The sequence below is a fragment of the Zingiber officinale genome, chromosome 3B (genome assembly GCF_018446385.1).
Source record: "Zingiber officinale cultivar Zhangliang chromosome 3B, Zo_v1.1, whole genome shotgun sequence".
Classification (NCBI taxonomy): domain Eukaryota; kingdom Viridiplantae; phylum Streptophyta; class Magnoliopsida; order Zingiberales; family Zingiberaceae; genus Zingiber; species Zingiber officinale.
Window position 1 is genome coordinate 18,017,194 of NC_055991.1, and position 71,645 is coordinate 18,088,838.

Consider the following 71,645-nt stretch of genomic DNA (forward strand, 5'->3'; position numbering starts at 1 on the left):
CTTTGGCAGTCCAGAGTATAGGTCCAAGTGCAGTTGGTAAGAGGGGGAAGAATTGCCTGAAATAATAATTATACCCTTCTCCAAAACTTTTGACTTTGATTAAGAAACACTTGTTAGAAAAATAGAAATAACTTGAATAAAATAAGACTAGGGTACCAGATTTACTTGGTTTGCAACCTAAGAGGTTGCTAATCCAAGACAAGTAAAACACATTATCAGAACTCCTTCGAGCAAATTCTCGGAGGCAGAGAAGCCTCGTACAATGATTAATAGCACAAAAAAAAATAACCGAGATTAGAGACTCAAATACAAGTGTTGTTATTTATCTCGAGCCCTAAGCCTCCTTTATAGCTTCACTAGTCGAAGTGATCGTTTGATGACATGGTGGATCCTGGACGCCTAGACCTAGTCCGGGTGCCCTAGTTGGTCACCTCAATCCTCTTCACAACGATTAAGTGATAAGCCATTTATCCACTCACGGGCGCCCGGATAGGTCTGGGTGCCTGAATCGCTAGACCTGAAAGTGATACATAACAACGACTCTAAGACGAGGTGCCTGTTCGACACCAAGGTGGTCCGGGCGCCCAGAGTTCAGGCGCCCGGAGTCCGAGCACTTGGATTTGGTCCAGGCTCTTGGAAAGGTCAACTTAGAGTTGACTTTGTCCGGCTTTGTCTCCGATCGCTTGGGTGATTCTCCGGCCATCCAAAGTTGATCTCACCCGAACCCAACTCTGGCTTTCTCTCCTCGAACAGTCTTTTGCTCCGGCTTCTCGTCCTTCAGAAGTATCATGTGTGTCTTTCTCATTCCACTGGCGTACTCTTCCACAACTTCTCATCCCTCAGATGCACCAAGCCCATCTACTCGCTTCTCGTGCTATCCTTCTCGTCTACTACATCTTCTGCTCAACTTCTTATGTTCGTAAGTTCCTACACACTTAGACACAAGAATCAAAATACAATAAGTCCTAACTTGACTTGGTTGATCACATCAAAACTAACCCGGGTTACTTACACAGAGTTTAATTTAAGAGCATTCATCATCTCCTTTAGAGTTTGATTCTTTCACTCAACAACTCCATTTTACTGAGGAGTTTAAGAGGTTGTTGTTTTGTGTTTGATTCCATATTCAACACACAACTCAACAAATGATGAAACATATTTACCATCTCGGTCACTTTGAACTACCTTAATCTTCTTATTAAGTTTATTTTCAATCTCATTCTTATAGAGACTGAATTTCTCTATAGCTTCATTTTTACTTTTGAGAAAATACACATAACAATATTTTGTATTATCATCTACAAAAGTGAAGTATTTATTTCCACCACACGGCAGTGTACTTTTTAGGTCGCACACGTCAGTGTGAATTAGGTCGAGTGGTTTGTTGCTTCCTTCAACATATTGAAAGGATAACCTTGTCATTTTTACTTTAATACAAATTTCACACTTGTATTTTGGATCAAGGAAGAATGTAGGTATACTTTGAATGTTAATTAATCTATGCAACAGATCGTAGTTAACATGTCCTAATCTACTATGCCATAAATATGAAGACTCAAGTATATAAGTGGAAGAGTTTACAATTTTATTAACCGTAGGCATAATTGTCATTACACTAAGCTTAAATAGTCCATCGGTTACATAACCCTTTCCTAAAAACATTCTATTTATAGACAAAACAACTTTGTCCGACTCAAAAATAATACAAAAATCATGTTTGCTCAAAAGTGATTTAGATACTAGATTTTTCTGAATCTCCGGAACATACAATACATTGTTGAGAGTTAATTTCTTGCCCGAGGTCAATTTCAACACCACTTTTCTTTGACCCATGATGTCTGAGGTTGTTGAGTTCCACATAAATAATTTTTCTCTATCTTTGATTTCCTCAAAGTTGTGGAGCAACTCCTTATTACAGTAGATATGTTTGGTGGCTTCAGTATGATCCACCATTGTCACGGGTTTGAATCCACAAAGTTCAGTTCAAAGACTACGGTGAAGAGGTCATCCATTTTTGATCTCTCATTCAGGTTGGCCTCCTGCTTCTTCTTTGGATTTTTGTACTCTAAAGATTTGTGACCGACTCGACCATAGTTGATACACTTCTCAGAGAATTTCTTGTTTATGCCTCCTCTAGTCCCATATTGGAAGTGTTGAGGTTCTTCCGTTTTGAGTTTTGACCACACTCGATCACGTTGGCTTTCATAGAAGGTTGAGAGAACAATTTCTCTCTAAACTCTTGTTATCTTCTTCAATTCAAAGTCTAACAATGAGTTCTTCCACGTTTATCTCCTTCCACTTGTACTTTAGGTACTTCTTGAAGTCCTTCTAGCCCGGAGATAGCTTTTCAATGATTGCAACCACCTAGAAGGTTTCACTCAAAACTATACCTTTCGAGTGGATCTCGTACAAGATCACCTGAAGCTCCTGGATTTGGCTAATAACCTCTTAGAATCAACTATCTTATAGTCCAAGAATTAACCCACAATGAATTTCTTAGCCCTAGTATCCATTGTCTTGTACTTCTTGTCTAAGGACTTCCATAATTTCTTAGTCGTTCTCTTCATGCTATACACAACGTACAACTAGTCAGCAAGACAGTTGAAGATGTAGTTTCATCAAAGGAACTCAGAATGAGTCCATGCCTCCACTGCATTGATAGTGTGAACATTATCATCCTCAGTTTGCTTGGGAGGGTCCTCGGTCAAGAATCATGCCAGAATGAGCATGATTAAATAGAAGAGCATCTTTTACTGTCACCTCTTGAAGTTCAACCCAGTGAACTTCTCTGGCCTTTCCCTATGGTTAATTGGAACATTACTAATTGGGATAGAGGGGGCCTTCACGTGATGAGTCTATTGCACCTCAACACTTTTTGAGATCATCTCAACAGAATCGAATCTATTTTAAGATTGTTGAAAAATATATTGCCAAAGATTTTTGTGAAAAAAATATTGAATTTACAATCTAAATTCAGACTTATTTGTTGAGAGACTTGAACTGATAATTTCAAGTTGTTGGCTGAGGGTCGGGTCCTTTTGGTGAGTCCTCTGACTAAGTCTCGAGTGTCGAGTGTCGAGTGACCGAGTCCGATTGTCGACTGGCCGAGTCGAGAAAGTAATTCTGCAGAGTTGGAAGGACATAGCTAAATCAGGAAGCAAGTCTATTGAGTAGGGAAGCACATTGTCCAAGTCGGTCAAACGTCTGACTGAGCAGTCAAAATTACAAACTGAGTGTCCGTGTAGAGTAATGGGAATTAAGGAGTCGAGGTCTGTGTTTAGCACATATTCCTTAAAATAGATTCATCCCACCTCCGCAGTGCTTTGAAGTTTTCATGAGTCATTTGTTTCCCAAGATATAATGACAAAATCGCAATCTCCACCAAACACTGGTGGTCACAATGAACTAAAAAAATACCCGAATGTTATCACCTGGATTTTGTCGAGTGGAAGAAACAAGCAATAGAGAAGAAGAAGAAGAAAGGGGATAGGAAGGTGGATGGAAAAATTTTTGATCTTTTTTTTTTTTATTTTTTTCCCCAAGACTCATGATCTCTTTTATGAGGGAGCACCACCAATGAAACGACAAAAAAAAAATCTCTATACCTCTTGGCCATCCGCATGTGAGAAAGAGTCTCTCCTAATGTATTTATTCATAAAATATATTCTTGTAAAATAATATAAACCAACCATCAAGTCTTTAAACTTCCAATGCAGGACTAAAGTTTCATGCACAATGAAGCCTCCTTTATCTATTCCACCATTTTCCATTTATATTTTTCCAACAATGTTGGCTTGTCGGATAGACAGAGCTGAGCTAAAGGAGTCGAGCGGGCCAAGTAGGGAGGTGTGTCGGTTGTCAGAATGGTGAAGTTTTTCATCTTGGCTTACCTAAATTAAATGGCAAACCTTCTTTTTTCGGACGACCCGAGTGGAGGTGATATGGTTAATCCATCCGAACTTTGACCTTCATCTCAATAAGACTATTGAATCTCTCAATACACTTGGAGACTTTCAATACTCCCCCTATCAATGTTGAAGAGACTAACCAAAGAATTTTGTTTCTCTTAATTCCCCGTAAAATCATACCTCTCTTGCATGAATCAATCATGGAGATTTCTTCCATGAGTGAGACTGGTAGACAAGGTGCTTTAGCTCCTTCCTACAAAACTCTTCACATATATCCCCAGATTTCTTTATCACCTCTTGACCACAACAATTGACGGTGAGACTGTTGGTGCAACCTTAGGTCAAGGTTGACCTGGTTGACCCGACTCGAGGTGACTTGACTCGAGTTGTATTTTGATGTTTGACTTGGGAAGATTGTCGGTGCAACCTTAGGTCAAGGTTGACCTAGTTGAATTGCATGTTGATGTTTGACACTCGTGAGAGAGTTCTATTCTTGATGTGAGACAAGAATTGATGTTTGGGAGATTATTGGTGCAACCGTAGGTCAAGGTTGACCTGGTTGACCTGATTCGGGAAAGAGTCCAAGTATGGAGACTTGGCAACGGAAAAAGTCCAAGCAGGGAACTTGGCACTGGAAAAGTCCAAGCAGGGAGCTTGGCACGCGAAAAGTCCAAGTGTGGAGACTTGGCACGGGAAAAGTCCAAGTATGGAGACTTGGCACGGAGAAGTCCAAGCAGGGAGCTTGGCACGAGGGAAAGTCCTAACTGGGATGTTAGGCAAGTGTGGAAAGTCCCGTGAGTGAAGCCAAGCAGTGGAAAGTCCTAATGGATGTTAGACGCGAAAGTCCTAACTGGATGTTAGGCGGTTGGAAAGTCCTAATGAGTGAAGCGGTGCAAGGAGAAAGTCCTAATCGGATGTTAGGCAATGGAAAGTCCTAGTGAGTGAAGCCAGTAAGGGAAAGTCCTAAGCGAGGCAGTTGGAAAGTCCCGTGAGTGAAGCCGGAAAAATCCAGATGGATCAAGGTGATCGGACATCGGTGTGGAGAAGTCTAAGTGGGTTAAAAGGATTGACCGGACAATTAGCGGAAGTGCTAGCAGGTCAAGGGAGTGACCGATGCTAGAATGATGTACCAACAGTCAAGGTTGACCAATGTTGGTGTGGAAGCCTTAGGTCTAGGGTCGAGAACTTTGGATCGGCCCGTGACCGATCCATGATATCGTTGTTCTCGACGGCCGGTGACCGATCGAATCGATCGCTGGCTCACCGATTAATCGATCGGTCCGAGACCGATCAAGAGGCAACGCAACCGCGAGAAGAAAGCCGTGGATCGGTCTGCCGACCGATCTTCTCGGACTGCGTCGTCGACGGGGTGAAATCGGGCCCGACGGCCTGCGGACCGACGTCGACGGCAATCTCTGGGTGTCGAGCAATGCCGGCCGGGCCTAGGCTGATCGGTCTGCAGACCGATCAGGGTTCTAGCCGTTGCGACGCAACGGCTAGTTTCTTCGCTGTCTTCTTCGCAGGTATAAAGGGGTCGAGGGCTGCTGCTGCACGGGAACTTCTTCTTCTTCCTTCCTGTTGCGAAGTGCTGTTGTGCTTGAGCTTTGTTGAGCTCCTCCTTGTCGAAGCTTCGCGTGAGCTTCATTCCACGACTGGATCAGCTGCTGCTGAGTTGCTTGTTGCATCTGTCCGTGAAGTTGCTACTTCATCCGGGACCCCAGTCGACGAGAAGGCAAGCTACTGTGTTTACATTTCTGTTGTATTTTGTTCTTGCTATTCTCTTGTACTCTTAGCTTGCTGTTGTAAGTGATTGTGGCGAGGTTTCTCCACCCACAAGGAGTTGATATTAGCCGGTTCTCCGGGGACTCATCCACCGACGGATTGATAGGGCTCGTCCACCTTACGGACACGCCGAGGAGTAGGAGTATCATCTCCGAACCTCGTTACATCCCTGCGTAGAGGTTTGATTTCTTCTCCTGTTTTCTTTCTGCATTTAGTTTCCGCTGCGCTAACCCTAGTTTGTAGAAAGAAACGCGAGCAATTGGGGCGGCTATTCACACCCCCTCTCTAGCCGCGTCGAAGAGATCCTAACAAGTGGTATTAGAGCAAAGGTTTGCTCTTCATCGGATTAACACCCGGGGAGCACGAGCTAGAGGATGGATCTCTCTGGAGAAGACATCACCATTCCACCCTTCTACGAATGCGGTGACTTCGCGTATTGGAAGGTAAGGATGAAGTACTTTCTTATGACTAACATAATGAATTGGTTTTGTGTACAAGAAGGTTTTATTCCTCCGGTGGATAAGGAAGGAAAACCACTTGAGAAGAAGGAGTGAACAAGAGAACAAATTCACAAATCCGAAATCAACGAAGAGGTAACGAGAATAATTGAATTTTCATTGCCTACTAACATCTTGTGTAAGATAGGTTACAACAATGCCAAGGAATTATGGGATAACTTGGCCAAGTACCATGAGGAGAGCTCCACTTCAAGCCATGAAGAGGAGCCTAGTGAGCCAAGTAGCTCACATCATGGAGGGAGCGAATTGGGAGTTGAGGGCTACTCAACATCCAAGGAAGAAGAGGAGGAGAGTTCCTCTTGTTCAAGATCGGAGCAAGAAGAAGATTCTACCTCCGGAAGGGATGAAGAAGAAAACTCATCTCCATCCACAAACCTAGGTAACTCAAACACTTTAATTTTGAGCAAATTACATATATTATGCTTTGAGTGTAGGGAGTATGGACATTACAAGAGCAAATGTCCAAAGAGAGTTAGGAAGACTCCACCGGCGCCTAAGGTCAAGGAAGCCGGAGGCCCGATACGCAAAGGCAAGGAGCACGTGGTGTGCTTCCAATGCAAGCGAAGGGGACACTATAGGAGCCAATGTCCGAAGGGGAGGAAACCTCACAAGGACAAGGGATGCACATCGATACGGGGAGCTAAGGCAAACCCTAAGGTATCTTTTAAGGCTCATTCGTGCAATTCTAGTAGGATACATGCTAGTAATTTTATTGCATTAGTCAATAATGATAAGCATGTTAACACTAAAAATCAATACATGTGCTTAGGTGCTAAACATGTCAACCTAGATAGGGATACTACTAGGAATGCTAATCCTAGGATTAACACTTCTAAGGTTAAGGAAAACCTAAGTAGAAACCCTAAATCAACTAGACACATGCCTAGGAACACCTCAAGAAAGAATGACAAATCAAAGCTTGAGGTATTAGAAAAGGAGAATCAAGTCTTGAGGTCAAGGCTTGATACCCTAGAAAAGGCCCTTAAAAATTTAGAGAAGTCAACTCTAGGGCCTAAGGGTTAAAAGTCCCAGGACAAGAAATGTTTGGGTCACAAATCTAAGTCCCAAGTGGTCAAGCCCACTTATCATAATGTTCCATTCGATTATGGAACAAAATCTAGGGCTAGGAAGACCATCACCAAGGTCACAAGGGGAGTCATCCCTAGAGTTGATCTTGATGAGTCCCAAATGACCAAGGCTTTAAAGCCTAAGAGGGTCATTAGGAGGGTTGCTAGGGAAGTTATCCCTAGTGAATGTTTAGTGAACCCAATGAGCTCTAATAGGTATTGGGTTCCTAGGAGCATCTTCTCTACCCCATAGATGGGGTAGAGAGTGTCAACTCCGATTAGAAGGGTAGTTAACCCAACTTTGAGGAAATTGACACTCAAGGAGTATTTTCAAGGTTTTGAGAACTTTTGAAAATGAAATGGAATTATCATTTACTCCCTTGAAGAGTTAAATGTGCCTAAAGATTGGAAATTTCATTTTTAATCTCAATTGGCACAATTTGGGAAAATCTAGAGAACTCTCGAGGAAAAATGAAACATGCCAAGTTTTGAGGATAAATTTGATCTTTAAGTGGCATGAATTAATCTAGAGTTCAAGAAGTGTCAAAATTAGGATTTTGGCATTTTGGGGCAATGTAGGATTAAATTTGAAGTTAGCCAAGTGGTTAAGGATACTTAGATAGGTAATCTAGGTATATTTATTTATGCTAAATCTTGCCATGATTGTTTGCCCTCACATGTCATGACATCATGTTTAGTTTTATTATCATTTGAAATGTCATGATAATGCTTAGGCTAGTTTATATGTCATGCTTTATTTAAGTTTTCAAACTTTTTGCCATGACATCATGACATTGGCACATGTTTTTACTTATGATATCTAAATTCTTTTCGATCCTACAAGTGGTATCATTATATGTCATGTCATCATCTCTTGCATTATAATCAATGAAATTGATTTAAGGACAAACATATAATTTGATATTGAGATCAAATTGGTGTTTAGAAAATACATGAGAACTTAGCCTAAGTTGACCTTAATCCATATCTCACATCAAATTGACTTGAATGTGGTTTGATACACCTTAGATGTGTGTGAGATATTAGGATCATGAGTTAGGATCAAGGTGCATAGTCCTTGTACCTAGATGACCCTAATTCAAGAAATTAAGGATCATAGGGAAAGCTTGTGTACAAGTCATGTACATCTAGCCCTAAGATTATGGTCCTAAATTCAAATGGTTTTAAAAGCATTTTAAAATTGATTTGAAAAACCTTGATGAAGCTTTCCTAGTGATAGCATTCATCATTGAACATTGTGATACAAAATTGAGTTAAACTTGAACTATTTCAAAGTTTTTGAACTTTGTATCAAGATTTGAAAATGGAAGTTATTTTCATAGAAAACTATTTTTCCTTTATAGTATATGTTATGAGGAATGTATCCTCAAAATTTTACGATTTTTAGAATTTTCTGTGAGTTTCTGAACTTCTCCCGGGGAGAAAATCAGAAATCTCTGATTTCAGAGGCTGGATCGGTCACCGGACCGATCCAGGGAAGGCCTGATCGGTCTGGTGACCGATCAGTGACGATCCAGTGCGATCATTGAAGCGTGGATCGGTCTGGGGACCGATCCAGGGGGCTTCTGATCGGTCTGAGGACCGATCAGTGCGTGCCAGTTTCTGATTTTCAGCAGGTGTCTGAAATTTCAGTTTTTGGGAGTGAGTTTCGGGTTTCTAAAGGTTTGAAACTCTCCAAGACATTGTTGGTGCAATGGTCAAGGGGGAGTTGACCTTTAGGGGGAGTTTTACCTAATTATCAAGGGGGAGTTGACTTTTAGGGGGAATCTTTACTCCTTAAGACTTTTGAGGATTAGTGATATGAGATTATCACTAAGTTGATTGTTGAGTTAGGTATCAAGGGGGGAAATTAAGAGTTTCAATGAAAGGTATGAGACTTTCATTAGGAAGAAACTCTTGACCTTGATTCTTTTTCTTTTGATGTGTGTCAAAATGGGAGAATTATTGAGAACCCAAGTTAGGTTATCGGGTTAACCTAAGGAGAATGTCCAAGAATGTTCAAGGAAAGAACATTGGACATTGGAAGATGGTTCTTAAGTTAGGTTATCGGGTTAACCTAACTTGATTATGGGTTTGTCAAACATCAAAAGGGGAGATTGTTGGTGCAACCTAGGTCAAGGTTGACTGGTTGACCCGACTCGAGGTGACTTGACTCGAGTTGTATTTTGATGTTTGACTTGGGAAGATTGTTTCCCCAGGTCAAGGTTGACCTAGTTGAATTGCATGTTGATGTTTGACACTGTGAGAGAGTTCTATTCTTGATGTGAGACAAGAATTGATGTTTGGGAGATTATTGGTGCAACCGTAGGTCAAGGTTGACCGGTTGACTGATCGGAAAGAGTCCAAGTATGGAGACTTGGCAACGAAAAGTCCAAGCAGGAACTTGGCATGGAAAAGTCCAAGCAGGAGCTTGGCACGCAAAAGTCCAAGTGTGGAGACTTGGCACGGGAAAAGTCCAAGTATGGAGACTTGGCATCGAAAAGTCCAAGTATGGAGACTTGACGGAGAAGTCAAGCAGGGAGCTTGGCACGAGGGAAAGTCCTAACTGGATGTTAGGCGTGGAAAGTCCCGTGAGTGAAGCCAGGAAAGGAAAAGTCCTAACTGGATGTTAGGCAATGCGAAAGTCCTAACTGGATGTTAGGCGCTGGAAAGTCCTGTGAGAAGGTTGGCAAGAAGAAAGTCCTAATGATGTTAGGCAGGTGAAAGTCCCGTGAGTGAAGCCAGGCAGTGAGAAAGTCCTAACTGGGATGTTAGGCAGTGTGGAAAGTCCTGGTGAGCCAGGCCAGGAAAATCCAGATGGATCAAGGTGATCGGACATCCGGTGGAGAAGTCTAAGTGGGTCAAAAGGATTGACCGGACAATAGGAGTGCTAGCAGTCAAGGGAGTGACCGGATGCTAGAATGATGTACCAACAGTCAAGGTTGACCAATGTTGGTGTGGAAGCCTTAGGTTCAGGGTCGAACTTTGGATCGGCCCGTGACCGATCCAGGATATCGTTGTTCTCGATCGGCCGGTGACCGATCGTAATCGATCGATGGCTCATCGACAATCGACGGCCCGAGACCGATCAAGAGGCAACGCAACCTCGCGAGAAGAAGCCGTGGATCGGTCTCGCCGACCGATTCACCCATGGCTCGATCGGCCGGCAAGACCGATCGTGGCTGATCGAACACCGATCGGTCCGGGACCGATCGGTGACAAATGTAAGTTTATGCGCTTAGGCCGATCGGCCGCATCGATCAGAGTTCTAGCTGCGACGCAACGCCAGTTTCTTCATTGCCTTCTTCGCAGTATAAAGGGGTCGAGGGCTGCACGGGAACTTCTTCTTCTTCCTTCCGCTCTTGCGCTGCTGTGTTTGAGCTTTGTTGAGCTCCTCCTTGTCGAAGCTTCGCGTGAGCTTCATTCCACGACTGGATCAGCTGCTGCTGAGTTGCTTGTTGCATCTGTCCGTGAAGTTGCTACTTCATCCAGGACCCCAGTCGACGAGAAGGCAAGCTACTGTGTTTACATTTCTGTTGTATTTTGTTCTTGCTATTCTCTTGTACTCTTAGCTTGCTGTTGTAAGTGATTGTGGCGAGGTTTCTCCACCCACAAGGAGTTGATATTAGCCGGTTCTCCGGGGACTCATCCACCGACTGATTGATAGGGCTCGTCCACCTTACGGACACGCCGAGGAGTAGGAGTATCATCTCCGAACCTCGTTACATCCCTGCGTAGAGGTTTGATTTCTTCTCCTGTTTTTTTTCTGCATTTAGTTTCCGCTGCGCTAACCCTAGTTTGTAGAAAGAAACGCGAGCAATTGGGGTCGGCTATTCACACCCCCCCTCTCTAGCCCTACGAAGAGATCCTAACAGAGACTTCCATGGCGGTCATCTCTACCTCTGCCATGAACTATGGGCGACTTCCAAGAAGCCATAGAAGTTCGCTCTTCTTCCCATCCAACATCGGCAGAGAAGGAATCAAATGCCCAAGCGAATAAAATGAGAAAGTAGATCCTCTGATCTACTGTTCAAAGAAGGGGACACTTTTATATATTAGTTAGGAGTAATGATCCATACTTATTTTATAGCTAGAGACTATTACTTCTCATCAATATATACAAGTGGCTCTCCTCTAATCTGAAAAAGAAATGAACCAGAAGATCTGGGCTGATAAAAGAGAACAGATTATCTGGTCTACTTAACTGGTATAGACAATGATCCCGTTCGGGTGCTGAGTCGACAGACGCTGGGACGTGGTGCTCTCGTTAATGACGTATGAACCTCCGACTGGCGTGAGCCTTCAGTGAGAATCTGCAAGCACAAAACCGAGCCGGGAAGGGGTTCCCGGCGACGACCCTCTGACGCTCAAGTCAGCTCCAGCAAGAAGAGATCGAGGCAGAGTAGTGAGAATGAAGAATGTAGCTGCAGTAGATGAGAATGCATACCTCCGTCGAAGGTTGGGGGCCCTTATATAGGACTCCCCGGGGGCGCGTGCACTCTTTCCGAGGTATGCACGCTCCTCAAAGCATACCTAGAAATGGTTGTGTCAGAAAAGTACGCCTGACGTCTTACCTCAATTGTCCGAGCATATCCCTGACGTGACAGTGGAAGCTTCCATCGTACGATTCTCTGTCTAGTCCGGCCGCCGCCCATGCCGTCTGTCAGTGGTGCTGATCTCGAGGAAGATATAGCCAGATGTTATTTTTATCGGTATCGGGTCGAGCGGAAGGGACGCTCGGCCCGTTAGTCACCCAGTCGTTCGATGGGCATCACGACTGAGCCGATTGGGTCGTCCGCTCGACCGAGGGCGATTGGCGCGGCCCTCTGAACAAAAGGAGTCCTGCTTAGCTTGTGAGCATCGGAAGCTCGGCATAACGGCCGAGCTGTCAAAGCGCCGGCTCTGCCGTTATCCGAGCTGATCTCTCAGGTAGGTTGACTTTGACTGCGACCGCCACAGGGCCGTTGACCATTATCCAGGCAGGCCCCCCCTTTCTTACCACCGGATCACATGCCTCCACCTCAAGTCTAGTCGAAGGAGGCTGTAAGTCCGACTGACTGTACTAGTCTGCCGACACAGGGCCGACCGGTTAGGGAAGCCGAGCGGCCCTAACACTACCTCATAACGTCGACCGAAAGCGTGCCCGCTATCACTTGGTAGAATTTTTACTGATTGGTTTACCTATCTGAAGATGGTCAACGATGACCTGCCTCAGATCTCCTAGGAATGCTCGTAAATCCCGTCCATTAGGGTCGAGCACGCGACCACACCCTCGTAATGGCGTTCATTAAATGCCCTCCTATGATTGACAACCACATGGCACCGCCACTATCATCGCACGCTCGAAGCGACAGGCTTGATGTGACCTCTGGCGGTTTGAATTCAACGGTGCGATTTGCATCTTGGGGCCCGCGACCTAGACCGAACGGCTCCGCTCGGTCGAACCTCTTTTTTATAAAGTCGTCATGTTGTCTCTGCTTCATTTCGTAGTCTTCGCGTTTTGGTGCTCCGGCTATTCGGTGCTCATCGCTCCGCCGACGATTTGTGTTCCGGGCTCCGTCGATTCACGCTTTTCTTCCATCCTCCGTGTAAGGCCATTGCTCCTTTTTGTCTTTGCCTCTGTTTCTCTCGTCTTTTTGAGCTTTTAGTGTTTCCCCGTCGCTTTCTCCACTGTTCCGGCGATGGCGAGTTCGTCACAACCGTATGACCCTGCTCCCGGCCTCTGGTATACTGCCATGGAGAGCCGGTTTGATGCAGGTGACACGGTGAGCCTCGTCCACACCTTCAAACTTCCTCCTGACCATAAAATAATATTAGCTACTCCGTCCGATCGGCCTCATGATCCATCGACCGACACTACTTGTTTCTTCCGAGACCAGTTTGTAGCTGGTCTACGTTTTCCCATACATCCGTTTGTCATTGAAGTATGTAATTATTTTCACCTCCCGCTCGGCCAACTCGTTCCAAACTTGTTTAGATTATTGTGCGGCGTAGTTGTCTTATTTAGGTTGCACGACATCCCTTTAGTTTCCAAGATTTTCCATTACTTCTACTATCCCAAACAGTCCGAGTGGGGTACTTTCCTTTTCCAGTCTCGGATCGGCCTTGTCTTCTTCGACAAAATGTCCACCTCTAATAAACACTGGAAAGAATACTTTTTCTTTCTGCGTTTGCCCAAATCGCCGCCCTTCAGAACCAAGTGGCAGACCGTCGTACCCTCTCCACCAGAGCTCAGTAAATACAAGAGCCAGTCGGCCTACCTTCACGCAGCCAACATGCTGGCCGACTAAAAGTTCAACATCCACGAACTGCTCTGTAAGGGCATGCTATACATGTTCGGGCTGAGTCCGATCCACTCGAAACTTCCGAGCAGCATGGGTAAGAGCTCTCTTGATCCTTTTTTCCTTTTGATCTAACTGATTTGTTTTCCCTTTCTGCAGCTGACATCATGATGCGCGCTCGCGCTACCGAGCAGATGAGGTTGAGGGCTACCGAGATTGAAGCGGCGGCTGCTAAGGAGATGGTCTACCTTGGCATTGCGCAGGTCGGCTCACACGAAGGTGAGAGCGGCGAAGCACCTACTGCTATCGGTGGATCGGCCGTTCGGGTTTCTACAACTAAAGCGGTGGGCGATCTTCGTCCGCTAGACATCCCTCTACTCAGGATGAGGGTGTGGAGCACTCGGCCGAGGATGCTCCTTTGGTATTCCGTAAATGGCGCCGGATGGAGATACCTGCCCGGTCGGCTACACCTGCGGAACAGTTCTAGCAGGCACGCTTCCTGAAGTGACGGCCGGTCGACTCGACCACTTCCTCCGATCGAACTCCTTCACTGTCCGATGTCGGTCGACCCCTCCTTGCTCAACCCATATCCGTTCTAATTGATGACATTGCCAACACCGGCCAGTCCTCCGGTCCTTCAGGTTCAGCTCAGTCTGCTCCGAGCGACCGCCGAGTGGTTAAGGCCGTCCTGCACCTACCAATAGAAGAGTTCCTTCTAGCAGCTGACCGGCCCACAATTCCCGAGCATCAGATCACCATCCGTGGACCGCTTGCCAGAGTATGGGAGGATGCGAGGGCCCGTGTTGCCCTGATGACGCCCGGTCAGCTCAGCGACAGCCATCTGCAGCAAGCCACTGGTGTATGCCTCCCCCACCTCCCTTTACATTATTATTTTGCAAGGCTTTTAATGTTATTTTATCTGAGTGCAGAGCTGGGTGGAGAGCATCGCCGTCGGTAGCCGCTTGGCGTTGCTGGAGGAAGAGTTGAAAAAACTTAAGATTTCCGAGGGAGGCCCGACCCAGGGGCCTTCACCTGCTGAGTTAAAGGCCGAGCTAGTCAAGACAAAGAGGCTCCTAGAAGATGAGCGGCATAAATCCTCTGGACTGGAAACCATGGTGGCTCGGCTTGAAGCCAGGGTCAAGACACTTGACCAGAAGATCGAGCTGGCGACTACAGGGAAGAACAAGGCCATTACTGATCTAGACGCAAAAAATGTTGAGGCCCGGGCGCTGGAGTAACGTGTCCAGGAATTGGCTGACCTGTTGTTCGCCGAACGGACAAGCCGATTGGTGGAGCAAACTGAATTCCAGGGAAAACTGAAGAATCTCCAGGACGCTCTCGAAGCTTCTCGAGCCGCTCTCAAGGAGTACCAGGACGGCGAATCAGGTCGCCTTGCTGTGATGAGGCAAACTTATATCCGCTCGGAAGATTTTGTCCAGAAGATATGTGGTCGGCTCGTCATTGCCTTTGAGGAAGTCATTAATTCTACGACTGCTTATCTGAAGGGTAAGGGTCACCTTTCTGAAGTAATGACTATCCCGCCTAAGGACCTGGCTGGGCTACTCGATGCCATCCCTGACTCAATCTTTGATTATCTGGAGTGAGGAGGGCTAATTATTTTGTAAGTTGTTGGTGTATGTTAACCGCCCGGCGGGAACTTTTTAATGAAAGTTAGTTTTTCCGTGTTTACTCCTGTCATTGGTTGATTGCTTAGGTCCGAGCGGGATACTTGACCTTGATTTCTGATAAGTGCCAGGATAGCGACTCCTGGATATGGAACCACCGTTCGGCCACTACTCGGTGATTTAGAGATGCTTTTGATCGGATATTCATTCTTGCCGAACTGACCCTTAGGTTGTCGTTCAACGGACATCGGGTCGGGGGGTTTATAGTCACCGATTCGACTCTGGAGTTTAACGTCGCCGCTAGACGGTCTTCAAGCAGGGGGGTTTATAGCCAGTTCGACTCTAGAGTTTAACGTCGCCGCTCGACGGTCTTCCGGCCGGGGGGTTTATAATCGTCGGTTCTACTCTAGAGTTTAACGTTGCCGCTCGACGATCTTCAGGCCGGGGGGGTTTATAGTCGCCAGTTTGACTCTAGAGTTTAACGTCGCCGCTCGATGGTCTTCAGGCTGGGGGATTTATAGTCGCCGGTTCGACTCTAGAGTTTAACGTCGCCGCTCGACGGTCTTAAGGCCGGGGGGTTTATAGTCACCGTTTCGACTCTAGAGTTTAACGTCGCCGCTCGACGATCTTCAGGCCAGGGGGTTTATAGTCGCCGGTTCGACTCTAGAGTTTAACATCACCGCTCGACGGTTTGATGGAGTGTAGTCATTCGACGCAAACCAGTTATACCCTTGTGTTTCATGAATTCCTTCCTGCGATCAAAGGATACCGAAGAATAGAAATACGCTAAATGAATTACATTGGCGTACCTTTCAACCAGCTCGGTACGGCTGGAGATGGTTAGTGCTCCATGGTCGCTCTAGCTACCGTCCGTCTTCGTCTTCAAGGTAATAGGCGTCCGATCGGAGCTTTTTGACAACCTTGAAGGGCCCGGCGCAGGGAGCCCCCAGTTTGCTCACATCGCCGACCGACTTTACCTTCTTCCATATAAGGTTGCCAACCTGGAATGCCCTGGAAATTACTCGCCTGTTGTAATTCTGCTTCATTCTCTGCCTGTACGTCATTAGCCGAACGGCTGATTTGGCTCGCGCTTCGTCTATCAAGTCCAGCTCCAACTTCCTCCGCTCGACGTTACTTGCGTTGTACTGTTGCACTCGATCGGATTCTACTCTGACCTCCACGGGAACGACAGCCTCTCCTCCGTACACCAAGTGGAAAGGCGTGACCCCCGTTCCTTCCTTAGGGGTAGTGCGAATCACCCATAACACGCCGGGTAGCTCATCTACCAAGCTTCCACCGACATGGTCGAGTCGAACTCGAAGAATCTGAAGGATCTCCCGATTGGTGACCTCGGCCTGCCCGTTGCTTTGCGGATAAGCTACAGCGGTGAAGTGTTGCTGAATGTCGTACCCCTCGCACCATTCTCAGAGCTGTTGTCCGATGAACTGCCGCCCATTGTCAGACATGAGCTGACGTGGAATACCGAACCGACATATTATGTGCTGCCAGATGAACTTCTTGACCATCTGCTCGGTTATTTTCGCCAATGGCTCGGCCTCGACCCATTTGGAGAAGTAAACCACCGCCACAAGTAAAAACTTCTGTTGCCCGGTCACCATCGAGAAAGGTCCCACAATTTCCATGCCCCACTGGTCGAACGGGCAGGACACTGTAGACGCCTTCATCTTCTCAGTGGATCGGTGGGTGGAGTTGTGATATTTCTGACAAGAAGGGCATGTGGCGACGGTCTGAGCGGCATTTTCCTGGAGGGTCGGCTAAAAGTACCCGGCTAGCAGAATCTTCCTTGCCAACGAGCGGCCGCCCGGGTGTTCTCCACAAGACCCTTGATGTACTTCTTGCAGAATATAGTCCACATCCTCCGGACCAACACATTTGAGAAGAGGCCTGGAGAACGCTTTTTTGTAGAGCTGGTCACCAATGAGGACGAACCGACCATATCTCCTCCTAAGCAGATGCGCTTCCTCCCGATCGAAGGGTGTTGCTCCTAACTTCATAAATTCTACTATAGTCGTCCGCCAGTCATTTGGAAATGTGAGCCCCTCCATCCGGTCGATGTGGGCTACCAGATATACCTGCTCGATCGACTGTTGAATGATGATCGGTGATATCAAGCTGGCTAGCTTAGCCAGCTCATCTGTAGCCTGATTCTCCGCTCGGGGGATCTTCTGGATGAGCACCTCTCGAAAACTGGCCTTCAGTTTTTTGAAGGCTTCCTCATAAAGCTTGAGCCTAACGCTGCTTATCTCGAATGCTCCCAAAAGTTGCTAAGCAACCAACTGTGAATATAAATGAATCAAGACCCTGCTGGCTCCCACATGTCGAGTGGCCTGCAGGCCGGCTATCAGCGCCTCATACTCTGCTTCATTATTGGTCGCTCGATAATCCAGCCGTACGGACAAGTGCATCCGTTCTTCGTGGGGGGAGATTAACAGCACACCGATCCCACTTTCTTGCCGAGTGGATGATCCGTCAACGTACACCTTCCAGGTGGCTTCGGGCTCGGGATCTTGCACCTCAGTGACAAAGTCTGCTAACGACTACGCCTTGATGGTCGTCCGGGGTGATACCGTATGTCAAATTCGCTAAGTTCTATGGTCCATTTGATTAGCCGACTTGACGCCTCTAGATTGAGAAGGACCCTTCCCAAGGGGCTATTCGTCATCACAACGATCGGATGCGCCAGGAAATAAAGGCAGAGCCTTCGAGCGGCGAGTACCAGCACAAAAGCTAACTTCTCGAGACCAGTGTAGCGAGACTCAGCATCCTTTAGTAGGTGGCTTAAGAAGTACATAGGCTATTCCTCGCCGTCCGGCCTCACAAGAGCCGACCCGACGGCATATTCAGTCGAGGACAAGTAAACTCTAAGGGGCTCTCTGGCGACCGGCTTGGCTAACACAGGTAAGGAATTGAGGTATACTTTGAGCTCTTCGAAGGCTTTGTCGCACTCTGCATCCCATTGGAACTTGGTGGCTCGGCGCAGAATCTTGAAAAAGGGAAAGCTCCAGTCGGCGGTCTTTGAGATAAATTTGGACAGCGCGGTTATTCGTCCCGTGAGGCGCTGAGCTTCTTTCAGGTTTCTGGGAGGCGACATGTCTTGCAATGCTTTCACTTTACTGGGATTTGCCTCTATGCCCCGCTCGATAATGATGTACCCCAGAAAGCGTCCACTCTTTGCTCCGAACAAACACTTCTGGGGATTTAGCTTGACCCCGTATGTCCTCAACGTCCCGAAGGTTTCTTCTATATCTGCACAAAGGTTGACCGCTCGGATTGATTTAATAAGTATGTCATCAACGTATACCTCCAGGTTTCGCTCGATCTGCTTCCGGAACACTTTGTTCATGAGCCGCTGGTATGTGACACCGACGTTCTTTAGTCCGAACGACATTACGTTGTAGCATCAGGTGTCGTCCACTGTAATGAAACTCACTTTCTCCTGGTCTTCTCGAGCTAGCAGCACTTGGTGGTAACCCTAATAAGCATCCAATATGCATATTAGCTCGCATCCAGCGGTTGAGTCTACCATATGGTCAATTCTGGGCAGAGAGTAAAAGTCTTTTAGGCACGCCCTATTCAGATACCGGAAGTTGATGCAGACCCTCCACTTATTTCCCGGTTTGGAGACCAGCACCACATTCGCTAGCCAGCTTGGGAACTGCACCTCTCGTATGTGGCCGACCTCACTACAAGAATTTCTGGATTTAACCACACCTAATAGACAACAGTTTTTCAAGAAATTGTTGTCTTTTTTCCATTTAACAGCAGTTTTATTGAAAACTGTTGTTGTTCACCATAATATTTTTTAAATAACAATAGTTTTTCAAAAAATCGTTGTTTAATATGTGTCAAAGACAACGGTTTTAAAAAACTATTGTCTTTTAGTGTTGCTTATGTGATAATATACAACAGTTTTATTAAACTGTTGTCTATTGAATGTTATTGAATCTTAAAAACACAATAGTTTTTTTAACTTCATGAAAAAAAACCTAAAAATCCACTTCTGTGACTCTTCAACGAACAAAAACCTATCTCCGACTCCTCCTTCGTGACTCCTCCGCGAAAGACGCTCCTCCACTACTAGAAAAATGATTTATTATAACACTTTCTTCATGTGGTAAAAGGCGATTCGCTCGCCCCCAGCGCCTCCACCAACCCGTCCCTAGGCCAACACGGAGGAGGTAAATCATGGGTGGCTACTAGCCATTAGTGCAAATAGCCAAGATATGGGGGAGGTTATGCTCGGTCACGCCGAGTTTCGACCCCAAGACCTCATGTGGCAACACTTTCTTCATGACACCTATTAAAAAGTGTCAATATAAATAAATTATAATGACACTTATAAAAACTAATTAAATTTTTAGAAAAATATCATATTAGATGGTGTATGATGACACATTTTGTAAGTGTCATTATAATTATAATCATATTAGACATACTCCAAATCTCTTCCCACCCACCCGATCCTCCTGATCCTTTCGTTTCCTCCTTGCAGTGTCGCTCGTTTTCTTCCCTCTCCCACCCCCTTCTTTCCTTCAGCGCAGACAGGTTTCTTCCCTCTCCGCAGCAACCAAGATGAGTTCAAAGGTAACCTATTTCTTATTTCTTCCCTCTCTGCAGCACCGTGCGCTGCCTCGCCAGGCGACGAGCGATCGCTTCGCCTGTGGCCGCACTCAAGAGGGCCACAACCTCGCCAGGCTGCTAGTTCACTTACGGCTAGTTTGTAAATGGAGGCACACGAGGGGGTCATGCCTCGCCAGGCAGTCGGTTCACAAACGATCGCACACGAAGGGGTCAATTCCTTGTCGGGCAGTGTCCTGTCGTGAGGCAGCGACATCACTACCTACTTTTGAAACTCTCACCCTTTTCTTTTTTCCTAATTAATTTGATCTATTTTGGTTGAATAACTATAGGAATTTTAATCATAAATTGGTTGATTTTGTTGACTGTGAATATAGTAGAGAAGTTAATTAGTTGTGTTTGTTGTTGGTAATTATTCATGACGCTTGTCATGTTTGTAATTTAGATTATGTGCTTGATTCCTAAATTTTATGACATTTTGGTTGCTGGGAATACTGATGATAATATGTTCTTATTTATGCAAAAGGGCATTTATTACTGGAGTTGTTGATGATAATGGTTATGGCTGGGCAATCACAAAGGCTCTTGCCGCTGCTGGGGCAGAAATACTTGTTGGTACATGGGTGCCTATAGGTGCTTCCGAAGTCATGTTTATTCTGTCATTATGTAATTAGATAAACACTAGAATATAAGCCTTCTGTTGGATCATTCATCAATAGGCACTGAACATATTTGAGACAAGCTTAAGGTGTGACAAATTTGATAAGTCACGGAAGTATGCCTTCCTCTATTATCAGGAGCATACATGGTTGGATTTATTTATTTTTCTCTTTCATGTTCAGTAGTAATCTTTCTCAGATTGTATTTACATATTGCCAAATGGCTCACTGATGGATATTGTCAAAGTATATCCTCTTGATGCCGTTTGCGATACACCTGATGATGTTCCTGAAAATGTATGTAAAAGAAACTTTTGATAAAATTGGTTCCTGACACTTATTCCAATTTATGATCATAATCAGCATCTTGTATGGTGTTTATTTTAGGTCAAGACAAACAAACGCTATGCTGGATCCTCAAATCGGACTGTTAAGGTAGACACCAACTCCTTGTTTTCACCAGAACTTGAATTCCCTTTTCTGTACGCTAATTAAACATTTTTTCTCCAAAAGACTGTGTAAACAGAACTAAAGCCTGGAATGATAATTCATTTGATTTTTCACATGCTCTTGTGTTACTGATGCCTTCTTCTGCTTGGTGCAGGAAATGGCAGAGGCTGTGACGAAAGATTTTGGAAGGTTTGACATCCTCGTGCATTCTCTTGCCAATGGACCAGAGGTACTACCTTACACCATCATATAATCATGATGTTTTTTTTTACTTTAGTTCTAAATTATGGTTTTCATAAATAGGTAACGAAGCCACTCTTGGAGACATCTAGAAGAGGGTATCTTGCTACAATTTCAGCTTTGAGTTACTCTTTTGTCTCCCTGCTTCGGCACTTTCTTCCAATAATGAATCCAGGTTTCTTTCGATTCCATGAAAACAAAACAATTGCATGTTCCATTTGTGTGTATATTTCAACTTGAGATCCTGACAAGAACATCATTATCAATCCATCATTATATCTTCTTCTTTACGGACAGAATAAAGCAATGCTAGTAGTTATAATAAAACCCAAAATAAAGTTATCAAACAATTCCTTTTCTTGTTGGCACATAGATTTTATATCTCATCTTCACTTTGTTTTGGATGTCTCCGTTAAACATGGCAAGCGGTGCTTCAATATCTTTGACATACATAGCTTCCGAAAGGGCAATCCCAGGGTATAACCTTTTCCCTTGTTTATTCCAAAGTTTATAATTTGGAATACTTGTTTAGTTCTTGCATCAACTTGCAGATACGGAGGTGGAATGAGCTCAGCAAAAGCTGCATTGGAGAGCGATACAAAAGTAAGTTCAACTCTTCTGTAATTGTTGTATGTGAAATTGATTGTCAAGTCCGGCTAGTGTTTAGAAATATTTAAACCCAAACTATATGGTAGTTCACTCATCTAAGATTATATTTGGCAAAATATAGATTCAATAATTTTGATGTTTTCAGCATTTGTTTTTGGATATAGGTGCTAGCTTTTGAACTGCACTTGCTTGCCACAAAGCATCAGGTAATTATATAATTAGTAACCATTTGGTGATTGTTAGCATACACGATATGATGGCTTTTCTTCAGTTCAATAGACATGTTTTTACCTACTGCTCTGTATTCCTATGTTCCTTTCTCTGTCTATGCCATGTTTTACATTGATCTTTCAAATGGCATTTGACTCGAGATTTACCTAGGCATGAAATTTTGCAGTTTGTTTATATCACTTGATTATAGAAATTTGTTGAAGAGTTGTCTCGTTTTTGTTTATTTGATCTATGAATTTGTTTGCATTTGCATTATTTTCAATTTCTGAGATGTTAAACACTTCTAGTTGCTTCCTTATACATTGAAGAATGTTTTAAAACATTCTTCAACCTAGCTCTTGATTGTTAATTTTAGTCAATTATAGTGGTAATTGTTAGATCCTTTATTTATTTTCATTAATCTCTATTTGTATATTCTATTATCTAATTAATCAATGACTTATTAATCAATGGTGCTTATTTTTATAGATGTTTCATCTGATTCCAACACCTCAGGGAGCTTTTATGTACTTGATCCTGTCCGAATCAGAAGCCAACGGACGCTGGGGACGTGGCGCTCCCTGCTGGACCCTCGAGTGCTTCGGCGAACCTGCAACAAACCGAGTCGGGAGGGGTGTCCCGGCGACGGCCCTCCGACGCTCAAGTTAGGCGAGGAATAACAAAGAGGTGGCTTCAGAGATTAAGACCCGCGTACCTCCGATGAAGAAATGGAGGCCTTATATAGACCTCTCGAAGGAGCCTGGGCGCGCCAATCAAAGCAATCACCTGCTTTCGACCATGCTCAGGTATGTCAGAAGGGCATCCATAAGGCCATACCGCCACTGTATCAACCTCTCCATGATGTGACGGCGAGATCCTCCCTCGCACACTTGTGTACGGCGTAATCATCGACATGCCTTTGCCGACATCCCATATCCCGAGCCAAACGAATAGGCCGCCGCTAATCTTTGTATCGTCGCTTTATCCCGACCGAGCGACCACCCGCCGCCCTTCGGTCCCAAATGCATGACACCCGCCATATTCGCCTTCCCGCTTAGGCTTGAAACCCAAGCCCATGGTCGGGTTATCTTTGCCCGCTCGACCTACTCAACTGCTTCTGCCACCATTAACCGCTTAGTCACCCCTCCATCTATCCTCAAGCTGGGACCCTTCGTGTGGGTCCCCATTCTTACCGCCACTTGCCTTCCTTCAAGTCTAGTCAAGGAGGCGTGAGTCCGACCGATCGACTATGTGTCCGAGCGGTCGCCGCCACTGCCGCTATAATATCCCTTGAGTCGTTCGCCTTTATGCCAAATTCACCGCTTCTTCGCTTTGGTTGTCTTGTCGCCAACGTGATGTTTGCTTGTCTAAATCTTCTCGAAAATCACGCAAACTCTTCATTAAGTCGAAGCATGCGAGGTATGGGCGCATTAATCGCGGTGACAGAGCCACGTGGCTCTTCTTGCGTGGCGGTGATGATCCGTACGATGGGACGCCGATTACTTTGAAATGGACAGTTAGATGATGACCTCGCCTCGTGACTGCATCCGACGGACGAGGCCGACCAGCTTCGCATAAAGCCTTCATCTTCGCCTTTACGCCGCATTCTCTGTTTCATCGCGGGTGCCCGCGGCTGCATCGTTCCGACTGTCCTAGTTCTTGCCTCTTGGTGTTTTTCGCTCGTGATCTTCCGCCATCCTCCTCAGAAGCTTCTCCTCCTTTCGTCCGCCTTTCCTTTCGCTGGACTTCTTTCGCTCCTTGCTTGAACCTTCTCGTCCTCCGCTTCCGAGTTTCTTTCGCTTCCTTCTTTCTTTTCTTGGTATTTTAGTCATGGCAAGCACTTCCGCACCCATTGTTGATGTTCATGGCCCTTGGTATCGACCATGGAGAGTCGATTTGATGAAGAGGGCGCTCGGCGCTTGTTCGGACGATGGGATCCCCGATGACCATGAAATAGTTATAGCCGACCCGACCATAACCCTCCGATCGGCACCGTTTGTTTTTTTCTAGACCAATTTCAGGGCGGCCTTAGATTTCCTACCCATCCCTTTATCTTAGAGGTTTGTAATTATTTCCGCATCCCGCTCGGCCAACTTGTGCTGAATTCCTTTAGGCTGCTGAGCGGGGTGGTCATCCTCTTTATGCTGCACAGTATCCCACTCGACCCCAAGATATTCCACTATTTCTTCTACCCCAAACAATCCGAGTTGGGCACTTTTATTTTCCAAAGTAGAATAGGCTTCAAATTTTTTGATAATATGCCGACCTCCAACAAGCACTGGAAGGAGTTCTTCTTCTATATACGACTTCCTGAGCGGCCAGCATTCCGAACCAAATGGCAGACCGCTGTGCCGACCCAGCCGGAGCTCGGCAAATTCAGAAGCAATCCAGCCTACCTTCATGCGGCAAACTGGTTGTCCGGTCAGCGGTACAAAATCGACCAGTTACTTCTCAAGGGGGTGTTGTACATTTTTGGATTATCTCCCGTTCGGACCAATCTCCACTACCGCATGAGTAAGGACTCTTTACTCCCTTCGCCTTTTTTATCTAACTGATTTTAATTTTTTCCACTACAGCTGAAGTCATGTGGCGCTCCAAGGCTACCGATCATCTGAAACTGAAGGCCGTAGAAATTGAGGCGGCTACCAAAAAAGAACTCGCCGAGCGGGGTCTTATCCCCAGCCGCCCGGCAGATGCAGGAGAGGGGGGGGGGCGCAGTCCGCCCCTGAAACAGAGGTTGCCCCGTCCGCTTCAACGGAGGTTGAGGCGGATCCTGTTTCCTCCGCTCCAGCCGAGCTGGGAGTCCCCCGGGCCGGGGATTCACCACTGGAAGTTCGGCGGAAACGTCGAAGAGACCCCAGCCTTCCGGCGACCCAAGAGGGCGAGCCACAGGCGCCGATCGGGGTCGCTTCGCCAGATCGCACGCCCTCGCAGATCGGGACCCCAGTGGCCTCGCCCACCGCACAGCCCTCTGGCTCTCCTCCACGGACTCGTCGTCGCTTACGACGGTTGGCCGAAACTTCAACCATAGGGGAGTCCTCGGGCCAGGCGACTGCGTCTGAGGAAGTGTCGTCCGGCCACCCTACCATCAAGACTACCCTTCGATTCCTCTCGGAGGAATATTTATTGTCAGCCGATCGGCCATCAAGCCCCGTTCATGAAATAACCTTGACGGGTCCGCTCGCCAAGCTTTTCGAGGACGCCCAGATTCGGGTGGCCCTCATGACGCCTAAGCAGCTAGGCGATAACAACATGCAGCAGGCCACTCAGGTAAGTTCATTTTTCTTCTTGTGCCCTGCTACTGTTCGGTTCCTGATTTTATTATTTTCCTTACAGCATTGGGCCGAGCAAATCGCCACTAGCCATCGGCTAGCCGAGCTGGAGGATCTCATGGAAAAACTCCAAGTCTCGGGGGGTCCATCAGCCGAGCAGGAGAGACAAGTCCTCGAGGCCGAACAGAAGAAGGCCGCCGACCTGGCTACAGAGGTGGCTCGACTCGAAGACTTAGTGAAGAAGCGCGACGGAGACATGAAGCGCGCCAGTAGCCGGAAGAGGCAGGCGATTGCTGATCTGGATAAGATGAAAGTTGAAGTCCGAGCCCTAGATCAGCAATCTAAGAAACTGGAAGCCCAACTAACTGCTGAACAAGAGGGGCGCTCGGCTGAACGTACTAAAGCGGAGGTTGACCAGAAAGTTCTCCAAGATTCACTTATTGCCTCCCAAGGCCGTAAAATATAAGGAGGAGAGCCGAGTCGCCAGCAAAGCCAAGAATACCTCCGCCGAGCGGTTCAAGACAAAATTCGGTGGCAACGTCTCCTCAACATTCGCCGAGGCGGTCAAGGTCACCATGGAGTACTTGAAGAAGGGTGGCCACCTTCCTGCGGGCATGCACCTTCCTACCTCCGACCTGGCGGCCATGATAGATGATATCCCGGACGCCTTTTTTAATTTTAAGGACCCGGAGTGAGGCGAGTTCTTCCAAGTACTTTCTGTATTTCATCCGCTTTGCGGATGTAAAATTTTTGTACGCGCCGTTCGGCATAGTTGCGTTTCTTTGCTTGTATTTTTGTTTGCCCTTCATTCCCCTTTTTTTTTTAGTCTGTTTGGTGCTTATTCGTAGAATCGGTTAAGCTCCACGTGTTTCCCATGGACGACCGATCAGGTTAATCAATTGGCTTGTTTTCCTCGAAATCGTTTAGCGATTGGTTGCACTATTTGTATTCAGTGAATGCGAAGTATTGGCAAACCGATGGCCGATCGGACTTAATCAATTTAGTACTTGCGAACGCCGTTATTTGGCGTCCTTAGTTCCGCCGGATGTTTATAGCCGATCGCCGCGCCCTCGATCTTTAACGACGGGCCTCGTCGGCGCTCGGCGCGGCCCTCGATCTTTAACGATGGGGCTCGCGTGAATGTTTATAGCCGATCGGGCGCCCTCGATCTTTAACGACGGGCTCGGCGCGATATTTATAGCCGATCGGCCGGCCTCGATCTTTAACGACGGAGCTCGCTGGCGCGATATTTATAGCCGATCGGGGCCTCGATCTTTAACGACGGAGCTCGTCGATATTTATAGCCGATCGGCGCGGCCTCGATCTTTAACGACGGAGCTCGCGCGATATTTATAGCCGATCGACGCGCCTCGATCTTTAACGACGGAGCTCGCGGCGCGGATATTTATAGCCGATCGGGGCGCTCGATCTTTAACGACGGAGCTCGCCGATATTTATAGCCGATCGGCGGCTCGATCTTTAACGACGGAGCTCGTCGCGGATATTTATAGCCGATCGCCGCGCTCGATCTTTAACGACGGAGCTCGTCGGCGGATATTTATAGCCGATCGGCGCTCTCGATCTTTAACGACGGGCCTCGGGCGCGATATTTATAGCCGATCAGCGGATATTTATAGCCGATCGGCAAGGCTCTCGATCTTTAACGACGGAGCTCGTCGGCGCGATATTTATAGCCGATCGGCGCGACTCGATCTTTAACGACGGAGCTCGCGGCGTGATATTTATAGCCGATCGCGGCTCTCCATCTTAACGACGGAGCTCGTCGCGGATATTTATAGCTGATCGGCGGCTCTCGATCTTTAACGACGGAGCTCGCTCGGCGCGGATATTTATAGTCGATCGGCGCGCTCTCGATCTTTAAAGACGGAGCTCGTCGGCGCGATATTTATAGCCGATCGGCCCGGCTCTACGGAGCTCATCGGCGCGGATATTTATAGCCGATCGGCGCGGCTCTCGATCTTTAACGACGGAGCTCGTCGGCGCGGCTATTTATAGCCGATCGGCGCGGCTCTCGATCTTTAACGACGGAGCTCGTCGGCGCGGCTATTTATAGCCGATCGGCGAGGCTCTCGATCTTTAACGACGGAGCTCGTCGGCCTTTCAGGCTAATTTTTGACGCTTCCGTTCGGCGAAGCTTTTTGCCCTCCTTTTTATCACTTTTGGTTCCTTTCACCCAGCTTGGATAACGTACTCTTGGCCGAATGGCTCAGGGTCTGCTTCGTCGAGCATTTTGGCTAGGATAATATACCTCCGTCCGAATGGTACGGGGCCTTCGATCTTCGAGCGCTTGGCTCGACCCATTTACCTCCGGCCGGGCGGCGCGGGGCCTTCGTTCCTCGAGCGCTTGGCTCGACAAATTTACCTCCGACCAAACGGCGCGGGGCCTTCGTTCCTCGAGCGCTTGGCTCGACAAATTTACCTCCGGCCGAACGGCGCAGGGCCTTCGTTCCTCTGTTGGTGATGCCTTATTTGTTCTCTTGATTTTTCATTTCTGTATTTCAAGTATTCAGTCGAAAAAAGTACACAGGATGATTTACATAGGCACACCTTTCACCCTGCTCGGTAAGGTTGGAGGTGGTTCGCGCTCCACGGCCTATCTAGCTACCGACCTTCCTCATCCTCCAAATAATACGCACCCGAGCGGAGCTTCTTGATGATTTTGAAGGGACCCGCCCACGGAGCTTCAAGCTTGCCTACTTCGCCGACCGTCTTGACTTTCTTCCAGACTAGGTCGCCGACCTGGAATGATCTGGGAATGACGCGCCGGTTGTAATTTTTCTTCATCCGCTGATGGTATGCCATCAGCCGAACGGACGCCTTGGCTCGCTCCTCTTCGACCAAATCCAGCTCCATGTTCCTCCGTTCGGCGTTGCCATCATCATAGCTCTGGATCCGGACGGACTCAACGCCGACTTCCACCGGAATGACTGCCTCGCCGTCGTACACCAAATGGAAAGGCGTGACGTCCGTTCCTTCCTTTGGAGCCGTTTGGATGGCCCACAAGACGCCCGGCACCTCATCTGGCCAGCTTCCTCCGAGATGGTCGAGCCGAGTGCGTAGAATGCGAAGGATTTCCCGATTGGTCGCTTTGGCTTGACCGTTGCTCTGGGGATAAGCCACGGACGTGAAGTGTTGCTCAATCCCATAGCTCTTGCACCAATCTTCAAGCAACTTCCCTGTGAATTGCCGCCCATTGTCGGAAACCAATCGGCGAGGGATACCGAATCTACAGATAATGTGTTGCCAGATGAATTTTTTGACCATCTGTTCGGTGATCTCGGCTAGTGGCTCGGCCTCCACCCACTTGGAAAAATAATCGACTGCCACCAGCAAAAATTTCCTCTGCCCGGTCGTCATCGGAAATGGACCCACAATATCCATTCCCCATTGATCGAACGGACACGAGACGGTTGATGCCTTCATCTCCTCTGCCGGTCGGTGGGAGAAGTTGTGATACTTCTGGCACGAAAGGCACGTAGCTACTGTCCGAGCGGCGTCTATTTGTAAGGTCGACCAAAAGTATCCAGCTAGCAGGATCTTCTTGGCTAGTGATCGTCCGCCCGGATGTCCTCCGCACGATCCTTGATGTACTTCTTGGAGGATGTAAGCCGAGTCTTCCGAGCTCATGCATTTCAACAGCGGGCGAGAGAAAGCCTTCTTGTAGAGCTGATCGCCAATGAGTGTGAACCGACCGGCCCTCCTTCTGAGCAACTGGGCTTCATCCCGATCGGCCGGTGTGGCTCCCGAGCGGAGGAACTCTATGATGGGTGTCCTCGAGTCGCTTGGAAGCGTGAGGCCTTGCATCCGGTCGGCGCCACCAGTAGTACTTTTCAATTGGTTGCTGAATGGCGACCGACGTTATTGAGCTTGCGAGTTTGGCTAACTCATCGCCGCCTGGTTCTCCGCTCGGGAATCTTCCGAAAAGCACCTCTCTGAAAGTAGCTTTGAGTTTTCAAAGGCCTCAGAGTTTAAGCCGAACGCTGATTTCAAAGGTGTCGAAGTCACGAGCGCCAACCGTGAATCAATAAAGTGTCACCGACGGCGCCACATGCCGTGGCCGCCGCAACCCGCCATGAGGGCCTCATACTCGCTTCATTGTTGGTAGCTTTGTAATCTAGCCGACTGATAGGTGCATCTTTTCTTCTTGAGGTGAGAGCAACAATATCCCCATCCCACTTCCGAGCCGAGTGGAAGACCCATCCACATATTCTCCACGTAGCTTCCGGCTCGGCCTTTGCACTTCGTCACAAAATCAGCCAAGGATTGCGCTTTGATCGCCGAGCGGGGCTGATATTGGATGTCAAATTCACCGAGTTCTGTCGTCCACTTGATGAGTCGTCCGGACGCTTCGGATTCAACAAGATTCTTCCTAGTGGACTGTTCGTCCGGACAATGATGGTGTGAGCCAAGAAATATGGTCGGCGCCGAGCGGCTAGAACCAAAGCAAAGGCCAACTTCTCGAGCCCGGTGTAACGAGATTCAGAAAATACACCGGCTGCTCCTCACCGCTCGACCTCATAAGTGCCGAGCCTACAGATGCTCGTTGAAGACAGATAGATATAAAGTGACTCACCCCGATCGGCTTGGCTAGTACAGGGAATTAAGATATGTCTTCAATTCTTCGAATGCTCAATCGCATTCCTCGTCCTGAAATTTAGTGGCCTTATGCAAAATTTTGAAGAAAGGGAGGCTCCGACTTTGAGATGAATCTAGACAATGCGGTTATCCGACCGGCCAACCTGCACTTCCCTCAGATTTCTTGGAGGCGACATGTCTTGTAGAGCTTTCACCTTGGGGATTTGCTTGATTCCCCGCTCGGTCACTATGTACCCCAAGAACCGTCCTTTTGCTCCGAACAGGCACTTCGGGATTTAGCTTGACTCCATATTTGAGTGCTCGGAAGGTTTCTTCCATGTCCTTGAAGAGATTGGCCGCTCGACAGATTTGATAAGAATGTCGTCCACATAGACTTCCAGATTCCGCCCTCTGCTCCCCAACACTTTGTTCATCAAGCTTGATAGGTGGCCCCGGCTTCTTCAATCCGAACGGCATCACATTATAGCAATATGTGCCGCCGAGCTTACTTTTTCTTGATCTTCCGGGGCGCGGCACTTGATGATATCCTTGGTAGGCGTCGAGCATACAAATTAATTCACAGCAGGCCGTAGAGTCTACCAGCTGTCTAGGCAGGGGATAAAAATCTTTGGGGCATGCTTTGTTTAAGTCCCGAAAGTCGATGCAGACTCTCCACTTGCCGCCGGCTTGAGACTAATACTACGTTAGCCACCACTGAACCGCACCACAGATATGGCCTACCCAGCTTCTCGACCTCCGCCTGATGATGGAGTTCCGCCGACCGAAATCTCTTTTTCTCGCCTTTATCGAGGCGTCCGGCCGGACATGCAACTCATGTCGCTATGCTCGGCGATATTCCGGCAACTCATGTGTCGACCTGACGAATACATCATGATTTCTTGAGGCATTGGATCGCCTCCTTCGCTTCTCCTCCGATCGAGGCAAAAGTTGTAGCCTCCGGCCTGGGTGAATCTGCACTTCCTCTTTTTCTTCATAAATTAGAGAGGGTGGCTTTTCAGTGATGGCATTTACCTCGATTCGAGGCGCCTTCCGAGCGGAGTTGGATTCTGCTCGGATCATCTCGATGTAGCATCGCCGAGCCGCTAGCTGATCTCCCCGTACTTCTCCCACCTTGTCTTCGATGGGGAACTTTATCTTCTGGTGGAAGGTTGAGACGACCGCCCGGAATTCGTTGAGCGCCGGTCGTCCCAAAATGACGTTGTAGGATGAGGGAGAGTCGACCACCACGAAGTTTATTGTCCTGGTCCTCCTGAGCGGCTCCTCTCCCAGCGAAGTAGCCAGCCGGATCTGTCCGACCGGCTGAACTTCGTTGCCCGTAAACCCGTAGAGCGGGGTCGTCATGGGCAGCAGCTCGGCTCGATCGAACGCCTTCTTGAATATGATGTTGACCAAGCTCCCTGTGTCAACAAATATGCGGTGAATAGTATAATTTGCTATTACCGCTTTAATGAGCAGAGCGTCGTCGTGGGGCACTTCAACTCCTTCCAAGTCCCCGGGCCCGAAAATGACTTCCGGTCCACTTGCCCGCTCTTGGCTACAACCAACTGCGTGGATCTGGAGCTGCCGGACGCCCGCCTTTCTGGCTCGGTTGGAGTCTCCTCCGGTCGGCCCACCAGCAATGACGTTGATCTCGCCCCGGGAAGTATTGCTCCTATTTTCCTCTTCCCGAGTGAACGGTCGGGACCGTTCTCTGGACGCTCGACGATTCTCCTGTCTCGGAGATCTGTGCCGATCGGGCGTCTGTTGATGTCGCCTCTCGGTGCGGGTCCAGTCAGTTTCATGGGTCCTTTGTCTCCGGTCGATGGAAGGAGACCGTCGTACGACATTCCTGGAACGGGATTAGCCACAAAGGGAAGACTTCGACAATCCCTTGTGTTGTTCGTATCCGTCCGGTGGAAGGAGCAGAACATAGGGGTCCATCTCTTCTTTGGCTTGTTCCGAGCGGCAACTACTTCTTGCACTTGGGACCTCACCCGAGGGGAGCGGATTGCTTCGGGCCTTGGTCCTCTAGGCGGTTGATGAGCGGCATGCTATCTCCGTTCAGCCTGAATAGGCGCCCTCTCGGTTGGAGTTTCCTTTTTCCGGGCGGCTTGCGCTTCTTCCACGTTTATGTATTCGTTGGCCCGATGTAGCATGTGATCATAATCTCGGGGCGGCTTTCGGATGAGCGACCGGAAGAAGTCCCCATCCACTAGGCCTTGCGTGAAGGCATTCATCATGGTCTTCGATGTGGCCGTTGGAATATCCATTGCCACCTTGTTGAACCGCTGGATGTAAGTTCGAAGCGATTCTCTTGGCTCTTGCTTGATGGCGAACAAGCTGACACTTGTCTTCTGATAACGCCAACTGCTGGCGAAGTGGTGGAGGAAGGTCGTTCGGAAGTCCTTGAAGCTTGTGATGGATCCGTCCGGCAGCCTCCGAAACCACCGTTGAGCCGATCCCGAGAGAGTGGTAAGAAAAACTCGGCATTTTACTCCATCCGTGTATTAGTGGAGTGTAGCCGTGTTATCAAACTTACCCAGATGATCATCCGGGTCTGTTGTTCCATTGTACTCGCCGATCGTCGGAGGCACGTAGTGCTTGGGCAGAGGGTCTCGTAGAATAGCCTCCGAGAATTGGCGATTGATCCGCTCGGGAGATGAGTCCGCTCGGGGGGCTTTCCCCTTTTTGTCATCTCGCCTAGGCATCTCATCTGAAGAAGATCCTCTATCTCTTCGAGCTGGTGCGGCTTCAGGGGTGCGAAATAAGGCTCGATGGAATGCGACGGTGGCTGGAGGTGCTTCCGCTCGGTCACCCGACGCAGATGTTGCTTGTTGCTCTGGCCGCTCGCCTGCTGCTTTTTGTTTTTGCTCCACATTTTTGGCGGCCCTCATCTCGACCAGAGCGTCGAGTTCTTCTGTTGAAAGCGCCACCGTGTGTTGTCGTCCAGCCTCCTCCATCGTTTCCGTTCGGATGCAGTGCTCCCACGACGCGCCAAATTGATCTGTCCGAATCGAGGCCAACGGACTGGGACGTGGCGCCCCGCTGACCTCGAGTGCTCCGAACTGCAACAAACCGAGCGGAGGGTGTCCCGACGGCCCTCCGACGCCAAGTCGCGAGGAATAACAAAGAGGTGGCTTCAGAGATTAACCCGCGTACCTCCGATGAAGAAATGGAGGCCTTATATAGACCTCTCGAAGGAGCACAGGGCGCCAATCAAAGCAATCACCTGCTTTCGACCATGCTCAGATATGGGTTTGTCAGAAGGGCATCCATAAGGCCATACCGCTACTGTATCAACATCTCCATGATGTGACGGCGAGATCCTCCCTCGTGCACTCTTGTGTACGGCGTAATCATCAGACATGCCTTTGCTGACATCCCATATCCTGAGCCAAACGAATAGGCCGCTCGGCTAATCTTTGTATCCTCGCCCTTATCCTGACCGAGCGGACCACCCGCTCGGCCCTTCGGTCCCAGCCGGGCGGACACCCGCTCGGCCATTCAGTCTTCCCGCCTTGGCGTCGGAAACCCAAGCCCATGGCTGGGTTATCTTTGGCTCCGCTCTGACCTACTCAACTGCTCGGCGCGGCCATTAACCGCTTAGTCAGCCCTCCATCTATCCTCAAGCTGGGACCCTTCAGGAAGTGGGTCCCCCATTCTTACCGTCGGATCAGTACTCAATGACATATTCCGTCTCAACGTGCTCATTACAAAGATTCTAGGATACACTTGGAGGAATGATAGCTCGGCCTTATCATCTGGTGTGATTTTAATTAATCTTTCAGTGAAATATTATACATTTTTTAGATTTATTATGTTATTAAAATTTTAAATAAATATGAAATGTATTTGTAGTTGGCTATAAACAAAGATTTCTATTAGTGCATATGGAATGATACTTTCTGGATTCATTTTTATTTAAGACATTCTTTCCTTTAATGGTCCCTTTTAGAATTTAATGTATGACTTACTCCTTATCATAATATGGAGTGTGTGGGAACGTTTGCATTAGATTGTACCTTTTAGAATTAATGCTGCTTGATCACTGGGAAAAATAATGTTTGCATGGTTTATAATAGAAGTTTTGTATGCAGTGACATAAAATGAAAATTCTGCTTAATAAAAAATTTAAGAGCCACCATATTGTTTCAAGAGGTTACCATTTATGTTACATAGATAACGCTTTTTGCACTTCTGTTAGATGACTAGATCAAATGGTTTTTATGGTTATGTAACATTTATGAAGTGCAATTAGAATCACGCGTACAGTTTAGTTTCTAATTTGTAATATATATCTTTATTCGAATAGGTGCCCTCAAGAGTACTGGGAAGAATGCCGACAAACTAAAAAAATGGAGAGATTTTAACAAATTAAGGAGCACTAGGAGCTGCAGTCCCTCCTCTTCACCGATATCTAAGTAGAAAATCTCGTGTTATATTGTTCTACCTTTGTTTTAATAGTGTTATTATTTTGTTGGTTGCTTATGAAATTTCTTCAGAATGTTATAGATATTATTTTTGAATGTTAGAAAATTGTATATTAAATTTTATTTTGATATTTAGTATTTTGAATGATTTATAATATTGGAAAATTGTGTATTAATTTTTTTTATTTTTTATCTAAAAAAGACAACGGTTTTTCACCGTTGTCGTAGATAGTTTAAAACTGTTGTTGAAGACCCTGTTATTAAAGGTAGACGCTCAAAGACAACGGTGAAAAACTATTGTCTTTGAAGGAAAAGATAACAGTTTTTCACCGTTGTAAAAATGTTGTCTTTGCCTTCAAAGACAACGGTTAAAAACTGTTGTCTTTGGACACCCCTTTTAACAACACGACCTTTAACAACAGTTCAAAATGGGCTACGACAACGGTGAAAAACCGTTGTTGTTAGGCTTTTTTCTTGTAGTGCCTCCATGAGTTTCTCGACTTCTGCTCGGATGATAACATTCTTCTCAGCACTAAAGTCCCGCTTCTTCTGCCTGACGGGACGAGCATCCAGCCGGACATGGAGCTCATGCTGCGCAACTCTTGGTGAGATGCCTGGTAGCTCGTGTGTTGACCACGCAAAGACGTCGTTGTTGTGCTGTAGGGACCGGATCAGCTCCTCCTTCGAGCTCACTTCTAGGTCTGATGCAACGAATGTGGTGGCTTCCGGTCGGCCATTCCGGATCTGCACTTCTTCTTTTTCTTCATAAACTAAGGTGGGAGGTCTTTCAGTTACAGCATTTACCTCGATCCAGGGGGCCTTCCAAGCGGACCTCGGCTCGGCTCGGACCATCTCCACATAGCAGCGCCATGCTACCAACTGATCGCCTCTGACCTCTCCCACTTGGTGTTCGACAGGGAACTTGATCTTATGATAAAATGTCGAGACGAAAGCCCGGAATTCACTGAGGGCTGGTCGCCCCAAAATGACGTTGTACGCCGAGTGCGTGTCCACTACGATGAAGTTAGTGGTCTGCGTCCTTCTGAGCGGCTCTTCACCGAGCGAAATGGTCAATTTCATCTGGCCGACCGGCTGAACCTCGTTACCAGTAAATCCGAACAGGGGCGTTGTCATAGGCAGCAGCTCAGCCCTGTCGATCCGAAGCTCGTCGAACGTCTTGTGGAAGATGATGTTGACCAAGCTCCCTGTGTCAATAAAGATGCGATGAATAGTATAGTTTACTATTACCGCTCAGATGATGAGGTCGTCGTCGTGAGGCACTTCAACTCCCTCGAGGTCGCCAGGGCCGAAGCTGATCTCGGGCCCGTTCGCCTTCTCTCGGCTGCATCCCACGGCATGGATCTCTAGCCGTTGGGTGTACGACTTGCGGGCTCGGTTGGAGTCACCGCTGGTTGGCCCACCAGCGGTGATGTTGATTTCCCCCCGAGCGGTGTTGCTTCTATTTTCTTCCTCCTGAGCAAACGGTCTGGCTCGCTCATGGGAGGCTCGAGGGTTGCTTCTTGGTTGGTGTGGGTGTCGCTGCTTGGGTGACTGTCTGGCTTCTCGCCGTCCGACATTTTGATGATTATGCTGCCGGTCAGACGAAGGCGATCGGCGGCGATAGCTCATTGGCTTAGTGACCGGGGCGAGACTCCGATAGTCGCGGGTGTTGTGGGTTGCCGACTGATGAAGTGAACAAAACATGGGAGTCCATACCTTTCCTTTCGGTTTAGGCCATTCGGCTGCCATGTGTTGGACATCGTGCGACCTTGATTCCTGATGCGGCCTCATCCCCTCGACCCGGGGTCCTCTGGGTGGTTGATGAATGACTTGAGGCCTCCGCTCGGCCGGCGCTGCTAACTCTGCCGGTGTTTCCTTTTTACGGGCCGCTTGTGCCTCCTCCATGTTGATGTATTCGCTCGCCTTTTTCAGCATATGGTCATAGTCGCGCGGCGGTTTCCTGATGAGCAAGCGGAAGAAGTCGCCATCCATCAGCCCCTGGGTGAAAGAGTGCATCATGGTCTCGGATGAGACTGTGGGATGTCCAGAGCGGTCTGGCTGAATCGCTGGATGTAAGCTCGGAGAGTCTCTCTGGCCCCTTACTTCATGGAGAACAGACTGACGTTGGTTTTTTGGTAGCGCCTGCTGCTCGACAGTGGTGGAGGAAAACCGTCCAGAAATCCTTGAAACTTCGAATCGATCCGTCCGGCAACCTCCGGAACCAACGTTGTGCGGAGCCAGATAGGGTGGTGAGGAAGACCTTGCATTTAACTCCGTCAGTGTATTGATGGAGAGTAGTGGTGTTGTCGAACTTACCGAGGTGGTCGTCCGGGTCGGTTGTACCATTGTACTCTCAGATCGCTAGAGGAGCGTAATGCTTTGGGAGCGAGTCTTGTAGGATCGCCTCAGAGAACTGGCGATTGATCCGCTCGGGGGATGACTCGGTTCGAGGCGCCTTCCCCTTCCTGGCATCGAGCATGGGCGCTTCATCGGATGATCCCTGGTTGGCTTGGGCCAGCTCGGACGGAGTTTGGAACAAGGCCCGATGGAATGGAATAGGGATAGCGGGTGCCTCTCCTGGCGTGCCGGTCTGCCCACTATTTTGCGCCCGCGTAGAAAATTGCTCCGGTCGATCTTCTGGTGTCGCTCGGCCTCCTGACGCTGAGGTGGCCTGCTGTGCTAGCCGCTCGGCGTGAGCCTTTTGTTGCTGCTCCATTATCTTAGTCGCTCGCGTGTGGATGAGCGCGTCGAGCTATTCTTGGGAGAATGTCATGGTGTGTTGACGTCCAGCTTCTTCCATCATCTCGGCTCCGGATTCAGGTGCGTTCCCACAGACGGCACCAATTTGATCCCGTCCGGGTGCTGAGTCGACAGACGTTGGGGGCGTGGCGCTCTCGTTGACGGCGTATGAACCTCCGACTGGCGTGAGCCTCCGGTGAGAACCTACAAGCACAAAACCGAGCCGGGAAGGGGTTCCCGGCGACGACCCTCCGACGCTCAAGTCAGCTCCGATGAGAAGAGATCGAGGCAGAGTAACGAGAATGAAGACTGTAGCTACAGTAGATGAGAATGCATACCTCAATCGAAGGTTGAGGGCCCTTATATAGGGCTCCCCAGGGGCGTATGCACACTTTCCGAGGTGTGCACGCTCCTCAAAGCATACCTAGAAATAGTCGTGCCAGAAAAGTATGTCTGACGTCGTACCTCAATTGTCCGAGCATATCCCTGACGTGACAGTGGAAACTTCCATCGTACGATTCTCTGTTTGGTCCGGCCGCCGCCCATGTCGTCTGTCGGTGGCGCTTGTCTCGAGGAAGATATAGTCAGATGTTATTTTTTCCGGTATCGGGCCGAGCGGAAGGGACGCTCGACCCGTCACTCACTCGGTCGTTCGATGGGCATCACGGCTGAGCCGATCAGGTCGTCCGCTCGACCGAGGGCGACTAGTGCGGTTCTCTGAACAAAAGGAGTCCTACTTAGCTTGTGAGCGTCGGAAGTTCGGTATAACGGCCGAGCTGTCAAAGCGCCGGCTCGGGCGCTGTTCGAGCCTATCGCTCAGGTAGATTGACTTTGACTACAACCGTCACAGGGCCGTTGACCATTATCTAGACGGACCCTCCTTTCTTACCACCGGATCAGACGATATTATGATATAACGTCTGTTATCTGTTCGCTTGACATTGGACAACTACAATAGTTAATTTTTTAATTATAACTTAAAATTTTAATGTAAAATCAAATTAAATATTTTTAAAATATAATTTATTTAAAAGATCTCAAAATATATATTAATTGAAATGAAGTTGCCCGGATGATGACTTTTGATTCGAGGTTTTCAAATTTCAAATAAAGACAACTTAGATATTGGACAAAATATCAAATAAAATAATGTTTTTGATTGAGTTGGATATGAGAAATTAAAATCTATTTATTCATAAAGAGCAGATGACTTTGATCCATGTTTGATTGATTTTGATTGACAATAACTTAATATAAATATAAAAAGTAAATAATCCTTCAAACTTTTTGTATTTCGACTTCATATCAATAAAAATTTCAAACACTTTAACAATTATTAAGAATCTTATAAATATAATAAATTCTTTATTTTTTAACCCAAATTAATCATTATTAGACATTAATCTTGATCTTCTTAAACTTAAATTTTGGCGGGTAGAGTTGCTACAATTAAACTTAAATTTGAAATTATTTAGCATAATCTAATAATATTCATATAGGATGTTAAAGTTAGAGGGTGTTTGGCTAAACTTATTAAAAACAGCTTATAAGCTCGTACAACTTATAAGTTGTTTTAGGAGCTTATAAGTTGTTAGATCTTATTTTAAAAATAAATTGTTAAAGTGTTTAGATGAACTTATTACAATCAACTTAAAGATATTGATGTGTTTGGTATTATAAGATCTTTTTATTAATAAAATTACTAAATTTGATATAATACTATTAATAGAGGGTTTTGAGATTTTTATTAATAGAGAGTTTTGAACGAATTTCTGCACCGGGGGAGAGAAAATTAGAAAGAGACGTTGGCGGAGAAGATGACACAACGTTGAAAGAAAAGTCGGCGAAGATAAAAAGATATTAGACTTATAAAGATTTATGGAGGATAAGATGGGGATTTATGAAATTATATAAGAATATTTTAGAGAAATAAATTATTAAAATAAGATCTTTTTTAAAAAAGTAGGGTCTTCCATACTTTTTTAAAAATAGCTTATAAGCTCTAAAATAGCTTATTTTGACAGCTTATAAGCTGTTTGAAAAAAAAAATTACCAAACAAATTTGAATAGCTTATAAGCTCCAAAACAGCTTATAAGCTGTTTTAGAGAGCTTATAGGCTCAATCAAACACCCTCTTACTAAATATTTTTTACCATATTAAATACAAATTAACACTAGCCGGTTAATAGTAAACTACTTGCTAAATTTTGATCTCTACTATCTAAACAATATCCAATTAAATTTTTCATCACATAATGTTAGAGGTGACAAATGGGTCAATGACCGATCGAATTGACCGGATTGTTTAAATAAAAAAAATGAATAAATTGACTTTTTTAACTTAACGGAATTGATTGAACTTTTATATAAAAGCTGAGCAAATCGGATCTATAAAATATTTGTTAAATTGATTAAAATTTAAAATAATTAAAATGAATTTAAAAGAAGAAGATCATGAATTAGAGAATTAGAGATTTTAAATTTTCAATTTCACATCGGACATAATAAATTTGAATTTTTAAAATCAAACTAAATCAATTTGATTGAACTAATTAATATTTTAAAAATCAAAATTTTAAATTAACTGAACCAATTTTTTAATTAATTGATGCACTAATTTAATTTAATTGCTCCTCGCACCTACTATCCATTTTTTATAATAAAAATTATTACCTTAAATTAATATTTTTCTAGAAAAACGGAATTTTGATCCCAAAAGATACGGGTAAATAGTAAAACTAATTTACATTTTAAAAAAGTAACTCTCTATAATAATCAAGCTATTAAAATATAAACAAAAAATATTGATAATCATTTTTTCCGTTGATAAAGTAGGATTAGATTAAAGTATTTTGATTTATTAATTTTGAATGAAATTAATAATCATAACTATTTTGATTAAAATTAAATATCGCTGGATTGTTTTGGAATTATGATATTGAAGGAAATTATATACCATGAATTAGAGAAGAGGTAATCTAGACCATCAATTATAAATTTTCTTATATATAAATTGAGAAGTTCATCAGTTCAGTCTTATAAAAGTTTTATCTATTTTTAAATTTAGTATTTATGAACAGAAAAATTTAGAGAGTGATTTAAATATTAGATTGGGAGATTTGTACATAGAAAAGAAATTATATATAGATTTATAAAAAGTTTAATTAAAGATTTAAAATCTATAAATAAATTTACCTATTATTATAATGGAGTTAGACTGCGGCAATTACCACGGAGAAAAGAGTAACGAGAGAGAATGTGATGTGATGAGACTACCGATTCCGATCTAGAACATGGCGTCGCTGCCTCTGGGACCTCACCAACCCCCGCCGGCGCCGCCCCACGATATCGCTCCGGCCCTCTCGCTCGCTCCGCCTCACCGCCCGGAAATGGCCGACGACAACAAGGTTCGCCTCCCTCTTCCCCTATCTCGGTTTTTATGCTTATCCCCTGTCTGCTCACTTTTGCTTTTGGCGCTCGGATGAAGTGTGAGCTCGCCCTTTCGTTTTCCGTTCGGATCATCTTTGATCTCGTCCAGGGATCGATCGCTGGAGGGATTTTTGGGCCTCCCCTATGCAGATCTCGATGGCAGATTGGGTTCGAGCTGTTTTTAGTATCGGTTGTCGATCTGAGGAATTGGTGGCTCGTTTAGTTTCCTTGTCTCATATTCACCTAGGCTCGAGAAGCTGCGATTCTCGCATCGGATCTATGCTGCGGCGATGCATTTGCTTATTTATTTTTGTTGATTGTGCTCCGATGATCTCCTCCTCGGACCCGTGCTATTCCTTTGGTCTAGAATCTCGATGTGCTCCTTTTGTTAGGACATGGGGACCGGACTCAAATATCAGAGACGGTAGGATCAGTTAGACGTTTTTCCCCTCTATGTTTGTTGAGTTTAAGGTTTGGGGTATTAGTCCCAGGCGGAAGGAAATTCAAGGCTTTATTTCATTTTTAAGGTTTGTGACCTGTTCTTATGTTTAGAATCGGTTCTATTTGTGTGATAGATTCTCCTGATTCTGTACTTTTCACATAGAACACTTACGTTTCGTTGCATGTTGTCTATCTGTTCACTTACTAGACAATGCATCTGACTTTGCTTGCGGTTAAGGTTGATAATTTATTCTCCCTTGACACCTTGTATTGCTTGTCTCACTTGCAATCCTGTACGCGTTAACCTATTTGATGTTATCTCTGTTGACATTACTTCTCCTATTTGCTCACTGCAGTGCTATTCATTTTCATTTTATTTTTCCTTTTTAATGTTTGAACGAATAAGTAGAATGGCTAGTTAATGGTCAATTTGCCTCTTGCAGCATTTTTAGCATACTGAATCTTGTCTTTCTCATGTTTAACTTCCTTGCAATAATTATTAGCAGTTTTCACTTAGACAACTCTTGCCCACTTTATTGCAGCAATCATCTGTTGTTGAGGTTAGTGAGCCAGTTACTGGCCATATCATCTCCACGACAATTGGAGGCAAGAATGGGGAACAAAAGCAGGTTATGTGCATATGTACTTGTATTATCATATCAAGTGAGACCTTAACTTTCTTCTTTAGCTCACACTTTTCTGTTTTTTTCTTGGCATACAGACCATTAGTTACATGGCAGAGCGTGTTGTGGGAAGTGGTTCCTTTGGAATTGTATTCCAGGTTTTTTTTTTCTTTTGCAAATATTGCACTACATTTCTGGTGCTATTGTCGATTGTGTTGCTCTAGATTCTGACGGTTCCTCTGCCAGGCTAAATGCTTGGAATCAGGAGAAACAGTCGCCATAAAGAAGGTTTTACAGGACAAGAGATACAAAAACCGTGAGCTGCAATTGATGCGCTCCATGGATCATCCAAATGTGATCTCTCTCAAGCACTGTTTCTTCTCTACGACAGTCAGAGATGAGCTTTTCCTTAACCTAGTTATGGAATATGTACCTGAATCTCTGTACGGTGTCCTAAGGCATTACAGCAGTGTCAACCACAGGATGCCACTTATATATGTTAAATTGTACACATATCAGGTTATTTTGCCAGTTTTTTCTTGACTACTCTTTGTGGACATATGAGCAAGATAGTAAATTTGGATAGTTTGTGCAGATATTTAGAGGGTTGGCTTATCTCCATACGGTTCCTGGAATTTGCCACAGAGATGTAAAGCCACAAAATGTTCTGGTTGGTTTCACGACTTTAACTAACATGAAATTGTTGGTTTTATTTGAGTAAAATTATGTTCCTTTTACATTTCGTGTACATTCTGCAGGTTGACCCACTTACTCATCAAATCAAGATATGTGATTTTGGAAGTGCAAAAGTCCTGGTATGCTTATCTTTCAACTATACATGTGTCATTGAAGCCGTGGAAAGTATTTTCTGAGACTTTAGACTGCTTGGGTGATCATGACTTGCTATAGTAATTCCTTAGCAAAAGCTAACCAGCTTCTTAAACACAATTAAAAACATGAATAGGACAGTGACATTCTTAACAGGTGGGTTTTGTACACCTAAAACAACTTGTATTAGGTGGTATATAATAGTTCCAGCTGCACTGAACCACTGAAGAAACAAAATAGAGCCTAGTGTTTCTCTAGTCTTCATTAGGAGTTGGTCTTTCCATGATGCTTTAATGTTGTAACTCCTAAATAGTATGGAAACTGATGCCATAAACTGGGACAGTGGTGCCAATGTTTTGCCTGATGTTTTTGTTTCAACTACTTAAGCCATATATAAAAAGCTTTTTGGCTTGTTCCCTCCAAATTGCACATGAGTTCATGTTTTGTGTTTCTCTTGTGTGTGTGTGTGTGTGTTGGGGGGTCGTTAAATCAACCGCTAAATGATGGTGTCACAACTTGATCCATTGCCAATTCAAATTGTAGTTAATAACGTATCTTTCTGAAGGGATACGTGGTTTGTAGAATAAGAAACCAAGCAAATTAACAAAAGCTTTTATCTTAAAATGATTGCCTTCTTCTCTGATACAATAGGATCATGTGTGATGGCTCCATGAGCATGTTTTCCAGCCAACCACTTCTTTGCAATAAACATTTTCTGTGCTTTTTTTGCAAGTATAAATTCTTACTTTTGTGCCATGCATTTCTATCCATTTTGTGCAAAATAGGAATATATGCCATTTCACAGCAGCAGGCTTTATTGAAGTGATATAAAAGTTACAGCCGTGTGCTATGAGTTGATGGAGGCATCCATATCTTCTATAAACCACCTATACAGTTTTGAAGACCTTAGTTTCAATTTTTAGGGCCATGCAAATAAACTTTTGGTAACTTACATACATTTAACTTTGCCTTCCATCAAGGCATCTCTGGATTTATGTATCGGCATAAACTTGTTTTTGTTATGCCAATACTGTTCCTTTTCTTGAAATATTACAATTATTATAGTAATGCAAGAATGATCTTTCATAAAGTGAATGTTTCTTCTATTAGTCATATCCCAATCAGTTTAGCTTTGGGTTGGTCACATATTCCTGATTCAAAGTCACACATATCACACAGTTTGCCCCTATTGAAACACTTTGCTAATTTCCTGAACATGTTATAGGTGATGCTCCTACATAGTGGGGTACCAAGGGATTAATCATTACAGTTCAATCATAGTGGCTTTTGTTAGTTCTTTCCTTTTTTATAATAAAATATGTCCTCCATTTATCTTCTTGTACACGTCTCTTCAATTTCCTGCTTTTTTCTTATTTCAATATTTTACCAGGTTAAGGGTGAAGCAAATATTTCTTACATTTGTTCTCGTTACTACCGTGCTCCGGAGCTCATTTTTTGTGCAACAGAATATACGACATCGATTGATGTTTGGTCAGCTGGTTGTGTTCTTGCTGAGTTACTACTTGGCCAGGTACGCATTATTGAATTGAATTGATATACTCTCATCAATAAAAATTTATACGATAACCAATTTTAATCATTCTACTTCATTATATTTGTCAGCCATTGTTTCCTGGAGAAAGTGCTGTTGATCAGCTTGTCCAGATAATCAAGGTTTGTTTCATGGATTCATTCTGTTTCTAATTTGGGAAGCAACCTTTTCAAAATTTGCATCAATTGATTAAATTCTATGATCCAGGTTCTTGGAACCCCAACCCGAGAAGAAATTCGGTGCATGAATCCTAACTACACAGAATTTAGATTTCCCCAGATAAAAGCTCACCCATGGCACAAGGTTAATTGTACACCCTTTCTTATGACTTTTGACTTTTTGTCAATTCAGCAGCTATCTTTTTGAGATTTTCAACTTGCCTTAAGCATTAACTAATCTATTGGCATACTTTTGAAATTTAGTGAACTGGAAGAGGTAGATTGAATGCTGTCTCATACGGTGTTTCTTTTACATACACTTAAATTGTTGTGTATCATGATGTAGATCATGTCATGCTGGTGCATGATGATACCTTTGTTGGTGACCCATTACTCAAGCTATTAGGAAAAGGTCTGCTGTTATCCATAATTTACCTCTTGCTTCAGATAAAGCTGAATTTTGATTGGACACACTTAAGCTTGTAGTCTATACTCTTCAATTATTAGTACATACCATTGCTCATTATTTTGATCCAATGAATGTGATTTTGGATCAAGACACAGCACCGTGGTGCATGTTGTTTGCAGATGATATTATTTTGGTAGATGAGACACGTGAATGAGTAAATGCTAAGCTAGAATCTTGGAGGGAAACACTAGAAAGGAAAGGTTTTAAGCTTAGTAGATTAAAGACAAAATATATGGAATTTAAGTTTAGCAATATTAGAAGTAATGAAACAATTGTTAAGATAGGAGAGGACGAGTTGCCCGGAATCGAGAGATTTAAATTTTTAGGATCATTTTTACAAAATGATGAAGGGATTGAGAGAGATGTCTTATATAGAATACAAGCAGGATGGATGAAATGGAGGGGAGCGTCGAGTGTTTTATGTGACCGTAAAGTACCTCTTAAACTTAAAGGTAAGTTCTATAAAATCGCAGTTAGACCTGCTATGTTATATGGAGCTGAATGTTGGGCTATGACTCGAGCACATGAGCAGAAGATGAGAGTTGCAGAGATGAGGATGTTAAGGTGGATGTGTGGACATACGAAGATGGACAAAATAAGAAATGAGAGCATTAGAGAGAAAGTTGGAGTTGTATCTATTGAGGAAAAACTCCGAGAGACACGTTTAAGATGGTACGGACATGCACTTAGATGACCAATAAATGCTCTAGTTAGGCGATGTGAAACTATGATAAACATACATATCAAACGAGGAATAGGAAGACCAAAAAAGACTTGGTTAGCAATAATAAAACAAGTTAAAATTTATTTAAATATAGATGATGATATAATAGGAGATAGAGCTCAATGGCGTAAAAGGATTCATACAGCCGACCCCACCTAGTGGAAAAAGACTTGGTTGTTGTTGTTGTTGTTGTAAAGAATGTGATTTTTATCTGCTTGAAAATTTTGCAATTCTGCAACATGGACTTCCTAGAGCTACTCCTGTTACCTTCCTAGACTCAATAATTCTTGTCAAATAAATTGCTAATAGTTTTTTAGTTTCAATGAATTTGGGAATTGACAATATTATGCATTATGAAACTTTTATTTTGAAGACAAAATATATGACACAACATGATTTGCAGATTTTCCATAAGCGAATGCCTCCTGAAGCTATAGATCTCATTTCACGCCTACTTCAATACTCCCCAGATTTTCGGAGCTCTGCAGTAAGTCTTTTCCCCAACTTTTCATGCCAAAACAACTGACTGTATACTGAAAACATAGATAGTTGGTTCACTTGGTTGCCTTTGCTCTTGACCTTTCTTGACCTATTTTTGTCCAGCTGGAAGCATGTGCACATCCATTCTTTGATGAGCTACGAGAATCTAATGTACGATTGCCAAATGGGCGTCCTCTTCCTCCTCTTTTTAACTTCAAGCAAGAAGTAAGCATGCAAGTTTTTCTATCTTGACTTTGTCAACACTTTGTTTTTTCTTGATACACTATTTTATCCTTTTTGCATATATTATACTGAGTTATCAGTGCAATGTTGCACCTGCATGGCTGCATCATGTATTTCATGACTTTTGAATACTCACACAACTGCAATGTCAAAGTTTTCTATATTGGAGAAAGATGGCTTGCTCCATATACCAGTTATGGAAGATAAATAATTGATAATTAATAACTTGAATCAATTATGCCCAAAAATCATATTCTGGACATCTTGCTAGACTGCATGTTTGCCTGTACTTGGCAAATCTTTAGAATTGTATCCTGAAACTATCTATACTGACTCATCTTAATCTTTATCTTTGCTCTCAACTACATTATCCAATAACGGACTAGTTTCAGGGTATTGATTGCTATTTGTGTTAATTCTTTAATATAAAAATTATAAAACTCTAATTAAAAATATAATTCTATTTTATTTTTAATTCTTTTTAATTCTGAGTTTTTCATGATTAAGAATACATCTTTTGGTTCAATGGTTGCTTTTAAGTAGGGTGTCAAAAATGAACCTGACCCGACGACCTAACCCGAGTTGACTTGAAAAAAATCAGGTTCGGGTTGGGTATTTTCGGGTTCGGGTTGGAGGGTTAAAAATTTTTGAGTTGGGTCGGGTCAAGTTCAAGTTAACCCGGGTTGACCTAAATATAGGGTTTAGTGGATTTTTTTGGGTTAAATCAAATTTTATTTTGAAAATTAAGATGTTTTTATGTATATTAATATCATGTTTGCATGATAATATTGGAGTATTGAGATAAAAATAAAGAATTATAGAGAAAATAGCCCCCAAAGAAAGTCGTTTTGAATTGGATTTTCGGGTTATCCAGGTCGGGTTCGGGTTGGTCGGGTTCGAGTTTAGGGGTTTTGGGTTGAACTCGGGTTCGGGTCGGGTTTGGGTTGGGTTAAAAAAAACAACTCGACCCAACCCGACCCGACCCGACTGAATTGACACCCTTACTTTTAAGAGACATTTGTCCTCTAAAAAAAAAGTCAATCCATTGTGAAGATGAACTATTGAGAAGTCCTAATCAAGAGGAAGAGGCTTCTCAAGATTCCTCTCCAGATTCTTTCTTTTCTTCAATATTTTTAAGTATAAATATTCTTTCTGTTATGGATAAACTTACCCATAAATAGCATTAGCCAACAGATGTGATGCATGTAGCTGAAGAAAGTAGCAATCCAAAGGGTGCTTGATCTCTGTCTCATCGGTACGGAGAAATCATTATGAGGAATAAGTTGTTCACACTCATGAGTTTTCTTTCATCTCTTCCAGTTGTCTTCCATTGGCATTGTACTCACTTTAAGACCTATAAGAGCAAGCCTAAGGCTACACGGAAAGAAGATTGGGAGAGAGGCTGATCAGCTAGAAGACTTATCAAAAGCTTTTATTCAACTTTGAAAAATTGTAAATCCACCTCCTATAATCAAAATCCTACCTTAACTTGTGTGATATCAAAACTCCACCCTAACCCTACTATTCCCATATCCCATTTATTCCACTTTGGGTGAGTTGCATTTGACTTGACTTGACCACCCAAGCCCTAGCTACTAAACTCCTACCAATTCTGGTGAATTACGCTTCAACTCTTTTCACCTTGATTGAACGCTAATCACCCTAGGCATCCTCTTATTAATCCCTTGGAAGCAAAATCGGTGCTATATTCGAGAATTAGCAGGTTTTCGTTTGCACATAACACTTGCACTGTTAAACATTGAAGGACCCACAGTAGAACTCCACATGGACGTGCTAACAACATAGGTAACACTGGTTCTATCCTTTTGGATAGTAGATTGGAATCAAACCCACATGGAAGGTTCTAATTTTTATCTTAAGATTGTGAGCTTCACAAAAAGATCAGTATTATCTTAAAATTGTGAGCTTCGGTTAGAGGGATCTTTTTCTGTAAGCTTCCTTATTTGTTTGCATTGAATTTTGTAGATCGATTTATTATAACTCTTAATCAGACTTGGCCTAATGCAAATTTGTTTGTTATAATTTATGAAATTGATATTGATATTTTATTATCCGGTTCCAAAGTCTGCAGATGTGTATCAATTAGGCATTTAAAATGTCTACAAATATACTTTAAAAGGCTTGAAACTAATGGTTATTGTCCTGATGCTTGGTCTTTTATGTAGTTAGTTGGAGCATCACCAGAACTCATAAACAGACTGATTCCAGAACACATGAAGCGACAATCTAGCATTAGCTTCTTGCATCCAGCCGGCACATAAGTCTGAAGATCACCAAATTCTTATCCCCAGAATACAAAGCTTCAATAGATAATGGCCAAGAGGGAGCTTAGGAAACAACTCACACGATCAACATAAGCTAACAAAACTGTGGCTTTCGGACTGTTTGGAGGACTCTTATCCGAGCTTTTTTCAGGCTTGACGAACCGTGATTTACTTGGCATCATCATGCTAATCAAACTGATGATTCCAAGCAGTGGAATATATGACTAGAGGTACGGGTGGAGGTACGTTTCCAATGTTGTTTCCCTGTAGCTGAATGCTGCATAGCAGCGTTCCATGCAGTATCTTTGTTCTCTCTTGTTTCTGTCATAGCAAATGTGCTACTCCATCCAGAGTTGTTTAGGGGGCTTCGAACTGGAACTTGCAAATCTACGAGCGTGTATGTAATGCATAGTTTGTACTTCTGTAATTGTTTTTCCTTCTTTAGTGGCATGTGCTTGTCATGCTCTCTAGATCATTTGAATTATGAGTTTGATGTTTGGTAGGGTTTTGGTTGAGATACTGAGGGCCAACACTCAACTACTACAACTTAACTTTTCTGTCGGAGAAAATTTCACTTTGTCGCCTAGAGATACCTAACATCACCACTTTTTACACTTAAATTTTGGAGATTGTTTTGTTTGGATTTTATTTTTGAGCAATAAATATCGAAATTGGATCGGATGATCGAAAAGTCACTTGAGAATCCACCTCTCTCTCCATACATCGACATGAAATTCCGGGAAAAGGAAGCCAAATCTTCATCCCTGTTATTTCACTTCATCAACTGCACAGCCGCCTCCTCCACCAGCGAAGTCACCACCATCTGCTCTACCCGACCGACCACCTCCGCCGCCGCTTCCCACCCCACGCCCTCCCTCCACCCCTCGTCCCACACGGCGTTCAGCGCCACATCTTTGCACTCCAGATCCCTCTCCAGCCTCACGTAAAGACCGTCCCTCGCATCGCCACCTCCAAGCTCACTGTAATCGCCAAGCTTCCTGATCCGCTCGCAGATGTACCCCACCATGTCACCTACCGGCAACGCGCCCTCCGACGAGCGAGTTGCCGACAGAGGGTGGTGGGTCAGCAACTCCCGATCATATCGTCTTTTGCGCAGCAACAACTCCTCTGCGCAACTCAGGTACAACTTGGCCTCTGCGGAGTTGTTGGCGGCGCCTGCTGGTTCATCATCAATGCTCGGCTCACGAGCGTGGAGCAGGAAGGAGTGGCAGTTGAGGAGCAAGTTCTCCAGATGATTCACTTCGCCTCTTTTGGCGTTGCTGAGGTCGACGTTGATGGATTTGCCAGAGCAGCAGCTCTTCGGATCTTTCTTGGATTGCTCTGTTACAGAAAAGGAAGACGAAGGAGTTTTATTATTATTTTATTAAATATAGAAATCCTTGTTATGAGAATGCATGCGGTCATGCGTACCGTGATTGAAAGATTTCGAGCTCTCCTGTTTCTGCTGAGCAGCCTCAGCAACAGCAGGTGAAATATTGATTACTGGTTCATCATCATCGCCGTCTTGTTTCTTGCTGGAAGGGCTGGTTCCTTCTTCTTCCCGACTCGAGGTCTACAGAACAGAGGGCAGGCATATCTCATGAACATTCAAAACAATGCTTAAGAATTTGATCGACCTGCAAAGGGAGAGATTAAAACACACTTAACCTTTTGAGCTGGTGTGACTCCAGTTGTTTTCTTTGCAGGATTTGTGGAACTATTTGCTGCTAAACTTCTCTCAGACTCCATGCCCCTCTTTGCAGTTGCCGTAGTTCTCATGGCCTGAGGCAATGGAGCCGCCGAGACTTTCCGAGAAGATCGATGGTGTGTGGGAAGAATATCTGAACTTAGCCTTCCATCGACCCTCTTTAGTTTCTGTTTACAATCTGCAGAGACATGCATTCGGCTCATCCTCGATGGCTTCTTCAAGATCGCTACTTCCTTTGGCCTTTCCTCGTCCTCAAACTCAAGCAACTGCGTCATGTCTTTCAAGCTCTCTTGGAGCTCGTTCCCCAAAGAATCTGAAAAACCTGAGCCATCGTGGTTCTCGGCCTTTTCTCTCTCGATGATGCTCCGGAGAGTCACTCGCTCCGGTGCATTGCCGCACCTCTTGGGTTTGGTTTCAGCTGAATCGGCAGCAGGCTCTGTCGCAGGGAGCTCTTCCAAGCCCATGAGTCTCGCAATCAAGTTGGGGCTCGCCGCCTTTGATTGAGGTCGTCGCGAATTCTTGATCCTTAATACTTCCTCCGCCTCGCGATAAGAAGAGCTGAATTCGTCGCTCATGAGGTATGACCCTAATGATCTGCTAGAATATGCTTTCTCATCGTCACAGGAGCTCAGAAGCAAGCTCTCTCTGATCACCTTCTTGACCTCCTCCTCATGGCAGCAGCTCCTCCAAGAGCGACTCCCGAATTGCTCACCGTCCTCTACTCCGAGCCTTCTCTCCGTCTCCAACTTCCCCTTGGCTCGCGAGGCATCTTTCACAAGACCATCGCGGATGCGCTTGCTCCTGCCAACGAAATTCCGGGCCTTGAACAATGAGCAGACCATTTGGGTCAACCTTTTAGCTCCCTGGGAAATCTCCGACAGCTGCATGCGGCTGCTTTTTCTGGTGCTCATCTTCTTCAGACCTCAAGCAAGCAATCGACTGACCTCTTCGCTTCGATCTCTCTATTTTGTTCTTCCCTTTTTTTCATTTCTTCATCTGCACGACGGAAACTGAAAGCTTCATCGAAGAAGTAACAAACTGAGACATCGACGAAGAAACTACCAAGCAACACATGAAGTTGGGGGAAAACAGAGAGAATTACCCGGGAGGAAGAAGCTACATGGTGTTTGTTCGGTGGTGGTGCATGTGCAGTCACAAGTGTTTGGAGAGTGGGAGAAATGCACGAGTTTCCTTGATTGAATCAGCAGTTGGTTGGAGTAAGTTTGCAGGATGCTGCCCGGCTGGTCTCCTCGCAGTCTGGGCTCATTCAATACGAGTAATGCTGATGCCAGTGGGGACTGACAATAACATGCTTCTCTAAATGCTAAACTCTCACCCTCTCACATAGCGAATAATCGCATTATAAATTTATAGAATTAAGGATTGATTCCTAGCGAAAATATTCTCTCGTATGATAATTTATTTTAATTTTTTTATTATACTCCCTTCTAATGGTATAGGACAATCATGGAAGGATCGTCTGGATGATAAATTTCACCTTTAATATGAGCTAAACTCTTATTATATATCAAACAATATAAATGCAAATAAGAATAAATTCACCTTTTTTATTTTGCCTTTAGGCTCTGTTTACTCATGCGGTGTAAATCGACACAACGCTCGACCCCCTCAGTTGCTCCCTTGCCAGGACAGATCATGACTTTCCGCCTAATTTTGATGGAGAAAAAAAATCTCAAAATTGACCCGCAGATGGATTTAGCAATCCAACCGTCGAACAAGTAAATAGTACGGAGGATACATAATCCATCCATTTGTATGAAATAAATAGTGAAAAAAAATTATTTAAGGAAAACTTTTCTTAATTTTTTACATACGTCCTTCAAAGTAAACAATAGATTAGGGTGAAATTTGATGTGCATGTGTATTGAGTTTTAGATAGAAAAGGATTAAAAGACAAATAAAAGAAGACAAACAACAAGTTTGGGCACGAATAGGAAGCAAACAAACCATTGCCATCTGACCGTTGGGCCTCAAAAGTGCTTGTGAACTCTTATAGAGCATGTTGGTGTCCCAAGCCAATGACTTTATTCTAAATCCAACCCCACATTTCTTGTTCATGTCTATTTTGCTCGGACCACTTTACATCTTCATCCTTCATTCATTACATTTTGAGTTTGACAGCCAATTTGTTTTTTTAATGAGTTACTTTGTAACTAATATTTTAGAGATATATTTGTTACATTAAATAAAAGACAAAATAATAAGAGAATAGAAGGGAATGATTCTAAGTGGTTGAATTACTTTTTATATATATAATAATATTAATAATTTTATGGAGAATTCTTAAAAATAGCTTATTAACTATTATGTTATTATGTAGTGACAATTAAGATTTAGTTGACTAAATTAGACTTTTTATTTCACTATTTTACTAGGAATCTTGACCATGTTCTAACTAATTCTCAATTAATTTAGTGAAGCTCAAAATTAAATTACATTAGTGTCTGTTTTTCTACTAAAAATAATTTCAAAATTTATTAGTAATTTTCACAGACACATCAATCAGGGTCTAGAGTTTAAGACTCAGTTATGATATATTATTAGAAATTTTTCTCATTAATCAATCAATAATTTAGAGTTCGAGACTAAGTTATGACGTATTATTGAAAATTTTGCTTATTAATCAATTAGAGATCTAGGTGGCGTTTGGTTCTCTCCTAGGAATCAGAATGAGAATGAGTATCATAGTATTGTGGAATGAGAATGGATATGAGCTTGGGTATCATTCTTAAAAATAATGTTTGGTTAGTTTAATATTTTCAATCAGAATGAATTTAAATTTCCTTTTTTACCCTTAGAGGAAAATAAGAGAAAAAATTAGATGGAAGAGTAAGTTGAATGTGAGAGAAACATATGATGAGAGAGAATGATGAGAGAGAAAGTGTGATGAGAGAAAAAGTGTGATAGAAAAAAATGAAAAGAGGGAAAGTGTGATGAGAGAAAATGAGGAGAGAGAGTCTGATAAGAGAGATTGAGAAGAGAAAAAATATGATGAGAGAAAAAGAGTGATGGAAAAAATGAAGAGAGCGAAAGTGTGATGAGAGAAAATGAGAGATTGAGGAGCAAAAGTATGATGAAAAAATGTGATGAGAGAGAAAGTATGATGGAAAAAAATGAAGAGAGAGAAAGTGTGATGAAAGAAAATGAGGAGAGTGTATGATGGAAGAGAATGAAGAGAGAGAAAGTGTAATGAGAGAAAATATGGAGAGAGAGTATGGTAAGAGAGATTGAGGAGAGAGAAAATATGATGAGAGAAAAAGTATGATGAAAAAATGAGGAGAGAATGAATGAGAGAGTGTGTGATGAAAGATAATATAGAGAGAAAATGGTAGAGATGTGTGATGAGAGAGAATGAGGAGAGAGAGTGTGATGAGAGAGAATGAGGAGAGAGAATATGATGAAAGAGAATGAAGACAGAGAAAGTATGATGAGATAAAATATGGAGAGAGAGTATGGTAAGAGAGATTGAGGAGAGAAAAAGTATGATAAGAGAGAAAATATGATGAAAAATGAGGAGAGAATGAAGAGAGAGAAAATAATGAGAGTGAGTGTGATGAGAGAGAATACATAGAGAAAATGATAGAGAATGTGTGATGAGAGAGAATGATGAGAGAGAAAGTATGTTGAAAGAGAAAATGTGATGGTAGAATGAGGAGCGAGAAAGTATAATGAAAGAGAACAAGGAGTGAGTGAAATGAAAGAAAAATTGAACAAATATAAAGAGTGTTTTCGTCCAAAAGGTGACGTTTGGTTTAGAGGTTTGGGAATGAGGGAATTGATTCATTCCCAAACCTTGTGTTTGGTTAATGGAAATGGAATCAAGATTTTGGAATGAAATCCAAAAATTTGGGTATGGATAAAACTCACCCCCTCCCTTGGCTTTTGATGGAATGGGAATAAGAATTAAATTTTGGACGAAAATACCCTTAGTATATTTGTTCAATTTTTCTTTCATTTCACTCTCTCTCCTTGTTCTCTCTCATCATACTTTCTCTCTCCTCATTCTATCATCACATTTTCTCTCTCAACATACTTTCTTTCTCCTTATTTTCTCTTATCACATATTCTTTACTATTTTCTCTCTGTATTCCATCTCATCACACACTCTCTCTCATTATTTTCTCTCTCTTCATTATCTTCTCATTTTTTTCATCATTCTTTCTCTCTCTCTCCTCAATCTCTCTTACCATACTCTCTCTATATTTTATCTCATCATACTTTCTCTCTCTTCATTCTCTTCCATCACACTCTCTCTCCTCATTCTCTCTCATCACACATTCTCTACCATTTTCTCTCTTTTCATTCTCTCCTCACTTTTTCATTATACTTTCTCTCTCCTCAATCTGTCATGTCATACTCTCTCTCCATATTTTCTCACATCACACTTTCTCTCTCTTCATTCTCTTCCATCACACTCTCTCTCCTCATTTTCTCTTATCATACTTTCCCTCTCTTCATTTTTTCCCATCACACTTTCTCTCTCATCACATTTTCTCATCATACTTTCTCTCTCATCATTCTTTATCTCTCCTCAATCTCTCTTACCATACTCTCTCTATATTTTATCTCATCACATTTTGTCTCTCTTTATTCTCTTCCATCACACACTCTCTCCTCATTCTGTCTCATCACACATTCTCTACCATTTTCTCTCTATATTCTCTCTCACACACTCTTTCTCTCATTATTTTCTCTCTCTTCATTCTCTCTTTATTTTTTGATCATAATTTCTCTCTCCTCAATCTGTCCTACCATACTCTCTCTCCATATTTTCTCTCATCACACTTTCTCTCTCTTCATTCTCTTTCATCACATTCTCTCTCCTCATTTTCTCTCATCACACTTTCCCTCTCTTCATTTTTTCCCATCACACTTTCTCTCTCATCATACTTTCTCTCCTCAATCTCTCATTTTTTTTCATCACACTTTCTCTCTCTTTGTTTTTTCACATCACTCTTCCTCTCTCAACACACTTTCTCTCTCATTTTCTCTTCTCAATCTCTCCTATCACGCTCTCTCTCCTCATTTTCTCTCATCACACTTTCTTTCTATTTATTTTTTCCCATCATCATTCTCTCTCATCATTCTCTCTCATCATATGTTTCTCTCACATTCAATTTTATCTTCCATATAATTTTTTCTCTTATTTTCCTCTAAGGGTAAAAAAGGAAATTTAAGTTCATTCCGATTGAAAATATTCAACTAACCAAACATTATTTTTAGGAATGATACCTAAGCTCATACTCATTCCCATTTCACAATACTATGATACTCATTCCCATTCCGATTCCTAGGAGAGAACCAAACACCACCTTAATTCTTATTCTCATTTCATCAAAACCCAAGGGAGGGGGTGGATTTCATCCATACCTAAATTTTTGGGTTTCATTCCAAAATCTTGATTCCATTCCCATCAACCAAACACAAGGTTTGAGAATGAATCCATTCTCTCATTCCCAAACCTCTAAACCAAACGCCACCCTAGAGTTCAAGACTCAGTTGCGATGTATTATTGAGAATTTTTTTTATTAGTCAATTAGAAATCAAGAGTTCAAGACTCAGCTATGACGTATTATTGAGAATTTCTCTTATCAAAAATTTCTCTGATATTTTATATAAAAAATATATGCAGTCATGATTCATTTTAGTCTCACATCTTAACACTACAAGTAGAGAAGTTTCTATAAAAATCTTAAGTCAGTGAAGTTAGAAAGTATACTTTTTTGATTTTTTTTTTGAATAAAATCAAATATGATATTAAATTAATTATTTATAAGGGAAAGTCCATTACAAATATTACAAACACAACAAAGAGTTTATCCTCTCTTCTTCCAATTCACAATAAGTTTATCCTCTCTTCTTCTGATTGAGTCGATCATGTTTTTTTTACTATCACAATTAAAGAATAAATTATTTAAAATGGTTAAATAAGGTAAATTTTATATTTTATTAGGTTTTTTATTTATATTTTCCATTTGGAAAAATGTTATAAGGAAAAATAAGATTTTATAATGATTTTTTTCAAGAAAAAAGGGGTGGATTAGGGCTCTTTCAAATATTCAATTTCCATTTTCCCTGAAACTGCCGAAACCCTTGCTCCTCTTCTCTCTGCCTCCGCTGGCTGACGACGATTCATCTTCCTTCTTTCTGGCGGCCTTCTCTTTCCCCACCTCCAATCATGACCTCCATTGACAGAAAACAGAGCATACCAAAATGTCAGGACGACGACGATGCTATAAATACTACATCCATGTCCATAAATGTCAAGCTATGGAAGCCCAAAAGGTCCTTCAGTGTAAAAGTCGATTCATATATTATATTGCAAACGCAACATGTGTGTACAATCGTCGTAAAGAGAGTTTATCCTCTCTTCTTCCCATTCATATCAGTCATGTTTTTTTTGCTGACAAACGAATAAATTAAATTAAGAATTTTATTTTATTTAAAATGGTTAAATATGGTAGTATTTATAATTTATTATTTTTTTATTTTTATTTTTCTTTAGAAAATTGTTATAAGGAAAAATAAGAATTTATTAGGAATTTTTTCGATAAGAAATGGGTAGATTACGGCTCTTTCGACTATTTAATTTTTTATTTTCTAGAAACTGCCGAAACCCTTGTCCCTCTTCTCTCTGTCTCCGTCATTCATATATTATATTACAAAGGTAACACGTGTGCACAATTGCCATGAAGAGAGTTTATCTTCTTTTCTTCCATTGATAGTTGGTCATGTTTTTTTTTACTATCAAAAGAAAAAATTAAATTAAAAATTTAATTTAATTGAAAATGGTTAAATAAGGTCATTTATATAATTTATTAGGTATATATTTTTTTCTTTATATTTTTGTTTGGACAATTATTATAAGGAAAATATGATTTTCTTAGGATTTTTTTTTGGTAAGAAAGGAGATGGATTAGGGTTCTTCCGTGTATTCAATTTTCGATTTCCTTAAAACTGCTGAAACTCTTGCTCCTTTTCTCTCTGCCTCTGCTTGCCCTTGCCCCTCTTCTTTTAGCCTCCGCTCGCCAATGCCGATTCATCTTCCTTCTTTCCGGCTGCTTCTCCTGCCCCACCTCCAATCATGACCTCCAACGATGGAAAACAGAGCATACCTGAACGCCAGGACAACGACAATGACTACAAAGAATACATCCTGTCCACAAACATCGGGCTATGGAAGCCCAGAAGGTTCTCCTGCGCAAAAGTCAATTCATATAGTATATTACAAACGCAACATGTGTGCACAATCGTCATAAAGAGAGTTTATCCTCTTTTCTTTCCATTTATAGTCGGTCATGTTTTTTACTGTCAAAAGAATAAATTAAATTAAGAATTTAATTTTTTAAAAAATGATTAAATAAGGTATATTTGGAAAATTGTTATAAGGAAAAATAAGATTTTATTAGAATTTTTTCTATAAGAAAGGGGGTGTATAGTGCTCTTTCGAGTATTTAATTTTTGATTTCATTGAAACTACCGAAACCCTTGCTCCTCTTCTCTCTACCTCTGCTCGCCCTTGCTCTAAAGGGTACTACTCGGAATTCTGTTCTGTTTCCCCTGTACAAAATTTTGTACAAGCACAGAACTTTTCCTAGCAACCCATGTGTTTTTCAGAAGTTAAACTTGAATTGCAAACAAAACTTAACATTATTAATCTAAGTTTAATTCATGTGTTCATCAGAAGTTAAACCATATTACAGAAATTGATTAAATATCCATTTCAAGGATTGACTTCTAGGTCGTTGGCGAGACACTCGACCTTCTTAGGTATGAGATCATCCACCACTTCCTAGACAAAGCCTTTCAAAGAAATTGAATATTTAAACTTCTTACAGTAACCTTAGGTTTAACTACAGAAATCACAATCGAAGCACAAGATCGCTAGCCTCTTGTGTTGGTATTTCAGGATCCATACAAAGGAAAACTTAAACTAGTATACCGCGGAAACAATTAACTAGTTATACATTTCTTTGTATCTTAAAGACCTCTTGATCTTCTCCTGTATTCCTCTCCTCCTCTTGGACTTCGTGTGGGCGACGATCTTCCAAGACAACACCACCTGAACCACTTCTTTTCCTCCAAGATTTTCGGCCACCAAGGGATGCTAGGATAGGGAGCCTCCTTCTCTTCTTCTTCTCCTCCAAGTAACCAGCCACAAGAATATGAACCCTCTTGATGGCGCCGACCCTTGGTAAAGGAAACAAGAAGAGAAGAGGGAGAGAAGAGGGCCGACTAAACAAGGATTAAGAGACTTAGGTTGTGTTTTTCCATAAGACACCATCTACCTCTCTTTTATAATCCTTGGTGAATGCAAAAAAAATAAATAAATAAAATTAAAACCTTCCTATTATGTGTAGCCGACCCTTATTTGGGAAATCAATTAAGGAAAAATTTTAAATTAAAATCTCTCTTTTAAACCATTGTGGATGACTACAAAAAAGGAAAGATTTTAAAATTAAAATATCTCTTTTAAATCCCTTTGTGGATGACTATAAAAGGAAAGTTTTAAAAATTAAAATATCTCTTTTAAATCCCTTGGAGAATGGCTATAAAAGGAAAGAATTTAAAATTAAAATCTCTCTTTTAAATCCCTTGGAGGATGCCTATAAAAGGAAAGATTTAAAAATTAAAATCTCTCTTTTAAATGCCTTGAAGGATGACTATAAAAGGAAAGATTTTTAAAAAATTAAAACTCTCTCTTTTAATTTCCTTGTGGCCAGCCCCTTGCTTGGGCACCAAGCAAGGCTTGGTTGGCCACCTCTTGGGCTCCAAGCAAAACTTGGACAACCCTTGCTTGGGAACCAAGCAAGGATGTGGCCGACCCATTACTTGGGTAAGAAGTGAACTTGGTTGGATACGAGGCTTTATACATAGAGACTACAACAGGGACCTAGGCGAGGAATTGGTTTTAGCCTCCTGATGGACTTGGGCTTCCTATGCTCAGCCCGAACACCTAACTCAAGTTCATCAATAATAATCCATACCACTAAAGGATTATTATTGAATTACCGCATCAATCTCATATTACAATATGAGCTCCTTATTATTATGAGTGTGTTTAATCTCCCTGTGTTTAAGATATCGTATGCCCATTAATTAAATGAGTTACTGACAACTCACTTAATTAACATCTAATAACTCCAAGAGTAGTACCACTCAACTTCATTGTCATGCCGGAACTAAGTCCACCTGTAGAGTTTACATGACAATTCTTTTGAGCTCCTCAAGGGGGCATTATCATCTTAATAAATAGGACACAGTTTCCTTCTATAATCAACAACACACCATATAAATAATATATTTCCTAACTTATTAAGCCTATTGATTTAACGAATAAATCTCACCCTTTGATAAATTAAAGAAATAAATACTAAGTACATGTGCTTGTTATTATATCGGGATTAAAAGTACGCACATCCATAATAACAGAGGTTCTGTTCTTGTATGCAGTCAGTATAAAAGGAACAACCTCAAATGGTCTTGCTCAATACACACATAGTGTACTAGTGTAATTCTATAATCAAGATAAACTAATACCAAATTATACTACAATCATTCCAATGGTTTGTCCCAATCCATCTTGGTTGTGAGCTACTATTTATAATTTATAAGGAACTGATAACATGATCTTCTATGTGACATCACACACCATGTTATCTACAATATAAATTAAATGGACAACTGCATTTAACTAAATGCAAACATTTGACCAATGTGATTCTCATTTCAAAATAAATGTTTATACAAAAAACTAGGCTTTTAGTATACATTCTAACATGCTCCTCTTTTCTCTGTCGTCGCTCGCTGATGACGATTCACCTTCCTTCTTTCCGACCGCCTTCTCCTGCCCCACCTCCACCGATGGAAAACAGAGCATACCTGAATGCAAGACTACGACGATGACTACAAAGATTACATCCCCATCCACAATCGTCATGCTATGGAAGTCGAAAAGGTCGTCCAACACAAAAGTCGATTCGTATATTATATTGCAAATGCAACACATGTGTACAATCACCATAAAGAGAGTTTATCCTGTCTTCTTCCCCAGTGGCGAATCTAGGGGGGAGTGGGGTATGCTTGAGCACCCCCTTGCTCCCGGAAAATTCCACCAGTATGTTGTAATCCGAGAGCCAACGAGAAGGAAGACAAGCTCCATCTCCCTTCTTTGAGCACCCTCTTCTTTTTTTGTCTGGATCCGCCACTGTTCTTCCCATTTATAGTCGGTCATGTTTTTTGTTGTCAAAAGAATAAATTAAATTAAAATTTTAATTTTACGTAAAATTAAATTTAAAATTTCTCTTATTTTTATAATTTATTAGGCTTTTAAATTTTAAATTTTATTTTTTTATATGGAAAATTGTTATAAGGAAAATAAGATTTTATTACAAATTTTTTCAATATGAAAGGGGGTGGATTAAGGCTCTTTCAAGTATTCAATTTCTGATTTCCCTGAAACTGTCGAAACCCATGCTCCTCTTCTCTCTACCTCTACACATCTTTTCTCCTCTTCTCTTTGCCTTCGCTCACCAACGACGATTCATCTTCCTTCTTTCCGGCCACCTTCTCCTGCCCCACCTCCAATCATGACCTCCATCGATGGAAAATGTAGCATACCTGAATGCCAGGATGACGACAATGAGTACAAAGACTACATCCCTGTCCACAAACGTCGGGCTATGGAAGCCCAGAAGGTCCTCCAGCGCAAAAGTCGATTCATATTTTATATTACAAATGTAACAAGTGTGCATAATCGTCGTAAAGAAAGTTTATCCTCTCTTCTCCCCATTCATAGTCGGTCATGTTTTTTGCTATCAAAAGAATAAATTAAATAAGACAAAATAATAAGAGAATAGAAGGGAATGGTTCTAAGTGGTTGACTTACTTTATATATATATATATAATAAGATTAATAATTTTATGGAGGATTGCTTTAAAACAACTTATTAATGTTGGTGCAGCGGGATCGGCAAAAGGGGAGTGAATTGCCTACAAAATAAGATTATACCCTCCTCAAGACTTTCAACTTAAAATAATAGCAACTATAAAAATAATGAAATAACAGAAAAGAAATAGAGACAGGAAATTTAACTTGGTTACAACCAAGACGGTTGTTAATCCAAGATGGTTGAACAGTTCCACTAGCAGAGTCTCCTTCACTGTAGGCGAAGAAGCTTTTTTACACTTAGAACGCTCACTAGTTGCTAGGAATTGATTACAAAATTGATTGCTTGAATGAATGAATATTTCCTAGCTCCAGGGGCCTTTAAATAACTCTTGAAAATCCTATCTCGAAGGTCTAAGGTGCCTCCAACAAGGTCCAAGGCGTCTCTAACCAAGTCAATTGGATAAAACTTTATCCGATTGCAAACGACAAGTTTTACTGGGTCTGAGGCACCTCAAATGGCCTTGGAGGTGCCTCGGACTGGGTTTGAAGTGCCTCCAAGCTGTCTGAGGCGCCTTAGGCAGTGGAGGCAGCTGAGACGCCTTCAGCATTGGTCTGAGGCGCCTCTGGCTAGCTTCTGCAGCTCCTTTTGGCTTCCTTTCTCCTTCCGAAGCTTCGATTGATTGGGTGATTGTGGCCAACCGAAATAGGGCTCACCCGAACCCAATTTTCGGCCTTTTCCTTGAGCAGTCTTCCATCCCGGCTTTACGTCCCTCGAACATCATGCACGTTCTTCTCGCCCACCGGTGTACTCTTCTGCAGCTTTATCGTCCTTCGGACACACCGAGTCCGTCAGCTCCCTTCCCATATCGTTCTTCTCGCTAGCTGCATCTTCCGCTCGACTTCTTGCGCTCCTAAGCTCCTGCACACTTAGATACAGGGATCAAAAATAAACAAGACCTAACTAACTTGGTTGATCACATCAAAAACACCACGGGGTCTAACAATCTCCCTCTTTTTGATGTGCATCAACCCAAGTTTAAGTTAGGGTAAAAATAGACTAGTAGTAATTTAAAGAAATTACAAAACTAATATTTAAAGTCTAAATTTGCAATTAAACTAAATTGCAACAAGCATAAAATTTAGTTCTGATATTAAAACTTAACTTGTACCTATTTCTCCCCCATTGATCACAGCAAAAATGGGGTACAAGATATTTCAAAATAAATTCTAAGTTAATTATGAAGAGATTTGAAAAATATTTTCTAAAAAGTTCTAAGTCTGTTGAAAAATTTTCTAAGATTTTCCTTAAGTTTTTGTAAAAAAAAATTTAGGTTAAACCAAAAAAAATTTTAACTTTAGAAGACTTTTTAACTTAGGCAAAAATAGTTCTAAAGATTTTCCAAGTAAAAATTTTAAGGAAGAATATTTTCCTAAGTATGGTAAAAAAAAATTTAAAGCATTATCTAATTTTAATTTTAATGCTTTAATAAGAAGTTAATTAAACATTTCCTTTCAATATTTTGGCTTCCAGGTCATGACAAGACACTAGGCCTTCTTGGTTATTGAAGCAACAACCACTTCCTTAGATAAAGTCTCAAAAGAAATTATCTGTTTAATTTTTCTTCTGAAAGCCTTAATTTAAAAAAAAATAGTCTAGAACGGATTTTGGAACCCAATAGAGGTTCCTTCCTATAATGTTATTTAAAAACTTAGGGGGTATATAGTTCCTAGGAATTTTCCTAAGTTGTCCCTGATGTTTTCTAATATAACAATTTAGTTTTCCATAAATCCTTAGTTTCGATTTTGGAAATTTATTTAAGCATGCATTATTTTTCAATTTTTCAATTTCACTTTTTAATTTTTTATTTTCTAAATTTAAATTATCATACATTTCTAGTGAACATGTTTTTGCTAAGTTCAGTTTCAACTCAGCGTTTTCTTTCTCTAATTTTGCTAGATCTTTTGTAAGTAATTTGATAAATTGAAAGGACTGATTAGGAGTGAGATCACGTACCTTACTTACCTTACTTGGTGATGCTCCCCCTTCGTCGCAGCTTTCTTCTTCTTCTGAGGTTCCTCCCCCTTCATCTATGCTCATCTATGAGCTTGAGTCATCTTCGAAGAGATGGTTGGTCATCAGTGCTAATCCTGAGAAGGCTTCGACTTCTGATTCAGAGGATGAAGAATCGTCCCAAGTGGCCTTCAGACTCTTGTGTGTAGAGGACGTCGGTCTTTGAGGCTTCTCCTTGTGTCTTTTCTTCAACTTGGGGTAGTCATCCTTGATGTGCCCTTCCTCGTTGCAGTTGTAGCACCGGACTATCCTTTTGCTACACTGATGCTTCCTCGACTGCGATTTAAATTTATTATTTTTAAGAAATTTATTGAAACATCTTACTAGTAGCGCCGCTTCAATTTCGTCGATCGATGCTTCGGAGTCGGGATTGTCCTTTTCGGCTTGTAGGGCAATGTTGAGGTTCGACTTTTTTACTTGTTTAGGCTCTGGAAGTCGAGACTCGTGAAGTTCGAAGGTAGAAAATAAACTTTCTAGACTACTTACCTCAAAGTCCTTAGAGATGTAGTATGCATCTACTAAGGATGCCCATTCTGGAGTTCTGGGGAAGGCATTGAGCGCGTACCGGATCGAGTCCTGGTTCATCACTTCTTCTCCAAGGTTGCTTAGTTGAGTTATTAGCTCCTTAATCCTTGCTTGGAGTTGCGCTACCTTCTCGCCGTTGTTCATCTGGAGGTTCGTTAACTGGGTCCGGAGGATGTCGCGCCTTGCTAGCTTTGCTTCTGAGGTGCCTTCGTGGAGCTCCAGGAATTTGTCCTAGAGGTCTTTGGCGGAGTCGTAGCTTCCGATCCGACTTACCTCCTGGGGCGGCAGCACGCTGAGTAGGTGAAATTCCGTCTTTCCGTTGGCCATGAAATCGGCCTGCTCCTTCTTTGTCCAGTTGAATTCTTCTTTGTCTTTTGGCGCTGCATATCCATATTTCATTGTTAAAAGTATATCAAATTCAGTTTTAAAAAATACCTCCATTTTTTGCTTCCAAGTAGCGAAGTCTCCGTCGAAATTCGGGGGATGAATGTTCACGCCGGCCATCATCCTGATCTTTGTGCTTCAGTCGGCGGTTAGTCCTTCTAAGACTGTCGGGCTCTGATACCACTTGTTGGTGCAGCGGGATCAGCAAGAGGGGGGTGAATTGCCTACAAAATAAGATTATACCCTCCTCAAGGCTTTCAACTTAAAATAATAGCAACTATAAAAATAATGAAATAACAAGAAAGAAATAGAGACAGGAAATTTAACTTGGTTACAACCAAGACGGTTTTTAATCCAAGGCGGTTGAACAGCTCCACTAGTAGAGTCTCCTTCACTGTAGGCGGAGAAGCTTTTTTACACTTAGAACGCTCACTAGTTGCTAGGAATTGATTATAAAGTTGATTGCTTGAATGAATGAATATTTCCTAGCTCCAGGGGTCTTTAAATAGCTCCTGGAAATCCTATCTCGAAGGTCTAAGGCGCCTCCAACAAGGTCCAAGGCGCCTCTAACTAAGTCAATCGGATAAAACTTTATCCGATTGCAAACAGCAATTAGGTCTGAGGCACCTTAGGCAGTGGAGGCAGCTGAGGCGCCTTCAGCATTGGTCTGAGGCGCCTCTGGCTAGCTTCTGCAATTCCTTTTGGCTTCCTTTCTCATTTTGAAGCTCCGATTGATTGGGTGATTGCGGCCAACCAAAATAGGGCTCACCCAAACCTAATTTCCAGCCTTTTTCTCGAGCAGTCTTCTATCCCGGCTTTACATCCCTCAAACGTCGTACACGTTCTTCTCATCCACCGGTGTACTCTTCCGCAGATTTCTCGTCCTTCGGACGCATCGAGCCCGTCGGCTCCCTTCCCGTGCCATCCTTCTCTCTAGCTGCATCTTCCGGTCGACTTCCTGCGCTCCTAAACTCCTGCACACTTAAACACAGGGATAAAAAACAAACAGAACCTAACTAACTTAGTTGATCACATCAAAACAACCACGGGGACCAACAATTAACTATTATGCAGTGACAATTAAGTATTAGTTGATTAAATTAGACGTCTTTATCTCACTATTTTACTAAGAATCTTGATTATTTATTAACTAATTCTCAATTAATTTAGTGAAGCTCAAAATTAAATTACATTAGTGTCTTTTTTCACACCGAAAATACTTTTAAGATTTACTAGTAATTGTAAAATACCGAAAAAGGGTAGAAATTAATAAGGGGAATTTTTTTTCAGAATTTTTCAGAAATTTTTCGGAGCTCGTACGGACAAGTTAACGTGGATAAAAATGGGGTCCGGAAAAGCTTGTTTAGGCTACCCCATTTAAGCGAGGAAAAGTTATTTTTTTCTTTTCCTTTTATTTGTTTTTCTTTTATTCTTATTTTTTTCCTTACCCCCCCCACCCCCGCCCCCCCTCCCCTTCCCCCCCCCCCCCCCCCCGCGACACCGAGCTGCCCTAACCGCCGGCCGTGACGGTTCCATCTCCTCCCGCGTGCCTAAAGCCGAGACCAAGAGAAGCCGACATTTCTCTTCTCCTTCTTCCTCCCTAAGCCGGTACCACTGCCTTCTTCCCTTTCCTTCTCTTGTGCCCTAGCACCCCTCTTCCTCTTCTCCTCTCCGGCACCGATTCCTCTAGCGCCGATGGTCGAAGTGCCTCTTGAAGTTCAACTGATGCCCGTCTCGAGCATCCCGGAGTTTCTTCTCCTTTGACTACCACCCGATCCTATCCCTTCGGCAACCCAAGCTTCTTCCTCCCGGAGCTCGTTACATTTACCGATCTTACTGTGCTCAGGTAGCAAAGGACCGTGCCCTAGATTCTGATTTGTGGTCACTGCCGCACGGAGCAGTACCGACCATTGCTGGAGATTTTGTGCTTCCGTGCCCTAGCCTCGGTCCACTGCCACCTCTGCACGCGTTTGGTTTCGGACAAGAGCAAGGAGCAAGGAACCGATGCCCTCTTCCCGATCCAAGCCGCCATCTTCGATTTGTTGACGTTAGTAGGCTGTGGTTTCTGCCAGCGGCTAGATTTGGTGACATTGCCGGCAGAGATTTGGTTGCCGATCATTAGAGAGGAAGGGATTTTTGGCACAGAAATGGGGTATGTATGATTCGTATCAGATTTTTATTCTTGTCTGGTCAGTATAACTTAGGTTAATATTGATTGCAGGTGATTCACGGTTCCGATGATCCAGTTTCAACGGTGAACTCCTTGGGTCGTATTCCACCAACAGTAACAAGGCTGTGAATAGAGGTAATGAGTTAACCTTAATAGAGGATTTGAGTCTTGGATCTAATTTTGAGTGTGGTTGAGTTGACACGTTCTTGATACATGTTGTTTTAGGTATAAATTGTTACATATATATAATTTATTATGGAGTGATTTAGGTACGTTTTGATATATGATAAATTATAGTTCATATTTTGAACTTGATATTGGTTAGGTATGATTATTTTGTTGTAAATGAATTATACTGGATGGTTAGGTTGATTAGGGTTTACCCTAATTTACCCTTAAGGATTTTATTTAGCCATTTCTTTGGATTGTAGCTAAATAAAAATATACACATTGATATCACAGGACTTTGACGCGAGACGAGTATCTCGAAGTCGTATTTAGACCAGATTGGACTTTACGATTGGAGGCGGGTACTTTTGACTTTATGTCTTTGATATGCATAGTAGTGAATTTAACAAATAGCAACAATTATGTTTCTTAATTGTTTCGGTTAATCACTACCCGATACCTGTTACATGATTGGTTGATTGCTTGTTTTGCATCTCATGTATTCCTTACCTGTTGATACATGCTTATAGGGGTAGTGATATACCATGCTTCACCATGTTCAGGACCTAGGTTTTATACCTTCAGTGTACCTTTGATTTGATTAGTTGACCTATGGTGCACATTTATATATATATGGATTAGCTCAGGATATTTTGTAGTTAGTGGCATGCACCATTTGTTGATTGCATGCTGTACAATAGTCCGCTCCATTATTGTTGAGCACATCGCCAGTTACATGGATCTGCACACACCACCACTCATGGGTTAGTGGTCAATTCAGGCAGTGTGTGTTGCAGCAGAGACTTTGTTTGGCTCCGTTGGTCCGCTCATGGGTAGCGTGATGCAACGTGTTAGCCGGCAGGGATTCCTCCCCGTCATCGTGTACCAGGAGTTGAGAGCATTGCGCTCCCCCATTTATGATTTGGGGTAGGAGGATAGGTGTACTCCGACAGCATCCCGTCCACTCGGTCACTCATCAGGAGTAGTGACGACACAGTGCACGGTTGTCACAGCCCTACCCACTTGGCCTCACTATTATGTGTGAGATGATCGACTGGCGTCAAGGGTGACCAGGACGCATCATTGGCATCATATGCATGATGCATTTATTGCTTGTATTTGTGTTTGCTGCATTTATATGTTGCATATTGTTTGGATACCTATGTTTGACATACATACAGGATTTCTATACCACTCGGACTGTTTGTCCTTATATCCAGGTCCTGGTTAGTACAGTTTCTCTCCTGTTTACTTCAGTTGCATTTTTATTTTTTTTTATATCAGGAGACTGTACGCATGATTAGTGCTAGATGTTATTTCCCTACTTTGCATATCAGTTGTACCTGCTGAGTGTTGGACTCACCCCGCCTCCATTATTGTTATTTTTCAAGTTGATGCTGTCAGGAGAGAGTTCCAGTTGCTAGTCCCTGCAGATCTCAAAGATATTGTTGGTCTTTTGGTTTTCTTACTTAGATTGTGCTAAACTTGTTCTGGTTGATGGTATAGACATTGTATGGATTTTGTGATGTCGATGGATTTTTATTCGATATGTTTTACTACATGCCTGCCTGGACGGCAGAAGAGGTGAGTTTGTCGGATTTGTGTTTTATGGGTGTAGTGGAGTAGGGTTGGTTTCGAGTCGTGGTATTACTGTTTTGTTTACTTTTATTTACTTATATATAAACTGCATGGATGTTTGTGTGGTTGTATTTTATTATTGTTTTTATTCCAGCCGCATGTGGCTGAGGTATATGAGGATGTAGAAAAGTTTCAGATTGTCCGCCGTACAGGGGAGATGCTGTCGAAATTTATTCGGACAGGGACTCCTCCGGGGCGTGACAATTTAGTGGTATCAAAGATTAAGTTTTACGATCTTTATTTTCATATTTTGGATATTTGGGATAGCTTGATACCAATTTATTTGGTATCAGAGCGCCAAGTTTGGCGATACTTGTTGTTTTTCGTGTTACGAATTTTTGAGATTTAACTGATACCAATTTATTGGTATCAGAGCGGGTTATGTTACCTGCTTTTAGTGTTCTGGATATTTGGGTTAGCCCAAGTTTGCGAGTCAAATTGGGTAGTTATTTTGGATTGCACGGATTTTCCATTATGTATATGTTATGGATTTCCGTTTCGGATTTATATGGATTTCCGGTGATTTTCATGTTCGGAATTTTGAGGTCAGAAGTTGGGGACTGGGCAGTGATGGAGCATCTCCAGACGGCATATAGGTATGAAGTTTAATTTTATAGTTTGTGACATGTATTAGCATTCTTTATTTAGTACCTATCTGGTTGTTGTAACACATATTACATGTGATGGGTTAACCATTGAGCATGGTTGACCTTAATAGAGATCAAGGATTATAGTTTCTGGTGATTTTTTAGATCATACCATCAGTAGTTTTAGCTTCTGTTACTACTAGTAGGAGATGGAGGCACATACCAGCCTCTGCTATTGTTAGCTGGCTAATGGATGATACCTACATATTCCTGTTGACTTAGCCAGTAGAGTTTTTATACTTATATCTTTTGGATATTAGGGTATCCGATACGATGAAAATTAGTCATTGGGGAGTTATCATGTTTGATCATTGTTGAGAATGGTTTGAGGTTGAGGGATACTGTGAGATCAGATATTGTGATATGTTGATTTCTAATGATTATGAAAGTAAATGTTATGTGGTTGTCTGATGATCTATTACTAGATATTTGTTTTGATGATCTATTAGTGGATAATTATTTTGATGATTTATTATTTGGGTTGTCGTTGATGGTGACATAGTGAGTGTCATGTATGATATTCACAGGTTTGATGATTATAGTTGGTGATCAGATATAGATCGGGTGCTAGAGAGTTTACGGTTGAGTGTGCCTATGAATTTTAATAAATCTGGTTAGTTATGGTTAGTTAACAGGATGATAAAATTGATATTTGCTTCCTCTGATATTGGACTATGTGGATAAATAATGATTTGATGTTTTGAATGTTAACTTACTCTCATGGGGAGTAGAGACTTATTCATCTGATATTATGTGGGCTGATATTTTTGAGGATACAAAAAATGAGAGTGGCTTGATGTTCTTGAATTCTGACTTTTTCTTTTGGGTCGTACACATTTATACATATGATTATTGTGGGTTCTAGTAGATTATACTCGAGTGGTTAGGCATACATGTCTGATTGTTTATTGGAGGTATTTGTCAATTAAAAACTATGTTGTGGAATGTGCACATAGTTTGAGTGTTTTATTGGATGTTTCTTATCGATTTAATCTGAGTTGTGATATGTGCAGATGTGTTCGGTGCAATATTTGAGGTATCTTGTTTATTATAGGATTGTTCTGAGTGTATACTCGTGTCGATTATGATTTGTTGGAAGTATTACGTTAATTATACTCTTGGCATAGGTGTATATATGACATGTGAGTGTTGTTGAGGTGTATTGTTGATTATATCTATGTTGATATATGCACATGGGTTCGGTATGCATTATTGGAGGTATCACGATGAATTATACCTATGTTGTGAGTATGTGTGGTGTGTACAAATTGGAGGATTATGTCGATCATACATATGTTGTGTGAATAAGTGTGCCAGGTGTATTGTTGGTAGCCGCATGATGATTCTACTTATGTGGAATGCAGGATGTGGAGTGTCTGCATTATGTCATTTGTTGGATTACCCTGTCAACCCATATTCTTATCAGTGGGTGACTCACTACGATGTTGATAGATTTGTCGATGGATTTGATGTGATTGCTGGATTGTTATACCTTTGGCTGCCCACAGTGATATGTGGTTGAGTGATCTCATGCAGCCTCTAGTTGGATAGTTAGGTGCCTTGGACACTTATGGATCGTTTGTGGTAGAGCAGAGCTCCCACATATTATTGTTGGTTTGTGATAGAGCGTTGCTCTTACATATTTTAGATTGTTGTGGTGGAGCGTTATTCCCACCTATTACGGATTGTTTGTGGTAGACCATTGCTCCCACATATGTGGTATTTCTTGTGATGGAGCGTTGCTCTCACACTGGTGGATCTATTCTTTGGTGATTTATATTGTTGGTGATTATATTTCAGACTTATTGTCAGGGATCTTATGGTTAGAAATATCTGTGATACGGGCATTATGGGTCATGATTTTACCATTAGGGTTTTGGAAGCCTTAGATGTTTTCAGAGACTTGATGATTTTGGTATTCTCAGGATGTTTGGATCGGTTTCCATTGTCTTTGTTGACGATGTTGTGATCTATTTCGGATCCATGGTGAGTCACGTACATCATCTTTGCATAGTTCTAGAGATGTTTCGATGGAAACGTCTAGATGTGAAGATCAGTAGTGCGTATTTTTTTGGTTGTCTTCTGTGAGATGTTTGAGACACACGGTCACCAGTAGGAGTATACCGTGGTTCCACAGGAGATAAAGGTTGTTACCGTTGGGAGTAGACAGAGTCTATACAGGAAGCTCGAAATTTCCTCTGTTTGGCTCGATATTTCCGGAGAAACGTTGAGGGTTTCTCTCGGATAGCTATGTCACTGACACGCCTGACCAGGAAAGGCGTGAAGTTCACGTGGTCCGAGGACTACGAGACCAGCTTTGAGGAGCTGAAGCGGCGACTAGTGTCTGCTCTGATTTTGGTTTTACCTTCTGAAGAGAACGGATTCGTGCTCTATACCGATGCATCTATTCAGGGTTTGAGCGTTGTTCTGATGCAGCACGATATGGTAGTCTCCTATGCTTCTCATCGGTTGAAGGAGCATAAGAAGAACTACCCTGTACATGATCTGGAGCAAGTCGTCATTAATTTTGCCATGAAGATTTGGCGACATTATTTATATGGCGTTACATTTGAGATTCTCACTGACCATAAGAGTCTCAAATATCTGTTTACTTAGAAGGAACTTAATCTCCGACAGAGGAGATGGATGGAGTTCCTGAAGGATTATGATTGTACCATTAGCTATCACCCGGGGAGAGCTAATGTGGTTGCCGATGCGTTTAGCAGGAAGTCCGGAGGGACTTTAGCTTGCCACCGAGTTGTGGTCACAGACTTGATTTAAGGTTCCTCCGATTTGGGCCTTGAGGGGTAAGGATAGACAGAGCAGGGTACTCTGGTCATATACCTTGGTTGCTCAGTCGTTGATCAGGACGAGGATACGAGAGCCCTAGGCTGCTGATCAGTATTTGTAGTTTATTTGCAGCCAGATAGCTTCCGGGCAGCAGACCGAGTTCACACGAGACGAGGAGGGTATTATATACTTCCGAGACAGATTATGCGTACCTTAGTCTCATCCGGTCTTACAGGAGCTACTTCAGGAAGCTCATCGCTCTCGATTTGCGATCCACCTAGGCGGGACTCGCATGTATTGAGATTTGAGGCGTTCCTACTGGTGGAGCGGTATGAAGAAAGACATCGCGGAATTAGTAGCTAGATGTCTTGTCTGTCAACAGGTGAAGGCTGAGCACCAGAGACCTGCCAGATTA

At 43.0% G+C, this 71,645-nt stretch overlaps 3 protein-coding genes across 3 annotated transcripts; 2 read left to right on the top strand and 1 right to left on the bottom strand.

Annotated features, from left to right (window-relative positions):
- The first annotated feature begins 20,198 nt into the window (after positions 1 to 20,198).
- On the top strand, positions 20,199 to 22,204 carry LOC122054721 (enoyl-[acyl-carrier-protein] reductase [NADH] 1, chloroplastic-like). Its single transcript, XM_042616159.1, has 11 exons — positions 20,199 to 20,212; positions 20,307 to 20,424; positions 20,500 to 20,555; positions 20,652 to 20,736; positions 20,827 to 20,874; positions 21,044 to 21,118; positions 21,193 to 21,304; positions 21,555 to 21,606; positions 21,681 to 21,732; positions 21,903 to 21,944; positions 22,160 to 22,204. Exons 1-11 carry the CDS (start codon positions 20,199 to 20,201, stop codon positions 22,202 to 22,204), a joined length of 699 nt encoding a protein of 232 aa, XP_042472093.1.
- Positions 22,205 to 40,199: 17,995 nt separating this feature from the next.
- On the top strand, positions 40,200 to 48,692 carry LOC122056017 (shaggy-related protein kinase eta-like). The gene is made up of 12 exons (XM_042617751.1): positions 40,200 to 40,392; positions 41,398 to 41,484; positions 41,577 to 41,636; positions 41,725 to 41,997; positions 42,074 to 42,148; positions 42,237 to 42,293; positions 43,697 to 43,837; positions 43,930 to 43,980; positions 44,066 to 44,161; positions 45,613 to 45,696; positions 45,813 to 45,914; positions 48,119 to 48,692. Exons 1-12 carry the CDS (start codon positions 40,279 to 40,281, stop codon positions 48,212 to 48,214), a joined length of 1,236 nt encoding a protein of 411 aa, XP_042473685.1. The 5' UTR covers positions 40,200 to 40,278; the 3' UTR covers positions 48,215 to 48,692.
- Positions 48,693 to 48,962: 270 nt separating this feature from the next.
- On the bottom strand, positions 48,963 to 50,836 carry LOC122056015. The gene is made up of 3 exons (XM_042617750.1): positions 49,886 to 50,836; positions 49,649 to 49,790; positions 48,963 to 49,558 (listed from the first exon to the last, which is right to left on the bottom strand). The coding sequence occupies exons 1-3, from the start codon at positions 50,834 to 50,836 to the stop codon at positions 48,990 to 48,992; spliced, it is 1,662 nt and encodes a 553-aa protein (XP_042473684.1). The 3' UTR covers positions 48,963 to 48,989.
- Between the last annotated feature and the right edge of the window lie 20,809 nt (positions 50,837 to 71,645).

Excerpts from the sequence above, each read along its gene's own strand:
- LOC122056017 (XM_042617751.1), top strand. The coding sequence starts at position 40,279 with ATGGCGTCGCTGCCTCTGGGACCTCACCAACCCCCGCCGGCGCCGCCC. Across the intron at positions 41,998-42,073 it reads TTAAATTGTACACATATCAG|ATATTTAGAGGGTTGGCTTA; the intron begins GTTATTTTGCCA and ends TAGTTTGTGCAG. Across the intron at positions 45,915-48,118 it reads TTTTTAACTTCAAGCAAGAA|TTAGTTGGAGCATCACCAGA; the intron begins GTAAGCATGCAA and ends TCTTTTATGTAG.
- LOC122054721 (XM_042616159.1), top strand. Across the intron at positions 20,875-21,043 it reads CCTCAAATCGGACTGTTAAG|GAAATGGCAGAGGCTGTGAC; the intron begins GTAGACACCAAC and ends TGCTTGGTGCAG. Across the intron at positions 21,945-22,159 it reads TGCTTGCCACAAAGCATCAG|AAATTTGTTGAAGAGTTGTC; the intron begins GTAATTATATAA and ends ACTTGATTATAG.
- LOC122056015 (XM_042617750.1), bottom strand. The coding sequence starts at position 50,836 with ATGAGCACCAGAAAAAGCAGCCGCATGCAGCTGTCGGAGATTTCCCAG. Across the intron at positions 49,791-49,885 it reads GAGTCACACCAGCTCAAAAG|ACCTCGAGTCGGGAAGAAGA; the intron begins GTTAAGTGTGTT and ends TCTGTTCTGTAG. Across the intron at positions 49,559-49,648 it reads CTCGAAATCTTTCAATCACG|AGCAATCCAAGAAAGATCCG; the intron begins GTACGCATGACC and ends TTTCTGTAACAG.